Source organism: Lycium barbarum, chromosome 5 (genome assembly GCF_019175385.1).
Source record: "Lycium barbarum isolate Lr01 chromosome 5, ASM1917538v2, whole genome shotgun sequence".
Classification (NCBI taxonomy): Eukaryota; Viridiplantae; Streptophyta; class Magnoliopsida; order Solanales; family Solanaceae; genus Lycium; species Lycium barbarum.
The window spans coordinates 98,066,468-98,138,556 of record NC_083341.1 but is presented as its reverse complement, the minus strand read 5'-3'; the positions used below and the strand labels follow the sequence as shown (position 1 = coordinate 98,138,556).

The following is a 72,089-nucleotide window of genomic DNA, read 5'->3' as shown; positions in this document are numbered from 1 at the left end:
TTTAGCCAGCAGACAGGATCAGGAGGCGTCTCCAAATGTGGTTACAGGTATACTATCGATTTTCTCCCGAGATGTATATGCATTGATAGACCCAGTCTCCACATTATCATACATTTCCCCTTTTGTTGCTAGTAAAATTGGGATAAAATCTGAATCTATAAAACCATTCGAGGTAGCTACACCAGTAGGGGATTTTGTTTTAGCAAGACTAGTGTATAAATACTGTTCGGTGGTCATATGTAATCGCTGCACCAAGGCAGATTTGATAGAACTAGACATGACTGAGTTCGATGTTATTATGGGGATGGACTGGTTAGCTTCTTGTTATGCTAATGTTGACTGTAGAGGCAAAGTAGTTCGATTTCAGTTCCCAGGGGAACCAATTATAGAATGGAGGGGGAATACAACATCGTCGAGAGGTAAGTTTATTTCATACCTCATGGCAAGGAAAATGGTTAGGAAGGGCTATATTTACCATCTGGTTCGTGTGCATGACTTGAAAGCAGAAGTACCGACTCTTCAGCCAGTCCTAGTGGTTAATGAATTTCCAGATGTATTCCCAGATGAACTTCCAGGCCTTCCTCCTGAACGTGAGATAGAGTTCACTATAGATGTATTGCCAAATACTAATCCCATATCTATTCCTCCTTACAGAATGGCACCTGCAGAATTGAATGAATTGAAGGAGCAACTGAGAGAACTATTAGAGAAGGGCTTCATTAGGCCCAGTACATCACCTTGGGGCGCACCGGTATTGTTTGTAAGAAAGAAGGATGGGTCGCTGCGGATGTGTATTGATTATAGGCAGCTGAACAAAGTAACAATAAAGAACAGATATCCCCTCCTCAGGATTGATGATTTATTTGACCAGTTGCAGGGTGCTAAATGTTTTTCAAAGATAGACTTGTGGTCAGGTTATCACCAGGTGCGGGTAAAGGAAGCAGACATTCCGAAGACGGCGTTCAGGACCCGATACGGGCATTACGAGTTTAAAGTGATGTCTTTTGGGCTGACCAATGCTCCAGCAGTGTTTATGGACTTGATGAATAGGGTGTTTAAGCCATTCCTTGACTTGTTCGTGATTGTATTTATTGATGATATTCTGGTCTATTCACGATCGGAAGAAGAGCATGCGAATCACTTGAGGACAGTACTTAAGGTCCTCCAGCATCAGAAATTATATGCTAAGTTCTCTAAATGTGAATTTTGGTTTACTTCAGTAGCATTTTTGGAGCATATTGTTGGAGCAGACGGTATTCGGGTAGACTTGCAGAAAATTGAGTCCGTCAAGACTTGGCCTAGACCTACAACACCTACTGAGGTACGTAGCTTTCTGGGGCTAGCAGGATATTACAGGAGATTTGTAGAAAAGTTTGCTTCGATTTCAGCACCTTTAACAAGGTTAACACAGAAAGCAGCTAAATTCCAATGGACCGATGCTTGTGAACGGAGCTTCCAGTTGCTGAAGGAAAAGTTAACCACAGCTCCAGTTCTAACTCTTCCTGAGGGGCCAGAAGGCTATGTTATTTATTGTGATGCTTCCGGTGTTGGGTTGGGTTGGGTTGGGTTGCGTGTTGATGCAGCACGACAGAGTTATAGCCTATGCCTCCCGACAGCTCAGGAAGCACGAAAGAAATTATCCTACACATGACCTGGAGTTAGCGGCAGTGATACATGCTTTGAAGATATGGAGACATTATCTATATGGCGTGCATGTTGATATTTATAAAGATCATAAAATTCTCCAGTATATCTTTAAGCAGAAGGAGCTGAATTTGCGGCAAAGGAGGTGGCTAGAGTTGCTGAAAGATTATGATGTCGATATTTTATATCATACAGGAAAAGCTAACGTAGTGGCAGATGCACTCAGCCGTAAATCTATGGGCAGTTTAGCAGGTGTACAGCCAGGAAGGAAAGAAATAGTCCATGAGATTCATCAGCTAGCTAGTCTTGGTGTTCGTTTGGCTGATTCTGATGATGGCAAAATTTTTATGCGAGGTGTTGCTGAGTCCTCTATTGTAGAAGAAGTGAAGAGACGCCAATATAAGGATCCTATTCTTGTACATTACAGAGACACAGCACTTCAGAAGGACGAGACCCCATTCAAGATTTCATCTGACGGAGTACTACGATATAGAGGCAGATTATGGGTACCTGAGGTTGCAGGATTAAGGAAACAGGTTGTGGGGGAGGCACACTATGGTCGTTATTCTGTTCACCCAGGATCAACAAAAATGTATCATGACCTTAGGAGTTTGTATTGGTGGGATGGTATGAAAAAGGACATAGCAGAATTTGTGGCCCAGTGCCCAAATTGCCAACAGGTGAAGATCGAGCACCAGAAGCCTGGGGGACAATTGCAGGAGATGGAGATTCCGACCTGGAAATGGGAGGTAATCAATATGGATTTCGTCACAGGTCTACCTTGCACTCCACCGAAATATGACTCTGTCTGGGTCATCGTTGATAGATTGACAAAATCAGCCCACTTTCTTCGAGTCAGGACGACGTATTCAGCTGAAGATTACGCCAGATTGTATCTTAAGGAGATAGTGAGACTTCATGGGGTTCCCACAGCTATTATCTCTGATAGAGGGGCCCAGTTTACAGCTAATGTCTGGAGATCCTTTCAGGAGGGATTGGGGACACAGGTGAGTCTCACCACAGCATTTCACCCTCAGACGGACGGACAGGCCGAGCGTACCATTCAGACGCTACAAGATATGTTTCGGGCCTGTGTTATTGATTTTAGGGGCATCTGGGATGATCACTTGCCGCTGATCTAGTTTGCTTATAATAACAACTACCATTCTAGCATTCAGATGGCACCGTACGAAGCTCTATATGACAGGAAGTGTAGATCCCCTATAGGCTGGTTTGAAGTTGGTGAGACTAAGCTAATAGGCCCAGATATGGTTCAGCAGGCTGTCGATAAGGTGAAGCTTATTCAGGAAAGGTTACTGGCAGCCCAGAGTCGGCAGAAGTCATATGCAGATAATCGACGTCGACACTTGGAATTTCAGGTTGGCGATTGGTTGTTCTTGAATGTGTCACCCATGAAGGGTGTTATGAGATTCGGCAAGAAAGGGAAGTTGAGCCCGAGATACATTGGACCTTATCAGATTATCCGTAAGGTAGGCCAAGTTGCCTACGAGTTAGATCTACCAGCGAATTTAGAAGCAGTACATCTGGTCTTCCATGTGTCAATGCTTCGGAAGTACATAGGCGATCCTTTCAAGGTGTTTCCTGCAGATGATGTCCAGGTAACAGAGGAGCTATCATACGAAAAGCAGCCTATAGCCATACTTGATCGACAAATCAGAAGGCTGCAAACTAAAGACGTGACTTCGGTTAAAGTGTTGTGGCGGAACAATAATAGGGAGGAGATGACTTGGGAGGCTGAAGAGGAGATGAAAAAGAAATATCCTCACTTGTTTTCCATGCCTACAGGTAATCTAAAGCCCCTTGCTTGCTTGTGTTAATTGTCTGCTCAATCTATATGTTAGCGATAAGGAAAACCCTTCCCAAGACACTTATAGAACCCGACGGGATAAAATCGACATTCGAGGACGGATGTTCTAAAGGGGGGGGAGGATGTTATATCCCATATTTTCATACATTGAGACGTTTTAAACTAAACGCGACAAGTTAAAGACAAGCTATTTTAAGGTACAAAGTAGAGACTTTAACTTCCAGTTTCGTTTCAAGTCACAAGTTACCTACAAATTTCGTTTGGTATAGAAGCATTAATGGAAAATTGGGATTAAATTAACCATGATTAGATTATTAAGTGGGATTGGAAAACTAAATCAGTCCATTAAAAATAGCCATAGTTGGCCGTGTGGTTTAGTGGGATGGTCAAAGAATATTTGACTCAAATATTGAGTGGGACACTTGTCCAACCCTTGAAACTCATATATAAGGCAAAATGCTGATTCACTATCAACTAACTACATCATTTTCAACATTACAAAGTTTAGAAAGTATAGTGATAGAGAGAGAGGCTCTCGGCTACAAGCTGACCGAGAACACCCTCCTCCAAATTACTCCAAAAAAATCAGTTTCTTGGACAATTTAACTCCCCTAAAGGTGTATTAACGTGTATCATTCATTGGAATAGCAAGAGCAAGTGTTAAAATTCAAGAAGTGAAAGTGAAGGGCTAGCCGATTGAAGTGTTTAGTTACAAGGTAAGAATGATCATTTTTCTTGATGATTTGAAGGTATAATTCGTGCATGTTGTTGTTCTTTGTTGTTGTGATTGAAGTTGAGGTGAGTCGTGAGCTTGGGTGAAGCCATGTTGGTATCATTTTGCATGTATTGTTGATGGGTTGAACCTGTGTCAACATATGTAAATGAACAAAGATTGTAGAAGTATGTTTATGATGTTGCATGTTGGTATTGGACTGTTTTTCTTGAAGTTGAAGTGGGCCGTGTATTGTAGACTTAAATGGAATCTTGCTTAATCTTCTTGTACATGTATTGGGAAGGAATTGAATGTGTTGTAGTGTGGATAAATGGATAAAAATCATGAAGTTGTTGTAGTTGTGTTGAAGCCGTGTAGGGGGTTGTTTTAGAGGAATTTATGGACTGTTTTGTGTCATGTTTTGATTGTTGTTGTTATGGGCATTGTGGTGTATTGTATGCATTATGAATATGTGAATTGAGGTGTTAAAGAAATGAATCATGTTGAAGGGGGAAAACAGTCCAAACCGTGGACTGTTTTAATGTTAGGAGTGAATTAGTGTATGTTGAATGTTGGTTATTGTATGAACGTATAGTGAAAGTAAAGTTTAATGATTCAAGTTAAAATTGAAATGGTTTGTGGGCTGTTGTAAGAGTTAATATGATGCTAAAACAGTTCCAATAATCATATAAGTAATGTTGTAAACGTGTTGTTGTCGTTGTAGTTGAAGTTGGAAAATTGCGAAGCGAAAATGGTAATGTTGTGTGTGTTGTTTGGCCGTGGATAAGGGCATGTTTTAAATGATGTACGGACTGTCCAAAGTTCCCTTAAGTCATGTTTAAACAAGTTCGGATTGATACATGAAAGAATGACTAACAATATTAGCTTGTAGTACTAATTGGTTTGAATGCGAACGAAACGTTGTCTAAATGTTGGAAAGGGATTGTTAACGTCAAAATACATATTGAAGTCCCTCGTAGACTAATTGTAGCTCTTGATATCTTGATATAGGATAAGTACTATTGGGCAGCAAGTACAAGTTATAATACGACTATACGCTAAAGGTATGTAAAGCCTATTCCTTCTTTCTTTTGGCATGTCCTAGACGTAAGTAAGAAATGATATGAACCTTGGGGTAAATTCTACTCTCTAGTTCCAAGCATGACTTATGATTCTATTCATTCCGTAATGTTATGGTCACGAGCCTACTATATGATTGAATAATGAATGATGTATAGAAGTTCCTACTTTTATAGAATTGCATAATTAAAGGCATACTTGACTATCAAAAGTTACACCATGTTAAATTGATACATGTACATGAAATCTGAAACGTTCCTCGCTATAACTTGTAATGAGATTTAAAAAGAACTGATTATGATTATTATCCTGACACTTTAGAGCTGGTTAGTTACTTATCTATTGAGTCTCAAAAGATGAATTGCATATATGAGGTTGCTTATTATTCTGCTCGTGCTTACCGCTATATCCTTCGCTGAATCCCGGGCCAGGACACGTTTTTGTGCGCATATTTACTATATTACTCACCGAGCCCCTCACCAGAGGGCCGGGACACGCTATATATATATGATGATATGATGATATGATGATGATATGATGATATGATGACATGATGATATGGAGATGGCAGCCAGGAGGGCATATATTCCTTATTACTGAGTCCCTCACTAGAGGGCCGGGACACATATATGTTTATGTTATGATGCTATGATTATAATCACCGAGTCCCTCACTAAAGGGCCGGGACACGTTATATATGTTATATACAGAATGATTATTCAGCCTTGGTTACAAAACTCTATATTGATATTGATATGAGAATGATACAGATGAAATATGTTCAAAGGCAAGTTTTATGAAATTTTGTTTGTTGCATTGGGTCCTACACACCTTGTCTCAGTATGAGTCTATCACTATATTTCATGCTTTACATGCTCAGTACATATTCCGAAATGACCCCCTTTTCTTCGGGGGGCTGCGTTCATGCCCACAAGTACAGACGCTCGTTTCGGAGATCCGCCAGCCTAGGGTATCTATTCAGCTACTTTGAAGTGCTCCTTTGTTCCGGAGCCTAGCTTGTGGTATAACTCACTTTTGTTGTATATGTATGTGTTTATTTGGGGTACGGCGGGGCCCTGTCCCGTCATATGATACTGTCAGTACTCTTAGAGGTCTGTGGACACATGTGTGGGTCTGTATATAGTTGTTGTTGCGGTGTATGACTATGACTTATGTTTGGGGCGTACCCATTCGTAATGGCAGCCTTGTCGGGTTGCATATATATATATATATGTTTGGGATGTTGCGTGTAGTGGCAGCCTTGTCGGCTTGCGTAAATATATATATGTTGTTGTTGAAGATCGTAACTCCTCAGGAGACAGGTGCCTACGACATACAGAATTGTGACAGCTTTAGAATAACGTCCTTTTTTTTTTATACAAATAAGTTCATAATATGCTGGTTATAAAAGATTATAGTTAACAGGTGATATGAGTGTCCAATTCGGACACTAGTCACGGCCTACGGGGTTGGGTCGTGACAAAAGTGGTATCAGAGCGTTTCAATCCTCGGAGTGTCTACAGACCGTGTCGAGTAGAGTCTTGTTTATCGATGTGTTGTGCACCACATTTATAAACAGGAAGCTACAGGACATTTAGGATGTCATCTTTCCTTCTCATTCTAGATCGTGCGATAGAGCTATATTATAAGGATAATCTTTCCGTAACAGATTGTTATGTTTACAGTGATGCCTCCAAAGAAGGCGACAGCCACCCAGAAGGGCAAGTCGGTAGTTGGTGAGACCAGTCAGACTCGGAGGGTTACTAGGGCTTATTCCCAATATGTGCCTGAGATTAAGCTTCAGTCAGCGAGCTCCGCTACACCACCATTATCAGAGGAGCCTAGGGCAGCAGCAGCTGCAGGTCAGGAGACAGTTTTACCACCAGCTCCTGAGGTTCCAGCACCTGAGCCTCCAGCTCCCCAGCCAGGGGTGGAGCATAGGGCTATGCGTGACGCAATACAGTTATTGACCAGGTTGGTATCGGGACAGGCTCGCAGACGCGGGTTAGGAGGTGATTATGCGGACAGACACGATAGTTTGAGGGTCCGTGATTTCTTGACTTGTAACCCCCCAGAATTTTATGGGTCGAAGCCCGCGGAGGATCCACAGGAGTTTATTCGACAGATGCTGCGTACGTTGCAGGTGACTAAAGCTTCCGAGACTGAGTCGGTTGAATTCGCTTCATATCGATTGCGTGACGTAGCGATTAATTGGTATGAGTCCTGGGAGTTGTCCACGGGTGAGGATGCTCCACCAGCAGTATGGGATGAGTTCGTGGAGGCTTTTCTGGGTCACTTTCTGCCTCCGTAGATGAGGCGAGCCAGAGTTGACAGATTTCTACACCTGAGGCAGAATGGTAGAAGTGTTCGAGATTATAGCCTCGAGTTTGATTCACTGGCTAGGTACGCGCCCACTATTGTAGCTGACATGGCAGATAGGGTGCATCGTTACGTAATGGGGCTGGAAAATTACTTGATTGATAGCTGTATGGTAATGGCTTCTCAACCCAATATGGATGTCGCTCGAGTGCAGGCATATGCACAGGGGGTTGAGGAACGACAGAGGGGGCATCGATTTGATAGAGAGCAGGACAGGGGTCAGCGTAAGAGAGTTAGATCAGCTGGGTACTTTTCTGGTGACTTTCGGGGCAGGCAGCCCCAACAGTAGTATAGTAGATATCCTTCCCAGTCGGCACGGAGTGCACCTCCACAATTTACTGGTAGGAGGTTTGATAGCACGGGGTATTCGGGAGCTGGTCAAAGCTCCATGACTTCAGGTTCTCAGATGCACAGGAATACAGGCCAGATGAGACCACCTATACCTCTGTGTCCTCGATGTGGCAGACGCCATCTAGGGGAATGCCGTTTCATTACTGGTGCTTGTTTCTCTTGCGGCCGTCAGGGCCATACTATGAGGGAGTGTAGATTTAGGGATGGTGCAGGTGGCACAGCTCAGCCTACGGGATCAGTTGCTGGTTCTTCCTCTTCGGTGGCTATGCGCCCTATGGGGCAAAGTATTCCGACACCAGTAGGCCGTGGCAGAGGCCATGGAGGGGCTTCCAGTTTTGGCGGTCCTTCAAACCGCATATATGCTTTAGCCAGCAGACAGGATCAGGAGGCGTCGCCAAATGTGGTTACAGGTATACTATCGATTTTCTCGTGAGATGTCTATGCATTGATAGACCCAGGCTCCACATTATCATATATTTCCCCTTTTGTTTCTAGTAAAATTGGGATAAAATCTGAATCTATAAAACCATTCGAGGTAGCTACACCAGTAGGGGATTTTGTTTTAGCAAGACTAGTGTATAAAGACTGTTCGGTGGTCATATGTAATCACTGCACCAAGGCAGATTTGATAGAACTAGACATGACTGAGTTTGATGTTATTATGGGGATGGACTGGTTGGCTTCTTGTTATGCTAATGTTGACTGCAGAGGCAAAGTAGTTCGATTTCAGTTCCCAGGGGAACCAATTATAGAATGGAGGGGGAATACAGCATCGCCGAGAGGTAAGTTTATTTCATACCTCAAGGCAAGGAAAATGGTTAGGAAGGGCTATATTTACCATCTGGTTCGTGTGCATCTTGAAAGCAGAAGTACCGACTCTTCAGCCAGTCCCAGTGGTTAATGAATTTCCAGATGTATTCCCAGATGAACTTCCAGGCCTTCCTCCTGAACGGGAGATAGAGTTCACGATAGATGTATTGCCAAATACTCAGCCCATATCTATTCCTCCTTACAGAATGGCACCTGCAGAATTGAAAGAATTGAAGGAGCAACTGAGAGACCTATTAGATAAGTTCTTCATTAGGCCCACTACATCACCTTGGGGCGCACCGGTATTGTTTGTAAGAAAGAAGGATAGGTCGCTGCGGATGTGTATTGATTATAGGCAGCTAAACAAAGTAACAATAAAGAACATATATCCCCTCCTCAGGATTGATGATTTATTTGACCAGTTGCAGGGTGCTAAATGTTTTTCAAAGATAGACTTGTGGTCAGGTTATCACCAGGTGCGGGTAAAGAAAGCAGACATTCCGAAGACTGCGTTCAGGACCCGATACGGGCATTACTAGTTTAAAGTGATGTCTTTTGGGCTGACCAATGCTCCAGCAGTGTTTATGGACTTGATGAACAGGGTGTTTAAGCCATTCCTTGACTTGTTCATGATTGTATTTATTGATGATATTCTGGTTTATTCACGATCGGAAGAAGAGCATGCGGATCACTTGAGGACAGTACTTAAGGTCCTCCAGCATTAGAAATTATATGCTAAGTTCTCTAAATGTGAATTTTGGTTTACTTCAGTAGCATTTCTGGGGCATATTGTTGGAGCAGACGGTATTCGGGTAGACTCGCAGAAAATTGAGGCCGTCAAGACTTGGCCTAGACCTACGACACCTACTGAGGTACGTAGCTTTCTGGGGCTAGCAGGATATTACAGGAGATTTGTAGAAAAGTTTGCTTCGATTTCAACGCCTTTAACAAGGTTAACACAGAAAGCAGCTAAATTCCAAAGGACCGATGCTTGTGAACGGAGCTTCCAGTTACTGAAGGAAAAGTTAACCACAGCTCCAATTCTAACTCTTCCTGAGGGGCCAGATGGCTATGTTATTTATTGTGATGCTTCCGGTGTTGGGTTGGGTTGGGTGTTGATGCAGCACGGCAGAGTTATAGCCTATGCCTCCCGACTGCTCAGGAAGCACGAAAGAAATTATCCTACATATGACCTGGAGTTGGCGGCAGTGATACATGCTTTGAAGATATGGAGACATTATCTATATGGCGTGCATGTTGATATTTATACAGATCATAAAAGTCTCCAGTATATCTTTAACCAGAAGGAGCTGAATTTGCGGCAAAGGAGGTGGCTAGAGTTGCTGAAAGATTATGATGTCGATATTCTATATTACCCAGGAAAAGCTAACGTTTTGGCAGATGCACTCAGCCGTAAATCTATGGGCAGTTTGGCAGGTGTACAGCCAGGAAGGAAAGAAATAGTCCATGAGATTCATCAGCTAGCTAGTCTTGGAGTTCGTTTGGCTGATTCTGATGATGGCAAAATTTTTATGCGAGGTGTTGCTGAGTCCTCTATTGTAGAAGAAGTGAAGATACGCCAATATGAGGATCCTATTCTTGTACATTACAAAGACACAGCACTTCAGAAGGATGAGACTCTATTCAAGATTTCATCTGACAGAGTACTACGATATAGAGGCAGATTATGTGTACCTGAGGTTGCAGGATTAAGGCAACAGGTTGTGGGGGAGGCACACTATGCTCGTTATTCTGTTCACCCAGGATCAAAAAAAATGTATCATGACCTTAGGTGTTTTTATTGGTGGGATGGTATGAAAAAGGACATAGCAGAATTTGTGGCCCAGTGCCCAAATTGCCAACAGGTGAAGATCGAGCACCAGAAGCCTGGGGGACTATTGCAAGAGATGGAGATTCCGACCTCGAAATGGGAGGTAATCAATATGGATTTCTTCACAGGTCTACCTCGCACTCCACGGAAATATGACTCTGTCTGGGTCATCGTTGATAGATTGACAAAATCAGCCCACTTTCTTCCAGTCAGGACGACGTATTCAGCTGAAGATTACGCCAGATTGTATCTTAAGGAGATAGTGAGACTTCATGGGGTTCCCACAGCTATTATCTCTAATAGAGGGGCCCAGTTTACAGCTAATGTCTGGAGATCCTTTCAGGAGGGATTGGGGACACAGGTGAGTCTCAGTACAGCATTTCACCCTCAGACGGATGGACAGGCCGAGCGTACCATTCAGACGCTACAAGATATGTTACGGGCCTGTGTTATTGATTTTAGGGGCAGCTGGCATGATCACTTGCCGCTGATCGAGTTTGCTTATAATAACATCTACCATTCTAGCATTCAGATGGCACCGTACGAAGCTCTATATGGCAGGAAGTGTAGATCCCCTATAGGCTGGTTTGAAGTTGGTGAGACTAAGCTAATAGGCCCAGATATGGTTCAGCAGGCTGTCGATAAGGTGAAGCTTATTCAGGAAAGGATACTGGCAGCCCAGAGTCGGCAGAAGTCATATGCAGATAATCGACGTCGACACTTGGAATTTCAGGTTGGCGATTGGTTGTTCTTGAATGTGTCACCCATGAAGGGTGTTATGAGATTCGGCAAGAAAGGGAAGTTGAGGCCGAGATACATTGGACCTTATCAGATTATCCGTAAGGTAGGCCAAGTTGCCTACGAGTTAGATCTACCAGCGGATTTAGAAGCAGTACATCTGGTCCTCCATGTGTCAATGCTTCGGAAGTACATAGGCGATCCTTTCAGGGTGTTTCCTACAGATGATGTCCAGGTAACAGAGGAGCTATCGTACGAAGAGCAGCCTATAGCCATACTTGATCGACAAATCAGAAGGCTGCGAACTAAAGACGTGACTTCGGTTAAAATGTTGTGGCGGAATAATAATAGGGAGGAGATGACTTGGGAGGCTGAAGAGGAGATGAAAAAGAAATATCCTCACTTGTTTTCCATGCCTACAGGTAATCTAAACCCCCTTGCTTGATTGTGTTAATTGTCTGCTCAATCTATATGTTAGCGATAAGGAAAACCCTTCCCAAGACTCTTATAGAACCCGACGGGATAAAATCGACATTCAAGGACGAATGTTCTAAAGGGGGGGAGGATGTTATATCCCATATTTTCATACATTGGGACGTTTTAAACTAAACGCGACAAGTTAAAGACAAGACTATTTTAAGGTACAAAGTAGAGACTTTAACTTCCGGTTTCGTTTCAAGTCACAAGTTACCTACAAATTTCGTTTGGTATAGAAGCATTAATGGAAAATTGGGATTAAATTAACCATGATTAGATTATTAAGTGGGATTGGAAAACTAAATCAGTCAACTAACTACATCATTTTCAACATTACAAAGTTTAGAAAGTATAGTGATAGAGAGAGAGGCTCTCGGCTACAAGCTGGCCGAGAACACCATCCTCCAAATTACTCCAAAAAAATCAGTTTCTTGGACAATTTAACTCCCCTAAAGGTGTATTAACGTGTATCATTCATTGGAATAGCAAGAGCAAGTGTTAAAATTCAAGAAGTGAAAGTGAAGGGCTAGCCGATTGAAGTGTTTAGTTACAAGGTAAGAATGATCATTTTTCTTGTATTGTATGATGATTTGAAGGTATAATTCGTGCATGTTGTTGTTGTTTTGTTGTTGTGATTGAAGTTGAGGTGACCCGTGAGCTTGGGTGAAGCCATGTTGGTCTCATTTTGCATGTATTGTTGATGGGTTGAACGTGTGTCAACATATGTAAATGAACAAAGATTGTAGAAGTATGTTTATGATGTTGCATGTTGGTATTGGACTGTTTTTCTTGAAGTTGAAGTGGGCCGTGTGTTGTAGACTTAAATGGAATCATGCTTAATCTTCTTGTACATGTATTGGGAAGGAATTGAATGTGTTGTAGTGTGGATAAATGGATAAAAATCATGAAGTTGTTGTAGTTGTGTTAAAATCGTGTAGGGGCTGTTTTAGAGGAATTTATGGACTGTTTTGTGTCATGTTTTGATTGTTGTTGTTATGGGCATTGTGGTGTATTGTATGCATTATGAATATGCGAATTGAGGTGTTAAAGAAATGATCATGTTGAAGGGGGAAAACAGTCCAAACCGTGGACTGTTTTAATGTTAGGAGTGAATTAGTGTATGTTGAATGTTGGTTATTGTTATGAACGTATAGTGAAAGTAAAGTTTAATGATTCAAGTTAAAATTGAAATGGTTTGTGGGATGTTGTATGATGCTAAAACAGTTCCAATAATCGTATAAGTAATGTTGTAAACGTGTTGTTGTCGTTGTAGTTGAAGTTGGAAAATTGCGAAGCAAAAATGGTAATGTTGTGTGTGCTGTTTGGCCGTGGATAAGGGCCTGTTTTAAATGATGTACGGACTGTCCAAAGTTCCCTTAAGTCATGTTTAAACAAGTTCGGATTGATACATGAAAGAATGACTAACAATATTAGCTTGTAGTACTAGTTGGTTTGAATGCGAACGAAACGTCATCTAAATGTTGGAAAGGGATTATTAACGTCAAAATACATATTGAAGTCCCTCGTAGACTAATTGTAGCTCTTGATATCTTGATATAGGATAAGTACTATTGGGCAGCAAGTACAAGTTATAATACGACTAAACGCTAAAGGTATGTAAAGCCTATTCCTTCTTTCTTTTGGCATGTCCTAGACGTAAGTAAGAAATGATATGAACCTTGGGGTAAATTGTACTCTCTAGTTCCAAGCATGACTTATGATTCTATTCATTCCGTAATGTTATGGTCACGAGCCTACTATATGATTGACTAATGAATGATGTATAGAAGTTCCTACTTTTAAAGAATTGCATAATTAAAGGCATACTTGACTATCAAAAGTTACACCATGTTAAATTGATCCATGTACATGAAATCTGAAACGTTCCTCGCTATAACTTGTAATGAGATTTAAAAAGAACTGAATATGATTATTATCCTGACACTTTAGAGCTCGTTAGTTACTTATCTATTGATTCTCAAAAGATGAATTGCATATATGTGGTTGCTTATTATTCTGCTCGTGCTTACCGCTATATCCTTCACTGAGTCCCGGGCGAGGACACGTTTTCGTGCGCATATTTACTATATTACTCACCGAGCCCCTCACTAGAGGGACGGGACACGCTATATATATATGATGATATGATGATGATATGATGATATGATGACATGATGATATGGAGATGGCGGCCAGGAGGGCATATATTCCTTATTACCGAGTCCCTCACTAGAGGGCCGGGACACGTATATGTTTATTTTATTATGCTATGATTATAATCACCGAGTCCCTCACTAAAGGGCCGGGATACGTTATATATGTTATATACAGAATGATTATTCAGCCTTGGTTACAAAACTCTATATTGATATTGATATGAGAATGATACAGATGAAATATGTTCAAAGGCAAGTTTTATGAAATTCTGTTTGTTGCATTGGGTCCTACACACCTTGTCTCAGTGTGAGTCTATCACTATATTTCATGCTTTACATGCTCAGTAAATATTCCGTACTGACCCCCATTTCTTCGGGGGGTTGCGTTCATGCCCGCAGGTACAGACGCTCGTTTCGGAGATCCGCCAGCCTAGGGTATCTATTCAGCTACTTTGAAGTGCTCCTTTGTTCCGGAGCCTAGCTTGTGGTATAACTCACTTTTGTTGTATATGTATGTGTTTATTTGGGGTACGGCGGGGCCCTGTCCCGTCATATGATACTGTCAGTACTCTTGGAGGTCTGTGGACACATGTGTGGGTCGGTATATATTTGTTGTTGCTTTGTATGAATATGACTTATGTTTGGGGCGTACCCATTCGTAATGGCAGCCTTGTCGGCTTGCATATATATATATATATGTTTGGGATGTTACGTGTAGTGGCAGCCTTGTCGGCTTGCGTAAATATATATATGTTGTTGTTGAAGATCGTAACTCCTCAGGAGACAGGTGCCTACGACATACAGAATTGTGACAGCTTTAGAATAACGTCCTGTTTTTTTTTTATACAAATAAGTTCATAATATGCTAGTTATAAAAGATTATAGTTAACAGGTGATATGAGTGTCCAATTCGGACACTAGTCACGGCCTACGGGGTTGGGTCGTGACATGAATCATCATAACACGTGATATGGCTATCCGGTCCCTTTAGAAATGTTACATTTGATGCTGAAACTTCACATGTTACTCATCTTTTGGAAACTAAGACTTATAATTATCAGTCCTCTAGAGTCTGGCTGTTTCATTGGCCAGTTTATCAGTGGCACAAAACGTGGGAAAAATCATTCACAAAATTCCAATAGTAGCTTGTTAAGTCCAAGAAATCACCGACTTCTATAAGTTGTCTAGCCCTTCGGCAATTTTGTATAGCTTCAACTCTCTTTAATTCTAACCATAGAAGCACTATACCATTTGATTTGGAAAAGCTTCTGAGCCGACAATTCCTGATCTTAAGAATTATAGGTCTACACGTAACGAACAACATGCTCTGACTTTGAGCAAGAGTAACACCAAGATTGTCTAGGAACACTGTTACGAATAGGTTTCAGAGGAGTCTAAACGCACTTACTCATCAAGCCCATCATACTGTTGGGGCCTTAGTCAGTCCAAATGACGTTGTTCGAAACTCGAGGTAACTTACTTTATCCTGAAAGTTGTCTTTGGGACGCCTTTCATCTGACCTTTATCTGGGAATAACTGGAGCTCATATCCATCTTTAAGGGAGAATTCTGTGCTAGCAAAACAAACCGTCAACCCTTAATCGTACTCGATCATCCTTAGCTATCATCTTATTTATCACTGCACATATGCAAGGAGCTATCCTACTTTCTTATAACCTGAACTGATTCAACTGATCCTTCAAATACTCTATATTTTCTTCAACTTCGTAGGGATCATTTGCATAAGGGAAAGTAAATATTGGCAGCGCACTTAACAATACTTTTGTTTAGCAAGACTAATCCTTTACTTAGAGGAAGTCTTGGATGTCTTGGGGCCTCCTCGGGCATCCCTAAGACTTATGAACCATAAAGGTAAACTGTGAGGTTGATAACTTGACTTTCATAATATGAGCTCCAATCATACGGTATGCATACTTTTTTCTGATTCACCTTCCCAATCTTAGGACAAGAGATAAACTTATTCCTTGGTACTTATACAACTTTGCATAACTTGAGTGCCTTTGACGGTCTACACCCAATATCTTTCGTAGATTACATCGTTCCGGCCGATATACCTTGGGAAGCATACTAAATACTTTATAGGCTACTCGCAAACATTCATATAACGTCTCGCTTCATATCTTATTCGTTGTCCCCGTATTAGAACATATCCTTTGACAGAACACATGACTCGCTCCTTGACCTTCAATGACTTGGTTCTTTACATATCACAAAACTCACAATCTTTCAAGACGCTGACCTTAATCATTACTCCCATAAGCTACCTTATAACCATCTTGTAATCCTTAATCAAAATTATATATATCCTATAATCTAGTCCTTCCCAAGGACCTCAAATTCACTGATTAACTCACTTTCTGATCCTACTCCTTACTTTTTGGTCTATGAAGCCTTGATTTACCTACACTATTAATACAAATCATCCAGTATCGTTTTCTTTGATAACATACTGCACTCCTTTTCCATGGGTATCTGCAAATCTCATCTACTCGTATATACTACACCTTCTATCATTGGTGCCTTATTCCTTTATTCGGCTTCATTTCTGTTTCTTTCCTCTTAAAGGTCAATATACTATAATCCCAGGGTACTTCAATCTAATACAGCTAATAAGGGTAGGGGATGAAATATCACCTCATCTGCTTAGTTCTACTAGAACTTCTGTATCCATCCCTGAGAAATCCCTCTGAGAGCACATAAACTTATATGACTTAAAATCTCAATTCTGACTTTAAAATCCATGTCCATAATAAGGATGTCCTAATTATAATTATTCGTAAGAACAATCCACTATCAAACTTTCTGAAGCCCCAGAATAACGAATGGTTGATGATGTCTTCACATTAGGTCATATACATATAAAACACAATTGGTTGTGACGGAAAGAGCCACATACCTGTAAATAAGATACTGGAGAACTTAGATCGGATATATCTAGAAATAAAGCCCCTTTGTCATTATTAAAAGCACTGCTCCTTAACTGACTCTCTTCTTCCTCTATCTCGTACTCCCCACGATTTGTGGGTAACTCCTGGTTACCTAAATCCCAAGATAGAGAACTAAGTAGCTTTGTGATACAACATCAGAAGCTGGCCTAACATAATGCTAAAACGTAGGAAAAATCTAGATGTGCCAAGCTCTGTACTTCCTCTATTGTAAATTTGCCCATAGGAGTCTCGTGAACCCTTAAACGGGTCTTTGTCATATGATTTCTCAGTCAGGTATCCTCCTACTGAAGCCACATCCTCCGATGGGTCCGTCTCAATGGAATAGCTGATGCTCTTTCTTATACCTCTTGACATCCTCGATCCTGAGTCGACTGGTGGTACGGGTCTCACGTCCAGCTTCGGAGCCTTATTTACGCTCTCATTAACTGAACTTGTCCTCTTCTCCAATACAATCCGGAAATTTAACAAAAATCGTACCAAGAACGAGCTTTCCTATCATTGGCTCTACTGCACGATCTATGATCAGAAAGAAAGATGGCAATCCTAAATATCCTATAGCTTCCTGCCTATAAGTGTGGTGCACAATACACCCATAGATAAGACTCTACTGGATACGGCTCATAGACGACCCTAGGACGAACTAGCTCTAATACCACTTTTGTCACAGCCCAGCCGGAGGGCTATGACTGACACCTAGAAGCTGACCTCTTAGATGCCATAAAACATCCATAACATACCTGCTCCTGCTTAATTTGGGCCACCTGAGGGCGCTCACAACATGATCTGCTGACTGATAGATATCCTAAACTGAAGGGTCACAGCCCTTAAAAGATTTATATACATGCATCACAAAGCTGAACCGGGGTACAAGCTGACAAGGCTACCCGATAACACTATGTAACCATACATATGCTGAGTGGGCCACACTGTCTGCCTGAATATAAGCATCGATAAGCCTATACTGATATACTTGACATGCTATGGACGGGACAGAGCCCCTGCCATACCCATATACATCAAAACATATACCCGGTCTAGACGGCAACTCCGGCAAAAGAGGAGTGCTCCGCTATCCAGCTGAGGAAGTAGCCTAAGGAGGCGATCTGTCTTCCTGGCTATCTGAACAAGTGGGCATGAACGCCGCCCTCCGAATAATAGGGGAGTCAGTACGGATAATGTACTAAGTATGTAAGGTAGAAGAGTAACATACACATAGAAGCCATGAAGAAAATCTGAAGATCATAAACTAAACTGACTGCCTGAATACATTTGTATGTCTGACTGTCTAAGCATCTCTATATGAATGCATCTATATGTCTGACAATCTGAACATAACTGTATGAATGCATCTGCTTACTGAAAATGCCTCTGACGGCGTATGATATGCACAGGTCATTGTACCGAGGAACGTACGGCCCGATCCATATCCCATCATCAAACAAGCCCCTTCGGGCATAATAGCATAATGGCCCCTTCGGGCAGCCCCTTCAGGCATAATAGCATACTGGTACCTTCGGGCATCGTAATCATCATCACTGTGCACCAGCTAATCAGGTGGTAATGTGTATATAACGCCTCTCCCTTCTCCCATACCCCATATATATATATATATATATATATATATATATATATATGTGTGTGTGTGTGTGTGTGTGTGTGTATATATATATAACGCCTTCTGGTCATGGATCAATATGCATATATGTAAATGCATGCAATGCATAAATGTTGACTAACATTATCATAATACAAACTCAGGGCCCATGAACAGTAGGAATAATCATAACAAAGGGTTACAGGATCATCAAGAATAGGTATACTCCTAATAATTCTAAGAGTAGAGTAATATGGAGACTCAAGTACTCATTGTCCGCTGATATCATAGGATCATGCCAAAAAGTAAGAAAGGGAAAGTCTTAACATACCTTTTTGGTGGCCTTAGCTTTAACTATTCAACGCTGGGCCTCCCAGGCTCGCAAATATATATTCAATAAAATTTATACTATTGTTAGACTCATCTTCACAGGCCTGTCTTAAGCCCTCAAACTAACTCTTTCTAGAATCTGCCGAAATTTCGACAGCATCTGCCCTGTTTATATCCCTAGCCCGAAATCGCAATACCAAAAACAACAACGATAATACTAACATCATCAACACCATCATCAATATCAAAATATTCCATAAAACATCCCACACGATGTTTATCCAATTTCTCAACCCACAACTTTATTATATGACCCCTTAATCACTCTATCTTCGTGAATAAACCAAATGTAACATTAATAAGGAGATATTCATACCTTATTCTTGTTAGAACAGTAATATGTTCAATGTCTACCTTGAATCCAGGCCCAAAATCCACCGCAAAACAATTTTATAACCATAACTATGCGTTACCCGAGCCTTGATTAGCCAAAAATCACTTCAAACCCTCACTTTTTTATGACATATTTTCCCCTATATGTGTGATGGACTTTAGGATCTGTTTTTGTGCAAAGCAAAAATGGGGTCTTGACCCTTTTATAGGTGGGTAAAGTCGGTGTTACTGTAGCAGCGCGGTGTGCTGTAGCGCGCATTTTCTGCTCTGTCAGGGTAACATTTAACGTCAATAATTCTCTACTCCCATGTCATATCGAAGAGAGTTGGAAACGAGACTCAACGAACTTCATTTTAGGCTTTTGAAACACCTTAAAACTCCTAATATACTAGGAGATATACTCCTCCAAAGTTGACCTAAAATTCTGTCAACTTTTATCCTAATTTTCGACAAACTTATTTTCTTCGATTTGCTTGATCCTAGAACCTTTAGGCGCTTTCTTAACACTTGGTAAAAGTATTCATTAAAATTATAAGGGTTTCATGACCTCCTCGAGCTTACGTTAGTTAACTCATAATGCACATGACGCGAAATTTTTTTCGAGGTGTAACACCTCATTTGCATGGCATGGCATTGCATTGATACATCTTGCAATTCATTGCATTATGGCTTGTATGAGACGAATTGGTGTTTACTTGTGATGATTGGATTCGAATTGATTTATTTAGACTTGGCACATTTTGGATTAGATGCTTTACTCAGGCAGTGACGTGTACTTGAATCTGGATTCATTGATTGAACTTGTTGAGGTATCCCATAGACCGTCCATACGATTAGTTATATGTTTGGTCTCTATGTGATATAGGATAACGGGTGTCTTAATGATGAGTTGACTACTAGATTGAAATGATCGATTTAATGATATGTGAGTTCCGTGGTCGTTGTGAGATTGATGGGTGAATTATTAGAGTTAAATTAATGCTTAAAGGTATTGATCTACAATGTGTGGTAGATAGACATATGACTTGATTGTTTGTTATCATGTTTATCTGTGAATTCTTTTATGGATATGTGTTACAAACCATTGTCGACCTATGATACTTACTCAGTATGCGTGGTTTGTACTGATATTGCGCTTGCTACACCCTATTTGGGGTGTAGATTGTTTCAGGTGATTGATCGAAGCATATGTGGAAATACGCGGTGCCTATCTGGAAGGCCTCCTCCCTTTTCATTCCTGGATAGAGGTTGAGTCTTAGAATGTAGTGGTAATATGAAGTCATTAGTCGCTCTTGTACTAGTCTAAACCAGGTCGTGGGAACTTGGAAGGAGTCCTTATCTATTTAACGGTTGTAAATATTTTCCATATTGGAGTTTATTAAGCAATTGATTTTCGCTGTTAATTGTACTTAGCTTTTGGAATATTCAAATTGTCTTTACTTGATTATTGGGCATTGATTGAGAGTTCGCCTATCGAGGAGGGAAGGGTAGGTGCTTGCGTGACCTTAAATTGGGTCGTGACATTGTCACGACCCGGCTAGGGGGCCGCGACGAGCACCCGGTGCTACCCCACCCGAGCACCCCCTTATCGTACATAACATAACATCTAGGTGAACCATAAGTCAATTCGTGCTTTTATTATCGTTAATCATATGGATCCCATTAGACGACCATCATCATTTAACATATCATAGGCATCTAGGCCACACCATAAGTACAAGGCCTACGTGGCTAACAAAAGATATACAAAACATGGGTCGGCATGGCCGAACATCTCTACCCACATACACATGACTACGAGCCTCTAAGAGTATGACATATCGTATGAGCGGGACAGGACCCCGCTATGCCCATAATTATATACACAAAATAATAAGTACCCAAAGGATACGGTTCCGAAAGAAATGGAGCTCTGCTATGCAATCTCTGAATAAGCAGCTATGGATCAAGTCTGTCTCCCTGTGCACCTGCGGGCATGACGCAGCGTCCACAAACAAAAGGACGTCAGTACGAAGAATGTACTGAGTATGTAAAGCATGATCAACATCAATATAGAAGCATAATAGATATCATATGAAGATAGCATAGGAGGGGAAACAGTAATATCATCATCATCATGTCGCTTACTTGCATACATCGTCGTTCGTATCCCATAATAATACTCGTACCATACTTGTGCTCATATTCGTATACATGTCCTTATTCGTATTCTTATACATGGTCTTATCATATTCATATTCATATTATATACATAGCCATACGCTTATATACATACATAGCGTACCCGACCATAAGGTTCGGTGTTTCATACGTACTTGGCCAACCAAGGCTCAATGTTATTTCTACCTGGCCCTACCAAAGCTTCAGGGTTATCCATACCATCTACAGACTTGCGCGCGCATTTCGTAATCGTATACATACTTCATACATATTCATATACATATATTCTACCCGGCGTTATAAGCTCGGGGTTCATTATAGCCCTTCATCGGCACATATAAGTATAATAGCCCGTAGGCACCTTTTGCATCATTTTTGATATCATTATCATTACCATTCTCATCGTTATCGTTACATCTACATTATGGACTTACTCGTCATATGAGGAACATAGTATAATCATAGTATATATCAAGGGTCGTTAGCTTATGAGCTCGAAATGTCAACCATGTGAAGACAACATACTCATATGGAGGAATTAGGAATTTGGCCAAGGACCATGCCTTATGAAAGAAGGGTTAGCCTTACATACCTTTCCATCGAACTACTCTACACTTGCACGTTCCCTTCCAATGCTAGCGTTTATACCTTCATTAATATCATAACATTGGCCATTAGTCATTCACATTATCCACATTATCTAGATTCCTCAATTTTTCTCTAATTCACCCAGATTCATGGTCATAACACCCATCTTCGTCCATTCATCTAAAGTGTTTAGTTCATGATCTTAATACCATTTATAACACATTCATATCACAACACAACAACATTCATAACTCAATTCAAACTATTTCTCAAAATGTCACTATTCATCATTCATGACCTAGTTGACCACGTTTTCTACAATCCATGTATTTTAATTCTCCAATACCTTAAACATCTTGTAAAAATCATGAATCTTACCTTAGAAGTTGTAGGAACAATCTTTGGTTGATAATACTCTTCTTTGAGCAAAACCCTAGTTTTTCTCCATTTGGATTTCTTGACTTGGATGATCCTTGATGATTCCCTTATCTTTGATTCACTTGTCTTAATGTTATTGATGGCTTATAATCCTTGAAAACTCATATAATAAATGTAGAGAGAAGTTCTAGAGAGAAGTGGTGTAATGTTGTAATGAAATAAAATAAGTCTTGATCCTCATATTTAATGAATTGGAAAATCTGTGCTGGGTGAACAATGGTCGTCCATGGAGGTTTACGGTCCGTATTCCACTTTACGGACCGTCCCTCGTGGCCGTCTTTAAGCTTAAGCAGGACCAGGGACTTTGGCCTGCATGCATGGTGATTTACGACCATGGTTTACGGGCCGTAAATCACTTTACGGTCCATCCACCAGGTCGTATTATACCTCTTCCTCAGCTGGCAAAAAGTTGAAGTTTGGCATGCCAATTTACGACCTGGCAGTTTACGGACCGTATACCAGTTTACGGTCCGTATTTGCACTTTACAACCACTGACAGAAAGCTGAAGCTTTTGCATGGCAGTTTACGACTGCCAGTTTACGGACCGTGTTGCACTTTGCGGTCCGTATTTTGCAATATACGACCACTGGGCAGTTTTGCCAACTTTCAATTTTTCTCATTTCTCGACTTTTCATTCAAATCATCCACATCCCTTCATATACATTTCCCATGAAACATTATACACTCGCACTCCTTGCACACATCATTAGTTCATTTACTTGTGTACCAACGGGAAATTTTCCGAGGTGTAACATTCTACCTCCCTTAGGAACATTCGTCGTCGAATGTTAAAGGCTTGGGGGAATTCTATAAACATTTTGCCAGAGTTTCCTCTGTAATGTGGCACTACCACCCTGTCACAACAAGCCACAATAACAATGCCTCACAGGGCAATAATACAACAACACTAGAAATTTGGCCACACACGACCTGAATGTATAAAAGGGAAAACATGCATACCTTATGATTTTGACGTCTCATCTTGGACTTCTTCCAAGGGCTGAAATAAATGTGGGTATTTGGATCGCATATTCTCTTCCGCTTCCCATGTCATTTCCTCTCGATTGTTATTTCTCCACAGAACTTTAATTGAGGCCACTTCTTTGTTTCTAAGCCTCCGTACTTGCCTATCTAATATGGCAATGGGTATTTCATCATAAGTTAACTTTTCTGTCACTTGAATATCATTCACTGGGACGATCCTCGTAGGATCTCCAATACACTTCCGAAGCATCGAGACATGAAATACTGGGGACTGACTCCAAATCTGGAGGTAGATCTAGCTCATAGGCCACTTTGCCTATTTTGCTCACAATTTCGTATGGCCCAATATACCGGGGACTGAGCTTCCCCTTTTTGCCAAATCTCATCACGCCCTTCATCGGCGACACTTTCAAGAATACCCAATCTTTCACTTCGAACTCTAAGTCTCTTCGACGATTATCCGCATAGGACTTCTGACGACTTTGAGCCGCTAGCAACCGATCTTGTATGAGCTTAACTTTCTCTATTGCTTGCTGGACCAAGTCTGGCCCTATCAACTTAGCTTCTCCGGTTTCAAACCACCCAACTGGGGATCTACACTTTCGCCCATATAGAGCCTCATACGGTGCCATTTGAATGCTAGAATGATAACTGTTATTTTAGGCAAACTCAATGAGTGGCAAATGGTCATCCCAATTTCCTCCAAAATCTATCATACATACCCGCAACATATCTTCAAGAGTCTGAATAGTACGTTCAGCTTGCCCATCGGTCTGTGGGTGAAATGCCGTGCTTATGCGCACTTGGGTCCCTAAACCTTCTTGGAAAGACCCCCAAAACTTGGTTGTAAACTGAGTTCCTCTATCGGAGATAATAGATACCGGAACGCCATGGAGTCTCACTATCTCTTTAAGATAAAGCTTGGCATAATCTTCTGCCATATAGGTCGTTCTGACCGGTAAGAAATGCGCTGACTTTGTGAGTCTATCCACGATCACCCATATAGAATCATATTTACGTCGAGAACGGGGTAACCCTGTAATGAAATCCATATTAATCACATCCCACTTCCAAGTTGGGATTTCTATAGCTTGCAATAAGCCACCCGGCTTTTGGTGTTCTATCTTTACTTGTTGGCAATTAGGACACTGAGCTACGAATTCCGCTACGTCATTCTTCATCCCATTCCACCAATATATAGTCTTAAGATCATGATACATTTTCATCGCTCCGGGGTGAACGGAGTAACGGGAACAATGAGCTTCTCTCAAAATCTGATGGCGTAGACCTGCCACATCAGGAACACATAACCTGCCTCGACATCGGAGAACTCTGTCTTCCGAAATGTCAAATGATTATGACTCCTTCTGAGGGAGTGTATCTCTATACTGCATTAGCATGGGATCCTCATATTGTTGCTCTTTTACTTCCGCTACTAACGATGAAACTGCTGAATTCTGAATAGTAGCTCCACTGCTACCTGAGTCTACCACTCGAACTCCTAGGCTAGCTAACTTGCTGAAGATCACAGGCCATCTCTTTCTTTTCTGGTCGTACATCACTTAGACTTCCCATCGACCTACGGCTATGAGCATCAGCAATAACATTTGCCTTTCCGGGGTGGTACAGGATTTCAACATCATAGTCTTTTAGCAACTCTAGCCATCGTCATTGCCGCAAATTCAACTCTTTTTGCTTGAAGATGTACTGGAGACTCTTATGATCTGTATAAATATCCACGTGGACACCATATAAGTAATGTCTCCATATCTTTAAAGCATGGACCACCGCGGCCAATTCTAAGTCATGGGTAGGATAATTCTGCTCATGTTTCCGTAATTGTCTAGAAGCATACGCAATCACCTTACCATTTTGCATCAATACACAGCCTAGCCCGACGCCTGAAGCATCACAATAAATAACATATCCTTTCAATCCCTCTGGAAGTGTCAAGACTGGGGCTGAAGTCAGTCGGTCTTTCAACTCTTGGAAACTACGCTCGCAAGCATCTGTCCATTGAAACTTAGCTAACTTCTGAGTCAACTTGGTGAGCGGTGCAGAAATAGAAGAGAAACCCTCAACAAATCTTCTGTAATAACCGGGTAAGCCCAAAAAGCTACGAACCTCCGTAGGGGTCGTGGGCCTTGGCCAAGTCTTCACTGCCTCAATCTTTTCGCTATCCACTCGAATTCCGTCAGCTGCAACAATGTGGCCCAGAAATGCCACTGAGTTCAACCAAAAATCGCATTTGGAAAACTTCGTGAATAACTCTCGAGCTCGAAGAACTCCAAGTACAATTCGCAAATGATCCACATGCTTTGCCTTGGATCTAGAATACACTAGGATGTCATCGATGAATACAATCACCAATCGATCCAGAAAAGGCCTGAATACATTGTTCATTAAGTTGATAAACACTGTCGGTGCATTAGTTAGCCCAAACCACATTACTCGGAACTCGAAATGGCCATATCTTGTTATGAAAGCTGTCTTAGGGATATCTTTCTCCCTAACTCTTACTTGGTGATACCCGGACCTCAAATCAATATTTGAAAACCATTTGGCACCTTGCAATTGATCAAATAAATCATCAATCCTCGGGAGGGGATACTGGTTCTTAATTGTCACTTTATTCAATTGCCGATAATCAATGCACATTCTCAAGGAGCCATCCTTCTTCTGGACGAATAATACGGGCGCTCCCCACGGGGATGAACTAGGCCTAATGAAGCCTTTTTCAAGCAAGTCTTTTAATTGCTCCTTTAACTCTTTCAACTCTGCGGGTGCCATGCTATAGGGAGGAATAGATATGGGATTAGTGTCTGGCAGCACATCAATCGCAAAATCGATCTCTCGCTCGGGAGGAAGGCCTGGAAGCTCTTCCGGGAACACATCCTGAAATTCGTTCACTACCGGAACTGACTGAAGAGTCGGCGGCTCAGCTTCTACATCTTGAACTCGTACTAGGTGATAAATGCACCCTTTCGTGATCATTTTCCTTGCCTTTAGATAGGAAATAAACCTACCTTTTGGTGATGCCGCATTCCCTTTCCATTCTAAGACTGGTTCTCCCGGAAACTGGAAACGAATCATCTTCATTCGGCAATCAACATTGGCATAACAAGAAGCCAACCAATCCATGCCCATAATAACGTCAAAATCTACCATTTCTAGCTCATGCAAATCAATCATGGTACGACGATCACAAATCACAATCACACAATTCCTATATACTCGGCTAGCTATTACCGATTCACCCACGGGTGTAGACACCTCGAAAGGTTTGTTAGACTCCGGTTCAATTATAAATCGACCCGCAATATATGGAGTAACATATGATAATGTGGAGCCCGGATCATTCAAAGCATATACATCATGAGAGAATACCGATAATATACCTGTGACCACATCAGGAGAAGACTCAAGATCTTAGCGTCCAGCCAAAGCATAAATACGGTGCTGAGAACCGCTAGTACTAGGAGCTCTGCCTCTACCTCTACCATGGCCGACCAGCACATGTGAACCTGGCCCCGTAGGGCGTACAGATGCTGATGATCCGGCTGCCGACCCTGCTGGCTGGGTCCTACCTCTACCCTGTACTGAGGGGCAATCACGCATGATATGGCCTGGTTGACCTCATGAATAGCAACCATCCGAGTCCAATCGGCATCGACCCCAATGCAACTTCCCACACTGGGAACATCGTGGTACAGGTGGCCTTGACTGGCCTGAATCACCTCTAAACTGAGACCCCAAATAACCCTGACTCGGCTCGGAACGAGTAGATCTGTCAAATCTCTGCCCCGTGAACTGTGGAGGTGTACTGGTCATAGAATAGCCTGAATGGCTGGGAAACTGCTGTCTGTGTCCGCCCCTGGACTCGCTCCTCGAACCCGAAGGTCTGGCCCTCTTGTTATGGCCCCTATCCTGCTCACGTTTATTTCTCCGCTGCTGTAGGTGTTCCTCTAATTCCTGAGCATGTGCCTGAATGCGTGCGATATCCATGCCATCCTAAAGGGACGCAGTTAAACATTTATCCATCAAGTATGGCCCTAGACCTATCACAAACCGGTGCACCCGATCGCCCATATCCGCTACCATGGCCGAAGCATACCTACCCAAGGAATCGAAGTGGAGACTATACTCTGTAGCACTCATGCTACCTTGCCTCAAATTCAAGAATTTATCGGCCCTAGCTCGCCGAACTTCCGGAGGCATATAATGACAGAGAAAAGCATCAACAAACTCTTGCCATACCGGTGGAGGTGCATTGGCTCCCCGCGAAGCCATCCAAACCGTATACCACTGGATTGAGACATCCCTCAATCTATATGACGCTAGCTCCACCGATTCGGTGTCTGAAGCATGTATCAACCGGAGCGTCCTTAGCATACCATCAATAAAGTCCTGGGGATCCTCCTCCAGTTTCGACCCAAAGAATTCCGGGGTTTCAAAGCAATGAAGTCACGGGCCCTTGCACTAACAGTCCTGTCACCTTGCCCTGCGCTTGGACTCTGAGTCTGGGCCGCAACCAACTGAGTCAACAAATTAATGGCCTCTCTCACGTCTTGGCCCGAAGCATTCGGTGGAGGAGCTGGAGCTGGGGCTGAGGCTCCCACGTGCTCCTCAGTAATAGGCACTGTCTGGGAGGACTAAGATTGAGCTGCACTCTGGGACTCATCTTCCTCTACTACCGGTGGCGGTGCTCTTTCAGCCCGCTTTTCTGCCACCGTCTTGCCCTTTTGGGCTGCTGTAGCCTTTTTATTTTTAGGCATCTCTGAAATACACAACACACGATTTAAGAACAAGAATTTCTTACATCATAGCTCTATCGCACGATTCTTATGAAGAAAGAAGGTCATATATTCCTAAAATGTCTGCAGCTTCTCGTTTATAAGTGTGGCGCACAACACACCCATAACCAAGACTCTACTAGACACGACTCGTAGACACATCCTAGGACTGAACTGCTCTGATACCACTTTTGTCACGACCCGGCTAGGGGGCCGCGACGAGCACCCGGTGCTACCCCACCCGAGCACCCTCTTATCGTACATAACATAACATCTAGGTGAACCATAAGTCATTCGTGCTTTTATTATCGTTAATCATATTGATCCCATTAGACGACCATCATCATTTAACATATCATAGGTATCTAGGACACACCATAAGTACAAGGCCGACGTGGCTAACAAAAGATATACAAAACATGGGCCGGCATGGCCGAACATCTCTACCCACATATACATGATTACGAGCCTCTAAGATTATGACATATCGTATAAGCGGGACAGGACCTCGCTCTGCCCATAATTATATACACAAAATAATAAGTACCCAAAGGCTACGACTCTGAAAGAAATGGAGCTCTGCTATGCAATCTCTTAATAAGCAGCTATGGATCAAGTCTGTCTCCCTGTGCACCTGCGGGCATGATACAACGTCCGCAAACAAAAGGACGTTAGTATGAAGAATGTACTGAGTATGTAAAGCATAATCAACGTTAATATAGAAGCATAATAGATATCATATGAAGATAGCATAGGAGGGGAGACAGTAATATCATCATCATCATGTCGCTTACTTGCATACATCGTCGTTCGTATCCCATAATAATACTCGTACCATACTTGTGCTCATATTCGTATACATGCCCTTATTCGTACTCTTATACATAGTCTTATCACATTCATATTCATATTATATACATATCCATACGCTTATATACATACATAGCGTACCCGACCATAAGGTTCGGTGTTTCATACGTACTTGGCCAACCAAGGCTCAATGTTATTTCTACCTGGCCCTACCAAGGCTTCAGGGTTATCCGTACCATCTGCAGACGTGCGCGCGCGTTTCGTAATCGTATACATACTTAATACATATTCATATACATATATTCTACCCGGCGTTATAAGCTCGGGGTTCATTATAGCCCTTCACAGGCACATATAAGTATAATAGCCCGTAGGCACCTTTTCCATCATTTTTGATATCATTATCATTAACATTCTCATCGTTATCGTTACATCTACCTTATGGACTTACTCGTCATATGAGGAACATAGTATAATCATAGTATATATCAAGGGTCGTGAGCTTATGAGCTCGGAATGTCAACCATGTGAAGACAACATACTCATATGGAGGAATTAGGAATTTGGCCAAGGACCATGCCTTATGAAAGAAGGGTTAGCCTTACATACCTTTCCGTCGAACTACTCTACACTTGCACGTTCCCTTCTAATGCTAGCGTTTATACCTTCATTAATATCATAACAATGGCCATTAGTCATTCACATTATCCACATTATCTAGATTCCTCAATTTGCCTCTAATTCACCCACATTCATGGTCATAACACCCGTATTCGTCCATTCGTCTAAAGTGTTTAGTTCAAGATCTTAATACCATTTATAACACATTCATATCACAACACAACAACATTCATAACTCAATTCAAACTATTTCTCAAAATGTCACTATTCATCATTCATGACGTAGTTGACCACATTTTCTACAATCCATGTATTTTAATTCTCCAATACCTTTAACATCTTGTAAAAATCATGAATCTTACCTTAGAAGTTTTAGGAACAAGCTTTGGTTGATAATACTCTTCTTTGAGGAAAACCCTAGTTTTTCTCCATTTGGATTTCTTGACTTGGATGATCCTTGATGATTCCCTTATCCTTGATTCACTTGTCTTAATGTTATTGATGGCTTATAATCCTTGAAAACTCATATAATAAATGTAGAGAGAAGTTCTAGAGAGAAGTGGTGTAATGTTGTAATGAAATAAAATAAGTCTTGATCCTCATATTTAATGAATTGGAAAATCTGTGCTGGGTGAACAGTGGTCGTCCATGGAGGTTTACGGTCCGTATTCCACTTTACGGACCGTCCCTCGTGGCCGTCTTTAAGCTTAAGCATGACCAGAGACTTTGGCCTGCATGCATGGTGATTTACGACCATGGTTTACGGGCCGTAAATCACTTTACGGTCCGTCCACCAGGTCGTATTATACCTCTTCCTCAGCTGGCAGAAAGTTGAAGTTTGGCATGCCAGTTTACGACCTGGAAGTTTACGGTCCGTATTTGCACTTTACGACCACTGACAGAAAGCTGAAGCTTTTGCATGGCAGTTTACGACTGCCAGTTTATGAACCGTGTTGCACTTTACGGTCCATATTTTGCAATATACGACCACTGGGCAGTTTTGCCAACTTTCAATTTTTCTCATTTCTCGACTTTTCATTCTAATCATCCACATCCCTTCATATACTTTTCCCATGAAACATTATACACTCGCACTCCTCGCACACATCATTAGTTCATTTACTTGCGTACCAACGGGAAATTTTCCGAGGTGTAACAGACATACATGTAAAAAGCACTCTTATGACCATTAATCTTTTGACCAGAAACAACTTCATAATCATGGAGAATCTTCATAGTCCTTTGTAATGACCATTTGTCAGTAAAAGCCAAAACTATTGTGTCATCAGCATATGACAAATGATTCGGATTAAAGCTCCATTTAGGCAATCCATATCCCCTGAACATCCCGTCATCAGACAAGCTATTTAAGGCTTTTGATAATACTTCATCAGCCAAGATGAATAAAGCAGGTGATAGTGGATTACCTGTCTTTACTCCCCTTGTAGAATGAGAAAAACCCAGTAGACTGACCATTAATGAGGATTAAATACCGGTTGTTAGCTAGGATTCAACAAATCATATCCACAAACACATCTGAAAATCCCATCCTCTTCATCACCTGAATCAAATAATTCTAAGAGACCCTATCATATGCCTTTGCCATGTCTAGTTTGAGATTCACATTTGCTGGCTTCCCTCTCTTTCTAATATCTACATAAACCTCTTGAGTAAGTAACACATTCTCTATAGTATTCATTCCTTTTACAAAACCAGATTGGTTCTGAGAGATTAAGCAAGGCAGAATGGATTCCAATTTGTCATGAATAATTCTAGTAATGATCTTGTTGATGAAGTTGCTTAAACTGATAGGCCTAATATCAGAAAAGCTGTTAATAGTCTCCTTCTTTGGTAGTAACACCAAGTTAGTTTGAGTGACAGATTTTGAAAGAGTTTGACCATCAAAGAAAGCCTTAACTACATTGTATACATCTGCACCAACAATGTCCCAACATTTCTGATAGAAGATTCTTGATAAACCATCAGCACCACATGCACTATCACCTACTAGCTCAAACACAGCTTTATGCACTTCCTCCAAGGATGGCATAGAACATAGTAACTTATTTTGATCCTGAGAAACAGCTTCCTGCAAATGCTCTAAAATGCCATAATCTGATTATGTTAGCTCAAAAGAGAATTGTTGCTGCTAGAAATCTATAGCTGCTGCTGCAATCTGATCCCTATCTTCCAACCAAGAACCTTCATCATTCTGTATTCTATTAAGTTGCATTCTATCCCTCTTCCATTCACCAAGCTATGAAAAAACCTTGTATTTCTATCTCCTTCTGATTGCCATTTTACACCAGCCTTTTGTTTCCAAAACTCTTCTTCAAAATGCAGATATCTTTTGAATTCAGCTTGAGCTTGTTGCAACACCATTCTATTGGCTTCAGAAGGATCCTCTTCAAATAACTGCTCTTTGATCATAAGAATATCCTCCCTGATGGTTAATTGCTTAAAGATATCACCAAAAGTCTCTTAATTGCTTAAAGATATCACCAAAAGTCTCTTTACTCCATACTGATAGAGCAGCTTTCAACTTCTTCATTTTCAACTTGAAAGTAACAAAAGCATCTCCAACAAACTTTGTAGTCCAATGTTGCACCACTGTATGCAAGAAAGACTTATGATCTACCCAAAATTTCAGGAATCTAGAAGGCTTACAGAATTGCTGAGCTTGTTCTCCTGCTGTAAGCACAAGAGGTGCATGATCTGATCCGGTTCTGGACAGATACTCTATTTGTAAATTACCAAACCAGTCTTGCAACTGGTTTTTGACTGAGATACTGTTCAATCTTTTGAATATGCAGTCTTCCCTAGCTCTTCTATTCCACCAAGTAAAAGGACTACCCCTACAGTCAATATCCTGTAGGTCACAAGAATTTTTACAAAAACAAAATCCTCAATCTCTGTCTGATGAACTTGCAATCCACCTATCTTTTATTCTTCATTTAAAATGACATTGAAATCTCCACCTACCAACCATGGATAATTCATGCTGCTTGATAAAGAATAGATATTATCCCACAGTTCCAATCTATCCATAGCATCACACTTTGCATAAATTTTAGTAGTGATTAATATTTTGCCACTGTGTAGCAATGAAAGCTTGAGAGTAACCTGTTGATCAGTATTCATCAATACTTCCACATCAATGCCATCTTTAACAAAAAACCATATTTTACCATTACAGTTAAAGCCAGCCACCGGCATACCCAATCTCCTTTTATATTTGTCCATGTGTCTAGAGTCTTGAAAAGGCTCCATCAATGCTATCAAGAAAAATTTATGATGTCTATGCAACATCTGTACTCTATGAAAAGCCTTCTGAGTATTCACAGATCATATGTTCCAAATAAAGCCTTCATTATTAAGAACTTAATTTAGAACTTGCACCCCTCTTTGGCAGAATCCTGGATGGTTGCTCTCCAGTTTTCTGTGTTTTTTTTTAGAGCAGATCTAGTAACTAACAATTTAGCATCAGGCTTTCCCTTCTTTTCTTTGTTATTACCTTTAGAATTATCATGTGAAGATATTCCTACAAACTCCTCCAATTCTAGATTACTCTCAGCCTTCATATCTAAACTTATTGCTCCTTTCAATTCAGCAAAGCAATGTTTATTCTCCAAATCCTGCAGATTATGTGACACTAGATCATGTAATTCTTTGTTAGGAGAAGATTTCCTCTATGTGTATACAACGTTAGAGTTATCCTCCAGAATTAGATCTTGAGCAGTAGCCTCATGCTCCATAGAAACATTCTTACTTGGAAAGCAACCAATAACAACCTTTCCTTCAGTCTCTAAGCTAATAGAAAACTTTCCAACCTCACCTTGAGCTTCCTCTTTAGGAACTTCATTCACATTCAAAGTACCATCTTGAATACATTCAGACATCTGATTCTCCTGGAGGTCTTCAGTAACTACCTCCTAATTAGAATTTGTGTAATCAGAGTAGAACTATCTTCATCTTCATCTCTAACACCATTATCTTGCTCTCCTTGTTGCTGACCATCTGTATCTACAAGTGTTGGTATACTGTCAACCTTTACTTGATCCTCATTAACCAACCTATACACCCCATCACTAGGATCATGCATAACTTCCAATTCACCTTTATTTTGCTCAACTTCATCTTTGGCCCCATGTTGTTCTATAGATTTAGAAACTACTTCTATATCATCAGGATCTTCATCAGTACTTCCGTGCACCTTCGCAGGCTCATGCATATCATCAATGTGATCAGATACTAACACCATCTCTTTTTTCTCAGCTAATTCCACCACACCATTGTTATTCTCCAATACACCATTGTTCTCCTGTTTTTTATAATCATGAACCTCTGTTGATTCATAAACCACAATATCCACCTGATTTTCTACATTGCTATCCACCTGTTGTTGATTATTAATAGCTTTTTGAGCATGATCACCAATAATCGGTTGTGTTGTCTCAACTGCTACTACACTTTGATTATCAGCCTCATTATTTTGCACCTCATAAACTTCATTATCATCAATTTCACCATCTTCCAGATTTATGACCATGTTCTTTGCCTGGATAGTTTCCTGGGACAAACCTGCAACTTCTACGCAATCATGCACAATATTAACTTGAGCATGGCTTCTCCATATCATCAATAGTTGCAACTGCAACCCTTTGCTCTATAGAGCCATCATCTTCCTTATTACCTACCATATCCTCCACATTACTTGTATTGCCATTATTCAACTTGCTAGCTTCAGTATTATCTACTCCGTGATTCAAGACATCAAATTTATTTGAAACACTAACTTCTTTGTTTCCATCATCCTACCCAGTTGGAATCACTTTGTTCTTGTCCTGACCTTTGTTTCCAGGATATGTTATCACAGTACCACTAGATAAAACTTTTGGAAGATATTGTTGCATTGGCTATCTCCACCCCCCATACCCTCTATATCTTCTCTGTTGGAAGTGCCCTTGTTGTCACGACCCAACCCCGTAGGCCGTGGCTAGTGCCCGACATGGACACTCGTACATACTTGCTAACCAAGATTCACTTGCATTTACATATTATGAACCCCGTGCATACAAAATCATATACATACCGATTAAGTCGTTACTTACACTATAACATATAAATAGATCAAGTTACGTAGTGTAGGAGAAAGCCGGACACAACCCAAATAAACACTACCGAACAAGCACGACCATGACCCACATACATGTCTACAGGCCTCTAATACAGACAACAGAATTATGTGACGGGACAGGGCCCCGCCGTACCCAAATTAATCATAAACACAAAAATGTGTACAACAGAAGGATCTGAACCAAAATCAGGGGCTTCGGATCAAAGGAGCACTATGAAACAACAGAATGTGTGCCCTAGGCTGGCGGATCACCACAATAAGCGTCTGTACCTGCGGGCATGAAACGCAGCCCCCGAAGATAGGGGTCAGTACGGAATATGTACTGAGTATGTAAAGCATAGAATACTGTGAATAAAACCATAAACAGAAGTAAAGTATAGAATACAGGTACAAAAAGTAAGCACGAAATACAAAATAATCAAACAACTTACTGGAACCACAGACCATGCATGCCAAGAATAGTATCCGGTCCTTTGCAGGACCCGGGAAACGTGGCGCCCCCTGACTTGGCGCCACAGACCTCATACTCCAGATGGATTACTCCGTAATCTCTGTCACACATCATAACATATCCACGGTACCCCAGGAACCGGACATATACCACGAGAACCCGGGAACCGGTCACATCATAATCCATATACACGGTGACTGGGGACGGACATATACCACAGTACCCCAGTACCGTACACGGTAACCAGAGACGGACATATACCACAGTACTCCGGAACCGAACATATCATACTCCATATACACGGTAACCGGGGACGGACATATACCACAGTACCCCGGAACCGAACGTATCATACTCCATCTACACGGTGACTGGGACGAACATATACCACAGTACCCCGGAACCGAACGTATCATACTCCGGAATTATGTTTATATGAAACCCAGCCCCCCTAGACAAGGGACTTGGCAAACCATACGCACGATACCTACCGGCCCGGGACTCGGCGAAGGAAGTCATGACATATGCACGAGCAGAGTAGTGAGAAACTAAATGCACATAAATCAAGACTCGATGGAATGATTAAACGTGCTATCAAATATTCGTAACGGATTACTTAAACAGAATGCTTATATCAGAATGCTTATATCAGAATATTTATGTCAGAATACTTGTATCAGAATACTTGTATCAAAATACTTATGTCAGAATACTTATGTCAAAGTACTTATATCATAATACTTATAGTAGAGTACTTCTATCAAAACACTTATATCAGATTATTCATAACAGATTTCTTATATCAAACTACATACTCACATCAGAATATTCACATCAGAGCGCTTATATCGGAATACTTATATCAAAATATTCATATCAAAATATTTATACCCAAATGCTAATATCAGAATACTCAAATCAGAATGTTCATATCTGGATACTTATATCAGAATTGGAAGTACTCATATCGGATTACTTGTACCGGAGTATTTATATCAGAATAGTCAATTCAGTGTACTCATATCGGAATTTCTAGATGCTTTTATCAGAGAATACATACGAATCCCAACAAACTCGGAAAAATATCCAAAGGTTCCCTTTAATCATCGTGCGCCAATAAGTCAATTAGGACAATAGGAGAGGAATCGAGAATAGTGGGCCCACCTCGGGTCAACGGAGGTGGCGTACACAAATTACATACATTAAGCTTTATAGAGTCATTTATGAGAGTTTTAGTGTAATCCGGTTCACTTTGGGCAAGTCGTGGAGGCTTGGACGTTTATTTCAACAAAGCATGAAAAACTTGATTCAATTCTATTGAATGAAAAAGGGTCAAATTCAAACTCGGGTTTCTAAGAACAGAATCGTCCTCGAGGCTCGTTTCCAAACCTATTAGGTCTAAGACATGCCAAAAGAAGGAAAGGTAAAGCTTTACATACCTTATTTGCCCCTTACGCCTCTCCAAACTCAATTTCCGTTTCTTCCAAAATCTACAATTGGTCACAATTACCAAATATCAATTACAAGCCTTTAGGAATTCAATCTTAATCCATACTTGTCTACAGAAATTTGGGCAGCATCTCCCCTATACATACAGCATCCCCGAGAATTTAACTCGGCCAAAATGTCAACAACAACAACCACAACAACACCAACAACATCAACAATCGAATTAGGACACATTCTAGCATGAATAGTATTCCTTTCTATATAGTGTGACAACTTCTAATCTAACTTCGCACTTCCAATCCAATATCAATGTTTTCATAATCATTTACTACTCAAGAACATTCCAATACAATTCGGAAGTATTTCATATCATTCTACAAAATATTTACAAAATATACAAAAATCTCACCACAACCATAATTCATCCGAAACCTCTAATCTTCAACATAAATATTCACAACATATTTTCATCCTCTAATTTCATGATTTACATCAACAATCACATACTAATTACACTACCGTCCATCAATGCAAAAGAATACATACAAGTCACATTAGCCTTTCAACAACTTTCCAAAACAAGGTTACAACTTCACTAGAATCATCATATTCTCATTCGTATCATAGAATACATGTCAACAACAACTAGATTACTACATAGAACTTAGTTCATACCTCACACACACATATACATACATTCGGCCACCTTCCACATTTCCAACTTCAATCAAAACAATTAAACTCTCATTTCCAATATAGATTTCACAACAACTACAACTAGAATACCACATAAAATCAACTCATCTTTGCCTACACAATAACACATGCACACGGCCACATGTACACATACCTTCATCATGCAAACTTCCATATTTCCATGACTTCTACCCATTTCTACATACTACAACATAAACAATCCTTCATAACATCATAAAAGGGATTAAACCTTACCTTTTCTCTTCAACTTCTTCACTTAACCAAAGTGCGGAAACGATGAAACGAATGACCTATCTTCCGAAACAATTACACCACGTTGTAGAGGACCCTTGAATTAGTAGGAATACCATAAGAAAATAATTTTTGGATCAAGATTGAAAATTTTGATTTTCTATGGTCATGGCCGAATAGGCCTAGTTGTCGTCCAAGTTTTTGGTTTTCTTGAAACTTCTTGAGTTATGAGGAGAAATAAGAATTGTCATCTTTAATACTTGGATTTTAAATCCCACATGGGCTTGGGCCATATGTCATGGCCGGCCACACACACACTTGGGCCTCTTTTTTTTTTTTTTTAATTTTCCAAGCCCACTTACTTGTGGAAAAATTTTGTAATTCATGAAACCATTTTCAAAATTTCCAATTTTGCCCTTAGCCTCCCTCAATATTTCCGCGTTATTATTTTTCATGAAGAACATACATATTCAATAAAATCAAAGCGTAGCCTTATTCCTTGCAAGCCAAATTTATTTCGAATTTTTCCGAATACACAAAAAGTACGGGATATAACATCCTCCCCCTCTTTAGAACATTCGTCCTCGAATGTTCATCTGACCTTATGGGGTTTCATAATACTTCGGGGAGGTGTCTGTCTTTTCTTGAAAAATTTTCAAGCGCTACAATTGTTATCCTCCTCTTTTCCGTACTCATTTCCTTCTATTCCCGAGCATCATTATACTAAAACTCCCCAGCTTTACTTAGTGGCGGGACTAATATCCGTCTACTTGTGGCATCTCTACCATATCTTTCGCTTTGTCCTTTAGGTTCCATTCAAGCAATGTTTTGCATACACGGCAAAACTGACTGTTGGGCCCCACCCGTCAATCAATATGGTCGTGACTAAAAAGTCATTTGTATATATACACATTTACTACCATTTCACTTACAATACATTCTCAAACACTATTCAAACTTATTCTGATTCTAAACTGTGTTGCACTTCCTTCTTCTTTTTCTTCGGCCGAGTCTGCCTCAGCCTACCCGATCCATTTAAGGTTTTTAATCATTCGGTACATTATATTTTCCTTTAGGTTACCCCAGAGTTCCCTTCTGTCTTTTATATCAACATTTATGAAAATTGGGTATACTTCCCAGGGGGTCACCCATCCCAGAATTACTCTGGCCCCAGCACGCTTAACCTCGTAACTTTCATGCATTTTGATGCGTTAATGCTGATATAATTGCGTCGACTGCTCCACACGACTTTTTCCACACAATCTAGGGTAAGTCGGGGTCTTAACAATTTTCGGAAAGTTCTCGTAACGGGGCCCACTCCGGACTAGAGAGGATCTTTTATTTTTCTGACTTACGTAACTACCGAGTTAGTCTCTTAGATTTTCAACATTCACCTTTTATTCATATGAATAGTTACCTCTAACGCTCCTATCACTTTGGGTTTTATCCAAATTCTATCAGTAACTAGGGAGGGAAAATATATCACAAAATAAAGCCTGGACCTGTCAATGCATATATATATTTCAAGAGAAGGTTAATAGAATACCTGCGTCCGCATCTGGTGGCGCCTCTGGGTCCTGTCGACTGGTCAAGGCATAGACGCGGTTCGAAGGACCGCTAGAACTGGGGACTCCGCCGCGGCCCCTACCACGGCCTGCTGGCGCTGACATACCCTGCCCCGTAGGGCGCATAGCCACCGAAGAAGATAACCCAGCAACTGACCCACTAGGCGGAACTGCACCATCTGGACTATCCCTATACGGACACTCCCTTATAATGTGGCCTTGACGGCCACAAGAAAAGCAAGCACCCGTGGCACGGTAACATTCTCCAGGGTGACGCCCCCTGCAATAAGGACACCTAGGTATAGGCGGCCCCGTCTGACCAGAACCTCTGTCCATCTGCGAATCTGAAACCCTGGAGCTCTGGCCTGCCCCTGAGTACCCTGCATGATCGGGTCTCCGACCCGCGGACTGTGGGGGTGTGCCCCATGCTGGCTGGGAATACTGTCTAATTTGCTGTTAGGGCTGTCCGCCTCGAAACTCCCCAGAATACCCAGCTGATCTAGCCCTCTTGGGCTGTCTCCTGTCACAATCTGTACCTGACTGATCCTCTCTGTGCCGGTCCTCCATCCCCTGCGTGTAAGCTTGTAACCGGGCAATGTCCATACCAGTCTGCGATGCCATCGCCATACAGCTGTCAACCAGGTAGTGATCCAACCCTATCACGTACCGGTGCATCCGGTCAGCCATATCAGCCACTATGGTAGGTGCATATCTGGCTAGAGAATCAAACTCCAAGCTGTACTCTCGGACACTTCTGCCGTTCTGCCTCAGCTGTAAAAATCTGTCGACTCTCGCCCGCCGCAACTCTGGAGGCAGAAAGTGGCCGAGAAAGGCAGCTACAAACTCGTCCCACACAGCTGGGGGAGCATTCTCACCTCTGGACAGCTCCCAGGACTCGTACCAATTAATCGCAACATCTCGCAATCTGTGCGAAGCTAACTCGACAGACTCGGTCTCAATAGCCCTGACCAATCTCAGTGAGCGTTGCATCTGTCGTATGAAGTCCTGGGGGTCCTCCTCGGGCATAGACCCTTAAAACTCTGGAGGGTTACAGGTCAAGAAATCACGAACCCTCAAACTATCACGCCTGTCATCGTCATCACCCCTAGCCCGCGTCTGCGAGCCTGCCCTGCTACTATCGTTGTCAATAATTGTACAGCCTCTCTCATCGCCCTATCCTCCGTCCCGGGCTGAGGAGCTGGAGGCTCGAGCGCTGGGTCCCTGAAGCTACTGGTGGAGCCACTCCAGGCTCCTCGTGTAATGGTGTAGCAGAACCCTCTGACTAGGGTACACTATCGGGCATAATCTGAGCACTAGCCCGAGTATCCCCCTGTATCTGACCGATCTCTCCTGCCAATGCTTTGCCCTTCTGGGCAGCCGTCGCCTTCTTCGGAGGCATCACTGAAAAATATAACAGCCAGTCAGAAAAGAGTCATCCTAATAGCACAACTCTATCGCACGATCTAAGATCCAAACAAAGGTAACATCCTAAATGTCCTGTAGCCTCCTGTTTATAGATGTGGTGCACAACACACCGATAAACAAGACTCTACTAGACACGGCCTGTAGACATTCCGAGGACAAACCGCTCTGATACTACGTCTGTCACGACCCAACCCCGTAGGCCGAGGCTAGTTCCCGACATGGACACTCGTACATACTTACTAACCAAGATTCACTTGCATTTACATATTATGAACCTCGTGCATACAAAATCATATACATACCAATTAAGTCGTTACTTATACTATAACATATAAATAGGTCAAGTTACGTAGTGTAGGAGAAACCCGGACACAACCCAAATAAACACTATTGAACAAGCACGACCCATGACCCACATACATGTCTACAGGCCTCTAATACAGACAACAGAATTATGTGACGGGACAGGGCCCCGCCGTACCCAAATTAATCATAAACACAAAAATGTGTACAACAGAAGGATCTGTACCAAAATCAGGGGCTCCGGATCAAAGGAGCACTATGAAACAACAGAATGTGTGCCCTAGGTTAGCGGATCACCACAATAAGCGTCTGTACCTGCGGGCATGAAACGCAGCCCCCGAAGATAGGGGGTCAGTACGGAATATGTACTGAGTATGTAAAGCATAGAATACTGTGAATAAAACCATAAACAGAAGTAAAGTATAGAATACAGGTACAGAAAGTAAGCACGAAATACAAAATAATCAAACAACTTACTGGAACCACAGACCATGCATGCCAAGAACAGTATCCGGTCCTTTGTAGGACTCGGGGAACGTGGCGCCCCCTGACATGGCGCCACACACCTCATACTCCAGATGGATTACTCCGTAATCTCCGTCACACATCATAACATATCCACGGTACCCCGGGAACCAGACATATACCACGAGAACCGGGGAACCGGTCACATCATAATCCATATACACGGTGACTGGGGACGGACATATACCACAGTACCCCAGTATCGTACACAGTAACTGGAGACGGACATATACCACAGTACTCCGGAACCGAACATATCATACTCCATATACATGGTAACCGGGGATGGACATATACCACAGTACCCCGGAACCGAACGTATCATACTCCGGAATTATGTATATATGGAACCCAGCCCCCCAGACAAGGGACTCGGCAAACCATACGCACGATACATACCGGCCCGGGACTCGGCGAAGGAAGTCATGACATATGCACGAGCAGAGTAGTGAGAAACTAAATGCACATAAATCAAGACTCGATGGAATGATTAAACGTGCTATCAAATATTCGTAACGGATTACTTAAACAGAATGCTTATATCAGAATATTTATGTCAGAATACTTGTATCAGAATACTTGTATCAAAATACTTATGTCAGAATACTTATGTCAAAGTACTTATATCATAATACTTATAGTAGAGTACTTCTATCAAAACACTTATATCAGATTATTCATAACATATTTCTTATATCAAACTACATACTCACATCAGAATATTCACATCAGAGCGCTTATATCGGAATACTTATATCAAAATATTCATATCAAAATATTTATACCCAAATGCTTATATCAGAATACTCAAATCAGAATGTTCATAGCTAGATACTTATATCAGAATTGGAAGTACTCATATCGGATTACTTGTACTGGAGTATTTATATCAGAATAGTCAATTCAGTGTACTCATATCGGAATTTCTAGATGCTTTTATCAGAGAATACATACGAATCACAACAAACTCAGAACAATAGCCAAAGGTTCCCTTTAATCATCGTGCGGAAATAAGTCAATTAGGACAATAGGAGAGGAATCGAGAATAGTGGGCCCACCTCGGGTCAACGGAGGTGGCGTACACAAATTACATACATTAAGCTTTATAGAGTCATTTATGAGAGTTTTAGTGTAATCCGGTTCACTTTGGGCAAGTCGTGGAGGCTTGGGCGTTTATTTCAACAAAGCATGAAAAACTTGATTCAATTCTATTGAATGAAAAAGGGTCAAATTCAAACTCGGGTTTCTAAGAACAGAATCGTCCTCGAGGCTCGTTTCCAAACCTATTAGGTCTAAGACATGCCAAAAGAAGGAAAGGTAAAGCTTTACATACCTTATTCTCCCCTTACGCCTCTCCAAACTCAATTCCCGTCTCTTCCAAAATCTACAATTGGTCACAATTACCAAATATCAATTACAAGCCTTTAGGAATTCAATCTTAATTCATACTTGTCTACAGAAATTTGGGCAGCATCTCCCCTATACATACAGCATCAACGAGAATTTAACTCGTCCAAAATGTCAACAACAACAACCACAACAACACCAACAACATCAACAATCGAATTAGGACACATTCTAGCATGAATAGTATTCCTTTCTATATAGTGTGACAACTTCTAATCTAACTTAGCACTTCCAATCCAATATCAATGTTTTCATATTCATTTACTACTCAAGAACATTCCAATACAATTCGGAAGTATTTCATATCATTCTACAAAATATTTACAAAATATACAAAAATCTCACCACAACCATAATTCATCTGAAACCTCTAATCTTCGACATAAATATTCACAACACATTTTCATCCTCTAATTTCATGATTTACATCAACATTCACATACTAATTACACTACCTTCCATCAATGCAAAAGAATACATACAAGTCACAATAGCCTTTCAACAACTTTCCAAAACAAGGTTACAACTTCACTAGAATCATCATATTCTCATTCGTATTATAAAATACATGTCAACAACAACTAGATTACTACATAGAACTTAGTTCATACCTCACACACACATATACATACATTCGGCCACCTTTCACATTTCCAACTTCAATCAAAATCATTAAACTCTCATTTCCAATATATATTTCACAACAACTACAACTAGAATACCACATAAAATCAACTCATCTTTGCCTACACAATAACACATGCACACGGCCACATGTACACATACCTTCATCATGCAAACTTGAATATTTCCATGACTTCTACCCATTTCTACATACTACAACATAAACAAGCCTTCATAACATCATAAAAGGGATTAAACCTTACCTTTTCTCTTCAACTTCTTCACTTAACCAAAGTGCGGAAACGATGAAACGAATGACCTATCTTCCGAAACAATTACACCACGTTGTAGAGGACCCTTGAATTAGTAGGAATACCATAAGAAAATAATTTTTGGATCAAGATTGAAAATTTTGATTTTCTATGGTCATGGCCGAATAGGCCTAGTTGTCCTCCAAGTTTTTGGTTTCTTGAAACATCTTGAGTTATGAGGAGAAATAAGAATTGTCATCTTTAATACTTGGATTTTAAATCCCACATGGGCTTGGGCCATATGTAATGGCCGGCCACACACACACTTGGGCCTCTTTTTTTTTTTTAATTTTCCAAGCCCACTTACTTGTGGCAAAATTTTGTAATTCGTGAAACCATTTTCCAAATTTCCAATTTTGCCCTTAGCCTCCCTCAATATTTCCGCGTTATTATTTTTCATGAACAACATACATATTCAATAAAATCAAAGTGTAGCCTTATTCCTTGCAAGCCAAATTTATTTCGAATTTTTTCGAATACACAAAAAGTACGGGATATAACACTTGTTTACTTGTTCCAGGCACCTCTGCTACAACTACAGCCTTTTCCATTGTTCTGAGCTACTTCTTCCTTTTCTTCCTGTCACGACCCAGCCCCGTGGGCCGCGACTAGCGCCCTATTTGGACACCCTAACAGAATCTCGTACCAGATCGACATACCAAAGATTTATTCAAACTTAACATACGTTATTTTAATCAGATACTGAGAACAAATGTCATCTTAAGTGGTTGCCCGTACAGAAACATCAAATCAAATCCGGTAGGCTGGCGGAATACACATCGCCCAGATATACATACATATACAAACAGATGGGCCGTCTTGGCCATAATAGCAAACGGGACCGCTTAAGGCACAAATCACAAACATATTCGAACAAACATAACCCATGACCCACATATATGTCTACAGGCCTCTACAAACCATGACAGAATTATATGGCGGGACAGGGCCCCGCCGTACCCCAAATAATCAGATATACAGAAACATGTATCACAAAAGATAGGTACCAAAAATATGAGCTCCGGATCAAAAGGAGTACTCCAAACAGCAGAATAAGTACCCTACACTGGCGGGTTACCTGAACGAACGTCTGTACCTGCGGGCATGAAACGCAGCCCCCGAAGAAAGGGGGTCAGTACGGAATATGTACTGAGTATGTAAAACAGGAAGCATAATAAACAGAATCATAACCGGAACAGGAAGTACAGAAACTGAATGTAATAACCGGAATATCAAAAATGCTTACTCACAAAACATAGATAATGCATGTCAACCATATGCCATATCCGGCCCCGTTTTAGGACTCGGTGAACAGAACGTGGTCGCCACCCCGTCACTGGCGCCACAACACAGCATACTGCAGAGTAGGGAATAGCTCCGTAACATATCATATCATATCAGAATGTGCAAATGTCATAACATATCAGATGGCCATATCATATCACATCATCACATATCAGAATATATGTACATGGCACAGCATACTCCACAACCCATGTACATGTGTACCTGCCCCCTCACATCGAGGCACGGCAAACAATGCAGTGGAATACGCGTGATAACATATCCTGGCCCGGGCTCAGTGAAGGAAGCATTGAGGCATCCACGAGTAGAGTAGTGAGAAACTATATGCATATAAATAAATAAATTCCAAGACTCAATGGACAAATATATTTACCGACATCTGAAGGCTCAGAAACAAGTTTCGGGTCAATCCGATTTAGTATACGAAAGTTATGAGCTTTTGAAGTACAGAACCTTCTAAAAGCGATTCAGAAGCCATTTTCTTTTGGAAATTCAAGTAATAATCATATTAGGCAACTTTCAAATATCGTTATGGATCAAATCAAATAGAGGCTTTAGAACCATATGTACGTATCAAAATATATATCAAGGACCTTAGGCATATCAATTATCTTTCGAACAACATTCGAAAACATACCAACTAGGATTCTTCGAACATCATAAATAGATATCAAACCATATGGAATAACTTAGGGAAGTCAAAGACATTGGCCATCCTAGTGGCTCTAAGAATAGAATTTTCTTTAGAGTCATACATATACGTCACTTATCCGTTCCATAAAGGTCATGCCAAAACAAAAGTTAGGCTTTACATACCTGTTAGCGGCTATTCGTAACCCGTTCGTCTCGTCGCTCTTTTAGCCTATTTATATAAAAGTAACGTTATTGTTAGTAACTATATTATCTAGTTTACAAATCCATAGCCTATTTCTTATCGAACCTATATTCCAGCTTATACATATTCTCGTTTAAGATTTTCTATTATCTAATATTTAGCGAAAATCCGACAGCACTTCCCCTATATTTTCACCTATCCAAAATTTCCAATTGCTCTCCTGTTGACACAGAAATACCAGCAACAACATATGGATACAATTATATTTTCAATTCATCCAACTCAACACGAACAACAACATGTTCATATCAACAAAATTTTTAACTTTAACTTTCTAATCCTTTTGTCATATAATCCATGATAACAACAATTATAACGCAACTTAAAATAATTTTTTCGTGCCTAATTAGAGCAGCCCCTAGACGGCTCAATTCATCTTTCAACATCAACATCCACAACTTTTATTTCCATCATATATCCATAAACTTATACATGTTAAAATTGCCTCTAAAATGTGTATAAAAAGAGATCAAACATTACCTTAATCAACTTGGCTTCTTAACCTTGCTAATCACTTGAATGTTACAACAATTTCACACCTCAAATTTTTCTTTTTCTCCAATCTCCCTCTCGGTTAACATTGCTCCATGGCCGAGCTTTTTTTGTTTTTGTCTTCAACGTTTTTTTTTTTTTGTTCTTGTTCATCTATCATGAATGATACTTAGTGAATCATTTGATAACTAATATGTGAGGCTCCCAAGCCCCCACACGTACCCGTCTTATGTGGCATGAGTTGAACATTTCATATTAAATAAATATAGTATAAAAAATGTTGTCCCAAATAAGGTAGACAAGGAATAATGCCATGTTCCTCTCCCCCTTATCCTTGTATACGGTGGGAGTGTCCATCTTTTGACACCTAGCCTTTATAAAGAAAATAATTATAAATGCTTGATCACTATCCATAAAAGTAGATATTTTGGTATTATGAAAATTAAACATTTTCTTAATTAACAAATTTCTACAATTCCAATGACATTATCAATAAATCATAGGTAGCATACAAAAATAGAACGTATACTAGTATCCCATACAGGCTAGGACATTGACACAAAGAAAATATATTTTGTAAAATTCTAATTTTCCATCCTAATATCGAGTACAGTTTTTTTTTCAATTCACTTAAACACGGACCACTTTTAACACACATATATACCTATTACCACGACCATTTGATGTGACACTAGTTCATAACCTCATTTGCCACACATAAAATATTATTTTCGATCATCGTCGTCTCATTTTTTTGTCTTAAATAATTTTAGGACTTCATTCCATTCAAATAAATTTTGAACCTCGACGAAACTTATTTTCTTCAAGTGGTTTAACTTCGAATCCTTACGATACATGCGTACCATCACTTTAATCACCTATAAGCTTGGGGGTTAACCTCTTGTCCATTACTAATATCATTTAACTCGCACACTTTCAAACCTATGGAAATACGGGATCTAACATCCTTCCCCCCTTTAGAACATTCGTCCTCGAATGTTAAATTTGTCTTGCATAAGTATACTATTTATGGTGATCTTATAACGAATCAATTGTAACTCGAACTTATCTATCATGCTGTGCCTTTCTTTACTTAGACTAATGCCATTCTCCACCTGTCATTTGTTCGGCAACTCAAAGGGCTAACTCTTGCAATACTTTAAGCTTAGATGCTCGTACGATTTAATAGAAAGTCATAGATGATGAGTCATGCTTTTGTTGCACTCTTCCGAACTCTCCATCACTTTACTTGAGTACGAAGCATTCTCCAATAATTTAAACTCTTGGAAGTAAAACCATGAAAAATCCAATTCTGCAAATTTGGTGTTGCAGTGGTTGATTCCCAGCATCTTTAATATTAATGCTTGACCCACTTTATTGGACAAAATATCTTAAACTCTTCCATTATATTTCGTGACCCCATAGGGGAATATATATATACCAGATTCTCGTCACAACTAAAAGGCATCAGTTTGCCTTGTTGTCTTCTCCAAAATGAGCACAAGTGAACTTCGAAAGTAATCCATAAAATATTAAAGAAAGTATCATTTCATCCTCACCTTTAGATAGCAAAGATAAGTTCCCATTTCATACTTATCTAACATCTTAAACCTCCAAAGCTACTGTAATGGGGGATATAAACATATCCTCTCTGACTCCCAAGATCAAACGAGCAGTCAAGGCTCCATTAAGGATAGAAGTCAAGTGGGAAATGTTGTGTCATTTCCTAAGACTAAAACGTGTACAACAATAAGCTAGGTGTCGATTTCCTCTTTTAAAAAAATTTCGTGACTAGCCCCAAAATATATCTATATGAGGTGTATCTGGTCCATTCATTTTATTCTACTGGTTGCCCCTTCACTTTGAGAATTTGTGGATTATTTGTGGGAAAAATCTGACCATATTGGTCCCATCAACAATGAAATGGTAAGATCATATATGTAGAGATTTAAATGGGCCCACATAATTGACACTTTCATGGTAACAAGCATTCTCTTCCAAACGTGTCCACTAAATAAATTAACACCTAACAATAATTATATATTGATATAAACATCACGATGCCATGTGGATTTACACTCATCCACTTTGTCTCCCATAATAATTTGGTAATTAATTACTCATCCCCATTTAACCGGTTACACACATAATTAATCTCATGATCTTAATTTACTTAAATAATGAATCACTTCTAACACACTTCGTGTACTCATTATCATAATCATGTGTTGTAACATTAGTCCATAGCCACTTAATGCACACACCAATATTATCTCCAATCATCATCGCCGTACTTTTCTGTCTTAAATTATGGGACCTCATTGTCACATATCGATAACTTACAGGGCATTTGGCCAAATAATATTTATCTCACAATTTTAATTAATTTCTAGGAAAATTTTGGCAGAATTTCCTCTGTATTTCTTACTATCTCAAAACCTGCACGCAGGAAATACCAACAATGCCTCACAGGGCCAACATATATACGCATATATCGTATCATATCATAGCCACACAGGGCTCCCAATTTCAAGTAAAGTATAAAGGTGTCACAGCTTACCTTTAACGATCCGTCCTGTTATACCTTCCTATCTACCTTATCTTTCATTCTTCAACCTTATATTTCAATCATATCTCAATATTCTTACCTTATCCAACATGTCCCTTTCGCACTGTTGCTTACCTGTGTACAGTGTAGCTTCCAATATCATCAGCCACTTTCTTCTGTCGATACCGTTCTTCAACTGAAATCAAGGGTTAGTAAAAGGAATTTCATTTCCTATGGCTGGGCTCTATCGCACGATCTGAGATATGAAAGAAAGGTAACATCCTAAATGTCCTGTAGCTCCCTGTTTATAGATGTGGTGCACAACACACCGATAAACAAGACTCCACTAGACACGGCCTATAGACATTCCGAGGATAAACCGCTATGATACCACTTTGTCACGACCCAGCCCCGTGGGCCGCGACTAGCGCCCTATTTGGACACCCTAACAGAATCTCGTACCAGATCGACATACCAAAGATTTATTCAAACTTAACATACGTTATTTTAATCAGATACTGAGAACAAATGTCATCTTAAGTGGTTGCCCGTACAGAAACATCAAATCAAATCCGGTAGGCTGGCGGAATACACATCGCCCAGATATACATACATATACAAACAGATGGGCCGTCTTAGCCATAATATCAAACGGGACCGCTTAAGGCACAAATCACAAACATATTCGAACAAACATAACCCATGACCCACATATATGTCTACAGGCCTCTACAAACCATGACAGAATTATATGGCGGGACAGGGCCCCGCCGTACCCCAAATCATCAGATATACAGAAACATGTATCACAAAAGATAGGTACCAAAAATATGAGCTCCGGATCAAAAGGAGTACTCCAAACAGCAGAATAAGTACCCTACACTGGCGGGTTACCTGAACGAACGTCTGTACCTGCGGGCATGAAACGCAGCCCCCGAAGAAAGGGGGTCAGTACGGAATATGTACTGAGTATGTAAAACAGGAAGCATAATAAACAGAATCATAACCGGAACAGGAAGTACAGAAACTGAATGTAATAACCGGAATATCAAAAATGCTTACTCACAAAACATAGATAATGTATGTCAATCATATGCCATATCCGGCCCCGTTTTAGGACTCGGTGAACAGAACGTGGTCGCCACCCCGTCACTGGCGCCACAACACAGCATACTCCAGAGTAGGGAATAGCTCCGTAACATATCATATCATATCAGAATGTGCACATGTCATAACATATCAGATGGCCATATCATATCACATCATCACATATCAGAATATATGTACATGGCACAGCATACTCCACAACCCATGTACATGTGTACCTGCCCCCTCACATCGAGGCACGGCGAACAATGCAGTGGAATACGCGTGATAACATATCCTGGCCCGGGCTCAGTGAAGGAAGCATTGAGGCATCCACGAGTAGAGTAGTGAGAAACTATATGCATATAAATAAATAAATTCCAAGACTCAATGGACAAATATATTTACCGACATCTGAAGGCTCAGAAACAAGTTTCGGGTCAATCCGATTTAGTATACGAAAGTTATGAGCTTTTGAAGTACAGAACCTTCTATAAGCGATTCAGAAGCCATTTTCTTTTGGAAATTCAAGTAATAATCATATTAGGCAACTTTCAAATATCGTTATGGATCAAATCAAATAGAGGCTTTAGAACCATATGTACGTATCAAAATATATATCAAGGACCTTCGGCATATCAATTATCTTTCGAACAACATTCGAAAACATACCAACTAGGATTCTTCGGACATCATAAATAGATATCAAACCATATGGAATAACTTAGGGAAGTCAAAGACATTGGCCATCCTAGTGGCTCTAAGAATAGAATTTTCTTTAGAGTCATACATATACGTCACTTATCCGTTCCATAAAGGTCATGCCAAAAAAAAATTTAGGCTTTACATACCTGTTAGCAGCTATTCGTAACCCGTTCGTCTCGTCGCTCTTTTAGCCTATTTATATAAGAGTAACGTTATTGTTAGTAACTATATTATCTAGTTTACAAATCCATAGCCTATTTCTTATCGAACCTATATTCCAGCTTATACATATTCTCGTTTAAGATTTTCTATTATCTAATATTTAGCGAAAATCCGACTGCACTTCCCCTATATTTTCACCTATCCAAAATTTCCAATTGCTCTCCTGTTGACATAGAAATACCAGCAACAACATATGGATACAATTATATTTTCAATTCCTCCAACTCAACACGAACAACAACATGTTCATATCAACAAAATTTTTAACTTTAACTTTCTAATCCTTTCGTCATATAATCCATGATAACAACAATTATAACGCAACTTAAAATAATTTTTTCGTGCCTAATTAGAGCAGCCCCTACACGGCTCAATTCATCTTTCAACATCAACATCCACAACTTTTATTTCCATCATATATCCATAAACTTATACATGTTAAAATTGCCTCTAAAATGTGTATAAAAAGTGATCAAACATTACCTTAATCAACTTGGCTTCTTAACCTTGCTAATCACGTGAATGTTACAACAATTTCACACCTCAAATTTTTCTTTTTCTCCAATCTCCCTCTCGGTTAACATTGCTCCATGGCCGAGCTTTTTTTTTTTTTGTCTTCAACGTTTTTTTTTTTGTTCTTGTTCATCTATCATGAATGATACTTAGTGAATCATTTGATAACTAATATGTGAGGCTCCCAAGCGCCCACACGTACCCGTCTTATGTGGCATGAGTTGAACATTTCATATTAAATATATATAGTATAAAAAATATTGTCCCAAATAAGGTAGACAAGGAATAATGCCATGTTCCTCTCCCCTTTATCCTTGTATACGGTGGGAGTGTCCATCTTTTGACACCTAGCCTTTATAAAGAAAATAATTATAAATGCTTGATCACTATCCATAAAAGTAGATATTTTGGTATTATGAAAATTAAACATTTTCTTAATTAACAAATTTCTACAATTCCAATGACATTATCAATAAATCATAGGTAGCATACAAAAATAGAACGTATACTAGTATCCCATACAGGCTAGGACGTTGACACAAAGAAAATATATTTTGTAAAATTCTAATTTTCCATCCTAATATCGAGTACAGTTTTTTTTTCAATTCACTTAAACACGGACCACTTTTAACACACATATATACCTATTACCACGACCATTTGATGTGACACTAGTTCATAACCTCATTTGCCACACATAAAATATTATTTTCGATCATCGTCGTCTCATTTTTTTGTCTTAAATAATTTTAGGACTTCATTCCATTCAAATAAATTTTGAACCTCGACGAAACTTATTTTCTTCAAGTGGTTTAACTTCGAATCCTTACGATACATGCGTACCATCACTTTAATCACCTATAAGCTTGGGGGTTAACCTCTTGTCCATTACTAATATCATTTAACTCGCACACTTTCAAACCTATGGAAATACGGGATCTAACATCCTTCCCCCCTTTAGAACATTCGTCCTCGAATGTTAAATTTGTCTTGCATAAGTATACTATTTATGGTGATCTTATAACGAATCAATTGTAACTCGAACTTATCTATCATGCTGTGCCTTTCTTTACTTAGACTAATGCCATTCTCCACCTGTCATTTGTTCGGCAACTCAAAGGGCTAACTCTTGCAATACTTTAAGCTTAGATGCTCGTACGATTTAATAGAAAGTCATAGATGATGAGTCATGCTTTTGTTGCACTCTTCCGAACTCTCCATCACTTTACTTGAGTACGAAGCATTCTCCAATAATTTAAACTCTTGGAAGTAAAACCATGAAAAATCCAATTCTGCAAATTTGGTGTTGCAGTGGTTGATTCCCAGCATCTTTAATATTAATGCTTGACCCACTTTATTGGACAAAATATCTTAAACTCTTCCATTATATTTCGTGACCCCATAGGGGAATATATATATACCAGATTCTCGTCACAACTAAAAGGCATCAGTTTGCCTTGTTGTCTTCTCCAAAATGAGCACAAGTGAACTTCGAAAGTAATCCATAAAATATTAAAGAAAGTATCATTTCATCCTCACCTTTAGATAGCAAAGATAAGTTCCCATTTCATACTTATCTAACATCTTAAACCTCCAAAGCTACTGTAATGGGGGATATAAACATATCCTCTCTGACTCCCAAGATCAAACGAGCAGTCAAGGCTCCATTAAGGATAGAAGTCAAGTGGGAAATGTTGTGTCATTTCCTAAGACTAAAACGTGTACAACAATAAGCTAGGTGTCGATTTCCTCTTTTAAAAAAATTTCGTGACTAGCCCCAAAATATATCTATATGAGGTGTATCTGGTCCATTCATTTTATTCTACTGGTTGCCCCTTCACTTTGAGAATTTGTGGATTATTTGTGGGAAAAATCTGACCATATTGGTCCCATCAACAATGAAATGGTAAGATCATATATGTAGAGATTTAAATGGGCCCACATAATTGACACTTTCATGGTAACAAGCATTCTCTTCCAAACGTGTCCACTAAATAAATTAACACCTAACAATAATTATATATTGATATAAACATCACGATGCCATGTGGATTTACACTCATCCACTTTGTCTCCCATAATAATTTGGTAATTAATTACTCATCCCCATTTAACCGGTTACACACATAATTAATCTCATGATCTTAATTTACTTAAATAATGAATCACTTCTAACACACTTCGTGTACTCATTATCATAATCATGTGTTGTAACATTAGTCCATAGCCACTTAATGCACACACCAATATTATCTCCAATCATCATCGCCGTACTTTTCTGTCTTAAATTATGGGACCTCATTGTCACATATCGATAACTTACAGGGCATTTGGCCAAATAATATTTATCTCACAATTTTAATTAATTTCTAGGAAAATTTTGGCAGAATTTCCTCTGTATTTCTTACTATCTCAAAACCTGCACGCAGGAAATACCAACAATGCCTCACAGGGCCAACATATATACGCATATATCGTATCATATCATAGCCACACAGGGCTCCCAATTTCAAGTAAAGTATAAAGGTGTCACAGCTTACCTTTAACGATCCGTCCTGTTATACCTTCCTATCTACCTTATCTTTCATTCTTCAACCTTATATTTCAATCATATCTCAATATTCTTACCTTATCCAACATGTCCCTTTCGCACTGTTGCTTACCTGTGTACAGTGTAGCTTCCAATATCATCAGCCACTTTCTTCTGTCGATACCGTTCTTCAACTGAAATCAAGGGTTAGTAAAAGGAATTTCATTTCCTATGGCTGGGCTCTATCGCACGATCTGAGATATGAAAGAAAGGTAACATCCTAAATGTCCTGTAGCTCCCTGTTTATAGATGTGGTGCACAACACACCGATAAACAAGACTCCACTAGACACGGCCTATAGACATTCCGAGGATAAACCGCTATGATACCACTTTGTCACGACCCAGCCCCGTGGGCCGCGACTAGCGCCCTATTTGGACACCCTAACAGAATCTCGTACCAGATCGACATACCAAAGATTTATTCAAACTTAACATACGTTATTTTAATCAGATACTGAGAACAAATGTCATCTTAAGTGGTTGCCCGTACAGAAACATCAAATCAAATCCGGTAGGCTGGCGGAATACACATCGCCCAGATATACATACATATACAAACAGATGGGCCGTCTTAGCCATAATATCAAACGGGACCGCTTAAGGCACAAATCACAAACATATTCGAACAAACATAACCCATGACCCACATATATGTCTACAGGCCTCTACAAACCATGACAGAATTATATGGCGGGACAGGGCCCCGCCGTACCCCAAATCATCAGATATACAGAAACATGTATCACAAAAGATAGGTACCAAAAATATGAGCTCCGGATCAAAAGGAGTACTCCAAACAGCAGAATAAGTACCCTACACTGGCGGGTTACCTGAACGAACGTCTGTACCTGCGGGCATGAAACGCAGCCCCCGAAGAAAGGGGGTCAGTACGGAATATGTACTGAGTATGTAAAACAGGAAGCATAATAAACAGAATCATAACCGGAACAGGAAGTACAGAAACTGAATGTAATAACCGGAATATCAAAAATGCTTACTCACAAAACATAGATAATGTATGTCAATCATATGCCATATCCGGCCCCGTTTTAGGACTCGGTGAACAGAACGTGGTCGCCACCCCGTCACTGGCGCCACAACACAGCATACTCCAGAGTAGGGAATAGCTCCGTAACATATCATATCATATCAGAATGTGCACATGTCATAACATATCAGATGGCCATATCGTATCACATCATCACATATCAGAATATATGTACATGGCACAGCATACTCCACAACCCATGTACATGTGTACCTGCCCCCTCACATCGAGGCACGGCGAACAATGCAGTGGAATACGCGTGATAACATATCCTGGCCCGGGCTCAGTGAAGGAAGCATTGAGGCATCCACGAGTAGAGTAGTGAGAAACTATATGCATATAAATAAATAAATTCCAAGACTCAATGGACAAATATATTTACCGACATCTGAAGGCTCAGAAACAAGTTTCGGGTCAATCCGATTTAGTATACGAAAGTTATGAGCTTTTGAAGTACAGAACCTTCTATAAGCGATTCAGAAGCCATTTTCTTTTGGAAATTCAAGTAATAATCATATTAGGCAACTTTCAAATATCGTTATGGATCAAATCAAATAGAGGCTTTAGAACCATATGTACGTATCAAAATATATATCAAGGACCTTCGGCATATCAATTATCTTTCGAACAACATTCGAAAACATACCAACTAGGATTCTTCGGACATCATAAATAGATATCAAACCATATGGAATAACTTAGGGAAGTCAAAGACATTGGCCATCCTAGTGGCTCTAAGAATAGAATTTTCTTTAGAGTCATACATATACGTCACTTATCCGTTCCATAAAGGTCATGCCAAAAAAAAATTTAGGCTTTACATACCTGTTAGCAGCTATTCGTAACCCGTTCGTCTCGTCGCTCTTTTAGCCTATTTATATAAGAGTAACGTTATTGTTAGTAACTATATTATCTAGTTTACAAATCCATAGCCTATTTCTTATCGAACCTATATTCCAGCTTATACATATTCTCGTTTAAGATTTTCTATTATCTAATATTTAGCGAAAATCCGACTGCACTTCCCCTATATTTTCACCTATCCAAAATTTCCAATTGCTCTCCTGTTGACATAGAAATACCAGCAACAACATATGGATACAATTATATTTTCAATTCCTCCAACTCAACACGAACAACAACATGTTCATATCAACAAAATTTTTAACTTTAACTTTCTAATCCTTTCGTCATATAATCCATGATAACAACAATTATAACGCAACTTAAAATAATTTTTTCGTGCCTAATTAGAGCAGCCCCTACACGGCTCAATTCATCTTTCAACATCAACATCCACAACTTTTATTTCCATCATATATCCATAAACTTATACATGTTAAAATTGCCTCTAAAATGTGTATAAAAAGTGATCAAACATTACCTTAATCAACTTGGCTTCTTAACCTTGCTAATCACGTGAATGTTACAACAATTTCACACCTCAAATTTTTCTTTTTCTCCAATCTCCCTCTCGGTTAACATTGCTCCATGGCCGAGCTTTTTTTTTTTTTGTCTTCAACGTTTTTTTTTTTTGTTCTTGTTCATCTATCATGAATGATACTTAGTGAATCATTTGATAACTAATATGTGAGGCTCCCAAGCGCCCACACGTACCCGTCTTATGTGGCATGAGTTGAACATTTCATATTAAATATATATAGTATAAAAAATATTGTCCCAAATAAGGTAGACAAGGAATAATGCCATGTTCCTCTCCCCTTTATCCTTGTATACGGTGGGAGTGTCCATCTTTTGACACCTAGCCTTTATAAAGAAAATAATTATAAATGCTTGATCACTATCCATAAAAGTAGATATTTTGGTATTATGAAAATTAAACATTTTCTTAATTAACAAATTTCTACAATTCCAATGACATTATCAATAAATCATAGGTAGCATACAAAAATAGAACGTATACTAGTATCCCATACAGGCTAGGACGTTGACACAAAGAAAATATATTTTGTAAAATTCTAATTTTCCATCCTAATATCGAGTACAGTTTTTTTTTCAATTCACTTAAACACGGACCAGTTTTAACACACATATATACCTATTACCACGACCATGTGATGTAACACTAGTTCATAACCTCATTTGCCACACATAAAATATTATTTTCGATCATCGTCGTCACATTTTTTTGTCTTAAATAATTTTAGGACTTCATTCCATTCAAATAAATTTTGAACCTCGACGAAACTTATTTTCTTCAAGTGGTTTAACTTCGAATCCTTACGATACATGCGTACCATCACTTTAATCACCTATAAGCTTGGGGGATAACCTCGTGTCCATTACTAATATCATTTAACTCGCACACTTTCAAACCTATGGAAATACGGGATCTAACACTTCCACCTATTATTCATCATTTTTTAGAAGTTCTGGATGAAGCACCCAACAATCTTCATTTGAATGACTTTGCAACAAACACTTTGTACAATACTTTGGTAAATAGTCATACTGAATATTAACTTGAATAGTCCCGATATCCTTTGTGAAATCATCTTCAATTTCCATCCACACAGACTTAGGAAAATCTGCAAGCAAAACCACTTGAACCTTCACTCTTGCACTATTTGGCCTGGTTTTGTTGATTGTAGCAGCATCAAGTTGCATTGGCTTGCCCATAGCTGATGGCAACGTAAATAAAGATTCCTTGACCAAAAAGGTAAGAAGTAGGTTCGGAAACGAGATCCAAGCCATAGCAAGTGTAGTCTCCTTTTCACTACTAAACTTGGAATCATAAATCAAAGGTGTCATTTTATAACTATGACCATCCTTTGATTTCAACCAAAAAACACTTTTTGACTAGATATTAATAAAATCTTCTCTTAAATCATATCTCATTAATAGTTATATCTCTTAAGTCTATCTCTCAACAAGCCTACATGACAGGTACCCTTCGCACCACACTGTTGAGGTATAATAGTTCTAAGTTCATCTAACTCAGGCCATCCATATGAAAACTTACCAACAATGGCATTTTGTAAATTTTCAGTCATCTCCATACGTAAGACTTCAGAGGAGGACCATCTCACAACGTGATTCCTATCTATAATCTCCACCTTCTTCATAGGAATAGGTTCACACATCTGCATGGGAGTTTCAACAGATTCATGCATAATAGTATGAAGATATTTGGAATCATTGTACATGATTGTTGCTGGTTGTGGTTGTTGTGGATTGCTGGACGTAGAGAAGGGAGGGAATTAGGAGGAATCATGAAGAGATAGAGACTGACCAACCACCAGTGGCGGCGGTTGGCCAGTGGCCGGAGTCGCCATAGAAAGGTTAGGGTTTCAAACTAGGGTTTGCATGGAATATGTACTGAGAATAGAGCGTTTGAAAATAGCCCTTTTGTCTCCTCCCCCAATTATAATTCTTGGTTTTTTTATAACTCTATTCTTTTACGCTACCCAACACCCGTTCACCCATTATATTCTTTAGATAAATTGACTTGAACTGTTCATAATTTTTGGTGAATTAAATTAATTACATTTATTTTTTTGGTTTGATTATGACTCCATAGTTATTATTGGTTACAATTTATCTTTGGATAGGTGTAATTAATTTAGTAACATTTTTGTAATAAAACATATGAAATGGTTCAAGCCTTATATAGATGAAAATATTATAAAGTTAAATAATTTAATCATATACTAATGCATCGAATTTGAGATACTCTTTTTTACCAACTAATCAGATGGATAACCATGCTTTTTTATTTTTTGACCATTTCTCAATTATTTTCTGATTTAATAAAAGTGAATCCAAAGAAAAAAATGTAAATAAATAAATTTCTGTTTGTTGATTGATTTGGCTGTTTATAAATGAAAAACATAGTATATCAGACCAAATTAATACAGAATGGATTGAAACAACAGGGTATAGATCGTATTATCGGCCTCTATGACCAGTAATAAGTTACACTTTACAAGATAATAGTGCACCAACGAGAAGTTCTGAATGGGTGCAAAATAAGAGATGCTATTCGGACCTTTAAATTCTCAAGAGACACTTGGCATTAATCCAGGTGTGTATTGGAAAGTATTGGAGCGTTTAGTACTGGAGGGGATCCACGCCTTTTTTTAAACGGACTAAAAAGGAATTACTACTTTAGTACTTGAACGATAACTATATTTTAATTTTTATAACCGACCAAATTTGCGAGCAATAAAACATATTGTATTGGATTAGCATCAATTGAAAAGAGCCACTATAGCTATAAGTAAATTATTATTAAAAATAATATGAAAACATTAACGTAAGATACGCTATATTACATGTTACTATTTCATAAAATAAAAAAGTAAAAATCATGTATTTGTTTTTCTTTTTTTTTGTTTAAAATTGTTTTTATTACATAGGGGGTAGGGGAAGGGGAAATGGGGAGGGTATTACAATGTGGGGATTTGAACCCTCACCAACAAGGTGAAAGTTCAGGTAGCCAACCAACTGAGCTACTAGATTCCTACAAGTAAAAATCATGTATGTTTTTTTAAATATTCATTACTTGTTCAACTTCGTAGATTTTGATTATACCCAATCATATACTTGGCCATAAAGAATAATTCATCATCCATTGATTAACAATATTGACTATTCATATAAAAAAGTACTCCTTTCTCCAGACTGCTTTTTCATGCTTTATATATATTTCTCCAGATTGTTATTTTTTTTTTTTGGATTGATGCGGTTGCTTTTCTTTGAGCTGAGGGTTTTTCGGAGTCTCTCAACCTCTATGGAAGAGGTAAGGTCTACATCCACACTACCCTGCCCATACCTCACTTCGTGGGATTACACTGGGTATGTTGTTGTTTAATACTTGTATTATTTTATAAAATTGGGTGCAACATAACTCGGCATACACGTACGTCACCCGTGCCGTGAAACTAGTTATATACATATACATGTACATACTTACTTTAACTAACCACTAAGTAAAGAAGGGAGAAACTTTTCATAAAAAGAGGGTGCACTTTGTTGACCAAAAAGTAAAGGGAGAAGTTGTGAGCGTGTCAAGATGTTTTAGTGGGAGATTCGACGGTTAAATTTGTATTAGTTGAGGCCATATATTTTGCGTTGAGGTGATCAAAGTTGTGAGCGAGTTAAGAGGAAGCACAAGGAGAATTTGATATTTTTAGAGTTCATGGGATTCGACTAGATTTGCGTATCAGGTGAAGGTTGAAAAACATAAAGATTACAATCCTAAGGTATAGTATTTTGCTACTAAGTTGACGACTCGGATAAAATTCAGCTTTTGGAGTCGAGAGTGACGGATGTGATTGACTATGCATGAGAAAATGATTAGAATTGATCGCCATAGATGTGTGATAGGACTATAATTGGTTTCGAAAAGTTGGAGTCAGTTCGGGTGACTATTGGTGGTATTCAGGGGTTTCTGCATTCATTCTGGGTCAGAATTGTTCGATTGGAGCCACGTGGACTATGTTTATATTTCCAAAAGGACCAATGGGTTTCTAGTGAATCGCCTTTAAGGATCAGGTGGTTTTCAATTTAGAATTAAGGTATGGCAGGTTTACTGAGATTTATCGAGGTTTCCGAGTGGACTTGATCATATTTTAATGCGGGCATCTATTTGGGATAGTTATAATAGGCTATGTCGGTACTTAGTAATGATTTGAGGAGGTACAAATGGTTGTGGGATGTCTTTAGAGTGATTGGATGGGTTCTTACAGATTTGGCTCGGCGAGGTAATCAGTGGGTATGCTTCTTTATGGTGAATTAAATATTTGAAAAGGCTTGGCAGTGATTTTTAGCTAAGTGGATTTAGCACCGGGTTATGGAACTAACAGGCTTAGACTAGTGCAATCCGCTACAGATAAGATCTATTTTGATTGAATTGCTCAGAGTTTGCTCAAATAAGGCAAGGGTCTTTTTAGACAAAAGGAAATCATGATCAGACTTGTGGCGTGTGTCTGTGTTTGTGTCTTTCTAAGGAATCGTGGTGCAAAAGACGGCTTTAGATGGTGTGAAAGAAAGGTTAGTGAAATCAGAATATTTTACCGATTCAGAGTGGGCAATGGCTGTGGTTATATCTAAAGGATTGTGGCGATTAGAGTAACAATTGGGGAATCAATTGATTGCGTACAGAGGTGGGGTTATAACAACTCATAGAATTCAAGCGGTGACAGTTTTTATATTCGGGGATCAGTTGTGAAAGAAATTTTGAGTATGGAAAATATGACAAATTAGGTCTTTGAGCTAAGTTAAAGGATATTTTGACTGATAAGGTGAACGAGCAGTGATATTGGTGCATTTCTTGCCCGTGGAGGCTTCCTTGTGGTTATAATGAAGATTACTTAGTTACCGTCACCTTTCATACCCTATTTCATCGTTCGAGGATGAATGATTATTAAATTGGTATCTGATGTCACGACCCGTTTGGTCATTTTGGTGTTTTGCAGTATTTTCCTCAAATTACCCTTTCTGTAGCTTGGAAATGATATTCTTGACTTCGGAGATTGGTGGTACGGTTATATAATTGACGGGTAAATTTTAGAATTCATCTATTTAATGTGTGTGAATAGTATATTCGAAGGAATTTTATTTGCACTTATATAAGGTACAAGTTGGTAAATAAAATATTTGACAGAATGGCTATATTTTGAAGTATCCAAATGGTTAAGTGAATAAGTAAATTGTGGGAACTATTGTGATGAGTTAATGGGCCAAGACCACAGTTCATTCAATACCCTATGTTATGTGGCCCATATGTAAGAATAAATTAAAATGGTAGGGTTTGACATTTGGGGGTCGTAGAAAAAATTATAATAAAGAGAGCGCCTTGAGACAAAGTGCCGGCATCGGATATCAAAATCCACGGAGAGAGGGTCAATCACCGCTCCAGGTAAGAAGTTTAGTAAAACATCCAATTTTGGATTTAGATTTGGTTCTTTAAGAGGTTCCTTTTGGCTTTGAGTATTAAAATATCTTTTTTTCTGGGAAAATAAGTAAAATTCTACGTGCATTACAATGATATGTTGGTGCTTGTTTCTTTTAGAATTAGGGGAAAATAATTTGTGGATGATCATTAAGTAACGATCGTAAAATGGTTAATAGTGGGATGCATTTAAAACAAGAAAATTGGCAGCCATGACTATCAATTTTTAAAGGAATCAGTGGCATACGTGAAAAGCAATTGTTGTAATGTCAAGTTTTATTGTTGGGTAATTTCGGGAATAATGAATGGAAATAAGAGCTGCTAAAATTAATTTGTGATGTTTTATCTTTGAGACATATTTGTACTCTCAACTTCATAGTAGTTGAGATATGCAAAACAGGATTGTAATCCTAAGTTAAGATTTTGGTGGTAATTAAAGGTTTCGAGCCCTAGTCTGAATGTAACGACCCGTTTGGTCGTTATTGCATTTTTGGCCCTTTTAACCCTTTTCCGAGCTTGGTTAGCTCACTTTTGACCCGAGAGGACCGTTGACACACTTCTCGAGGTGTTTAGATTTGGTTCGGGTGACCTTTTTGTGAAGTTTGAGCTTAAAGCGAAAAAGACTTGACTCAAAGTTGACTTTTGGGTAAACAGATCTTTTTCGAAAAATTTTCAATTCCGAGAGGTCTGGATGATCGTTTAGAATTTGTGTGTATACCTGATTCGGTTACCAATGCACTCGGATGCATTTTTGGACTTGGGTTGGAAAATTTGAATTATGGGATCGGAGGTTGACTCTGTCAACGAGACCTCCGTTCAGAATTTCGAGGCCACGAGCGCGTTCGTAGCATGTTTTTATGTGTGTCTATGTATCTGGTATGTGAGCAGATGGCCTCGGGAATTAGTCAAAAAATCGGATTGAAGTGTGAAACTTGGTGTAGTTTCTGGTGTCTGGGGCTCGCTGTGGCGGCGCCGCTGAAGCAGTCTGAGTGACTGCGGGACCGGTAATCGGGCAGTGACTGGGGTATTTAAATGATATAAAACCCCAAGTCTTTTCATTCATTGTTATTCCGAAAGTGTTTCATATTTGGGGCATTTCTAGAGGAGTATTGGTGAAGATTCTTGGTGGTACGAACTCCTAACATTCTTGCTATTTCATTGTTCCTAATCATTTTAAGGATTCCTCATTCCTTGTTAGCCCTTAGTATTGGAAGATTAAAAGTGGGTTTTGATTGATTTTATACCTAGGCTTATTAATGACTAAATTGACGGGGTTATGCTAGATTATGATGTATCTAAGGTTATTAATCATATATCTTCCATTATTAGTGGAGAATCCTTGAATCTAAGAGTTAGGGTTTTTATCCAATATTGGGGGTTTTGCTTGAAATTCGAAATTTGATGAATACTTGAGTTAATGAGCAATTAGTTGATGGGTGTTGATAACCTAGTGTTTAATGTGATATTTTACCCCCGAGTTTCCCATTTTTCCCTTGTGGAGACGTTTTCCCAAATTCTAGGGTTGATTTTGACCTAATTTGAATGATATAAATGTAGGTATCAGTATTCATGATTTCTAATCTAGATTTCAAATATGCCTAGACTTCTAGGATCTTGAGGCTCAGCGGAAGGGCAAGGCTATAGAGTGATTGTGGGTGTTGTTGTTCGACCATCCAGGTAGGTTATGACTTACCCTTGGTGAGACTTCATGTAGCGAAGCATATATTTAGGTTATATTGTCGGAGAAAACATGTAAACCTTTGGGCATGAAGTTGGGTTGGATATTGTCTTAGGTTGGGCCCTATTACGTGGTTAGGGCTAGCCACCCCGTTGTGTTGTGACTTGATTGTTCTATTGTGTTGGCTTTATGCCACGTGTAGTTAGTAGGTATTGGAATCTGTTGTTCCATATTGATTTTGATATTGTAGTATCTTACGGGTTGATGTTGATACGAGGATAGAGTTCTATATGACTTGTGTAGTCTTTCCTGATAATGTTTGCGTACCCATGTTGTTACTTGTGAAAACCCCAGGGTGGTGCGGGTCCCTCAGGGTGGTGTTGGTGAAAACCCTCCGTGGGCAAAATCTGGAGTCTCGTCGGTCTGTTGGGGAAAGATCCGGGACGAGTAGCACTTAGACTTTACGAGTCACCTTGGGTTGTGCTACCGAGACGTGGAGGTATTCCGTTCGGAGTACATATGTACACAGCCTTACATTTGCATTCATACATTATTGCATTGCATTGCATCATTGACTTTTATTGTGATGATTTGGTGCTTTACTTGTGATGTTGGTTTCGAATTGGACATATTGAGACTTGGCACAGTTGGGTTTAGATGCTCTACTTAGGCGATGACGTGTACTTGGTTCCGACTATTTTTGACTTATACTTGTTGATTTGTCTGATTATCTTGTTTTATTGTCTGGATTATGTTAGCTATACTTAGTCAGCCGATGATACCTACCAGTACTATGATTTTGTACTGACCTGCACTTGCTGCATTCTTTTATGAATGCAGAGTTCTAGGTTTGGTCCGCTTCCATCTCCCGTGGCTGATAGTCGTCATCAGCATAGCATCAAGTCCCTAAGGTGAGCACGAGTCGCTCGTTGCCTTGAAGACTCCTCTTATTATTATGTCTTACTTTCTTCTCTGAGGCATAGACATATTGATGTATTATTATATTCCAGACTGGTATAATTTCACTTAGATGCTCTTGTATGGCTTAGACCAGACCCTGGGGGTATTTTCCTTATTTTCTCACTATTTATATTTTATTGTGAGACTTACGTAATTATTCTTTTCTGCTTGATTAGTTATTTATTTATGTCTTTACTTATCGTAGGGTTGAGGGTTCTCTTATTGAGGTAGGAAAGGTAAGTGCCCGCACGACTTAGTCAAAATGGGTCGTGAAAAGTTGGTATCAAAGCCTTAGGTTATCCGGTCTATAATACAAGAGCGTGCCTAGTAGAGTCTCGTGGATCGGTACGATGAGCTCCGTACTTATCTGCAAGAGTTTATAAGACTTTTAGGAAAATTTGAATTCTTTCATTCTCTCATGCGACTTTATTCAAATTGGTATCTGAACTTTCTTATCTTAACCACCCACGGAGGGTGGACACTCGTTCTTAAATTCTTATGCGAATGGTTGATCTATGACGTGTGGTGGCTTGGTGTGAGATGTGTTATTCTTATTCAGGAAGGTGATCAAGTTCAGCCTCTAGTTATGGCCTGAGATTTCGATGGTGTGGAGTTGCGGTTAGACTCATTTTTTGTTGGAGTTCGTCAGAAATGGGAAGATAGTTCAGAGGGTTACAGGGTCTCCATGTTTCAGCATTGGGTTGCTCAGAAGTGACAAAGTGCAATTATGTCTTAAAAATAGTGGGTTGCTCGATGATATGATCGGTTTGACTTCAGCTTCGTCAGGGCTTTATGATGGTGTGCGCGACGCTGGTGAACCAATGGTGGTAAACGATTTACCAATGGTAGAGTATTAGACTTCGGTATGTGAGAACAAGTGTAAGTTCAGTGATGACCAATGAATGTGAGCAAATGTATTGTGATCGCGGGTAATAAAGAAAAGAAGTTGACAATAAGGACAGGAAGGAAGATTTTGTGCAAGTGTGTAGTGAAGTAAGACTTCTTAGAATATCTTGGATATGAGTACTTTTCGTGATATTGGGAAAGAAAAAATTGGTATCTGACACGGTTGTAAGAATAAGGTTGCGACGGGTGCTAAGGGTCATTCTTGATATAAACTCGTTATGTTAAAGGACTACTCTGTTAGTAAGTGAATTCTATGGTCTCAACGTTGGTCGGTAAATTTGACTGGTTTGTAGGTTTCTGAGAAGGTAGTGATCGACTAATAGAAATGACTTCAATTATGGGTGTATGCGATGAGTTAATGACTTGGGAAATTACTGGTTGCCACACTTCAATTTGAGGAGAAGTATTGATATTGTTTATGGTTCGTTCAGCTCAGAGGGATGATTGGTTTAGAGGATCGAGTGGATTTGAGTGTTGTTAGTTAATAGTGATGGAGTGATTTGAGATGGAATACGGGAACTGAAGGTTACAATCAGAGGTGTCAAAATGGGCTGGCCCAGCCCAACCCAGCCCAGCCCTAAAGGACCAAAGAATTAAATGGGCTAGGACGGGCTAACCCTTTTAATTGAAGGGCCTACAAAATGGCAGCCCAACACATCCCTAAGCGGGCCACGGGCTAGGACGAGCTAGCCCTTTAGGTCTTTTCGTCTTCCGAAATAACATTTTTTAAGAGAATTTTGGTACAATTTGAACATGAAACTTTTGCAAAATTGAATCTTCTACCACCCGTTCTTGCGCTAATCTATATCATAGAAGAAAAAATTCAAAAGAACAAATATAAATTATTATTTTTAATCACTAATTCAGATCACATTCAAATGAAATTAAACAAAATATAAATTCTAAGACTAAAAAGTATTACTCCAGTTTCTAATTACTACTTAGTAGTAAGTACATTCTTTTTTCTCATTACTTTTTATCTTTTTGTTTAATTTACATTTATTTTTTAAAAATTAATTAATTTATTATTCTTTTCTGGCCTCAAGGGCTGGCCTCAGCATAACACATGAGGTCGGCGGGCAGAGAGAGGCTGGACTTTTGAGCCTCACCTCTATATGGGCCAAAGAAATCTTAGCCCAACCCTACTTAAATAAAGGGTTGGGTTAGCCGGCCTCGCGGGCCAAGCCCATATTGACAGCTCTAGTTACAATGAGGCATCTTGCTATCGAGTTTAGGAGATTGAAGTTTGTAAGACTTGAGGTGAGGTAACATGACTACGTGAGTTGTGTTGGATTGCAAGGGCACTATATCATGACGTACAGTAAATGAGTGATCGATGTGGTTGATCAGGATCTGCGAGGTTAAGGGCAGCAAGAAAATCGTGGAAACAAGAGTTATAATGTGAGAGCTTGGTTGCAATTGTACAATGCAGACTGGGCTTAAGAGTTTATGGGTGAGTTGGTATGTTCGGTTATGTCATAGACTAATAGGGATCAGTGGTGTACTAAGGTTGGGAACCTTGTATTTGGTTGTGTAAAATTGTCTAGATCCTGTTACTAGCGATGTTAGAAAAGGGATTGGCGTGCCAGTGGTTAGAGGTGTTCAGATTTGATAACTGAGGTAAGAGGTGATTCTTCGAGGGCTAGTAACATTAAGGGATTAGTGAACATGGATACTTGAAATGGTAGGTTCGCAATGCACTCGAATGCATTTTGGGACTTGGGTTGGGAAATTGGAATTAAGCTATCGGAGGTTGACTCGGTCAATGAGACCTCTGTTTGGAATTCCGAGACTACGAGCGTGTTTTTATGTGTGTATATGTATGTGGTATGTGAGCAGATGGCCTCGGGAATTAGTCCAAAAATCGGATTGAAGTGTGTAACTTGGTGAAGTTTTTGGTGTCTGCTTTGGTGGCACCAGCACCGCGGCAATGGTACCGCTGTAGCGGTCCTGGCCATTTAGGCTTGACCGCTGTAGCGGTCAAGGCACAACTGGGGCGGCGCCGCTGAAGCGGTCTAAGTGACCGCAGGAGCGATAATCGGGCAGTGACTCGGGTATTTAAATGATATAAAACCCCAAGTCTTTTCATTCATTGTTAATCCGAAAGTGGGTCATATTGGGAGCATTTCTAGAGGAGTATTGGTGAAGATTCTTGGTGGTAAGCTCTCCTAACATTCTTGCTATTTCATTGTTTCTAATCATCTTAAGGATTCCTTTTTCCTTGTTAGCCTTTAGTAATAGAAGATTAAAAGCGGGTTTTGATGGATTTTATATTTAGGTTTATTAATGAGGAAATTGATGGGTTTATGCTAGATTGTAATGTATCTAAGGTTATTAATCATATATCTTCTATTATTAGTGTTGAATCCTTGAATCTAAGAGTTAAGGTTTATACCCAAAATTGAGGGTTTTGCTTGAAATTCGAAATTGGATGAATCCTTGAGTTAATTAGAAATTAGTTGATGGGTGTTGATCACCTCGTGTTTAATGTGATATTTTACCCCCGAGTTTCCCATTTTACTCTTGTGGGGCCCGTTTTCCCAAGTTCTAGGGTTGGTTTTGACCTAATTTTAATGATAGCAATATAGGTATTAATATTCATGATTTCTAATCTAGATTTCGAATATGCCTAGACTTCTTTTATCTTGAGGCTCATCGGAAGGGCAAAGCTATAAAGTGATTGTTGGTGTTGTTGTGCAGCCATCCATGTAGGTTATGGCTTACCCTTGGTGGGACTTTGTGTAGCGAAGCATATATTTAGATGATATTGTTTGAGAAAGCATGTAAACCTTCGGGTATGAAGTTGGGTTGGATATTGTGTCACGACCCAACCAGAGGGCCATGACGAGCACCCGGAGATAACCTACCTTGCACCTAAGAACATACATCTTATAATCTTTTCTAGGTGGACCACAAGCTAACTCATGGGCCTCATATTCTTTAAAGGCATATATCATCAGATAATGGCACATCTCTATATAATCATCCACAATTATGCCCATAAACATAAGTCAACAAGGCTGCAAAAATATTATACAACAATACGAGCTGATAACGATATGGGAGTTTATTACACCTGGAATTTTGGGTGTTGTGCGATGAATAGACTAATGTGAGTTAAGGTGCTTATGATGCCCCTACGAGTGAGAAGGGATACTTAATGATTCTACTAACTATTCCAAAGACATTTGTAGCTAGAGAAGAAAGCTCGTTGGAGAAAGTTAAGGTAGAAAGTGCCTTACCCCGTGTGCAAATGTACCAGCACGTATTGCCAGTAATTTGCGGGGTTAGAAGTTGAATGGATCGAATCAATGCAATCTGAACTGTTTCAGGAAATTCTGTAGACACCAGTCAGTGTCGACGAGCCGTCGATATGTCGACGGACCGTCACTGTGCACCGTCAATATGTTTCTGCAATCGGTGATCTGCAAGTCGCTCGTCGAACCGCCTCTCTGGAATTTTCTGGTTCCAGCTATAAATAGACGACCCTTATTCATAATTTTCAGATTTCACTTCTCTCCAGGTCCTGAAAACTCTAGAATACTCTCCATATCATATTATCACAAATCCAAGAGGAATTAAGGAGTAAGCACCAAGAAATTAGTAGAAGCAAGTGCAAGGATATTCACTAGGGCTTGTGGAAACCAAGAATCCCGTTGGTATTGAAGTAGGGTTTCTCTCAAGTTGAGTATTTTTCATCCAAAGCCCATTCCTATGTGATCAAAGGTGAGTTTCACATTGTATGCATGTTATTAATAATATTGAGTGGTGGAAAGACTTGGATTATGGAAGAAAGTACAGTATGAAGTTCAAATATGGAAATAGTGGAATTTTTGAATGGTAACCTGGCTGGAATTATAGTTCTTGACATGTTATGAGTACAATCTTGTGATGAATAATACAAATGATGTTAAAGGAGTATTATATGAGAATATATGTGGTATTATGTCATAATATTTGTTATGGATGACATTGGGGCATTGTAAGGATTGAATAATGTTGAACTTGAAGAAGTTTGTTGATTATGGTGTCTTGGATGTTGTTAATCATGTTTGGGAGTCATTTATTACATGCAGGAAGCTGTAGAAACAAAGGAAATGCTGCCCAATTTTTCATTAGCGTTTAGTCTCTTTAGCTTTAACTTAGGTATGTTTTCAATGGCTTAACCATGGTACGACTTCTCTTGAATGTAGAATCGCGAGCTTGGATGGAGACCATTTAGTTGATAAAGCTAAAGTGACATAAAGGTATGTAAGGATAGTCCCCTCCTTTCAAAGGCATGACTCCTGTATTGTGACTTCTCTCTATAATTCCCATGACCTTCTTATATTCCAAAAGATGAAAACTAATGGGTATTAAAAGGTTCCTACGAGATAGAAATGAGATTTTCCATGATAATGATATGATGCTATTATCATGCTAATGATATTGACATGATTCCTTGATGCTATTCATTGTTGATAGCTTCACCTTATAATGCTAGTTCCTTAAAGGTGAGACATGACAATCATAATGTTCCATAATGTAATCGGAGGTTACCGACCTTACGTCACTCCTATAGAGTACAACCTTTATTTGAGATCTTATGCATGCTTCATGGTAAGTGTATATATATGTATGATAACACCATGCCTATTTGGCCGGACATGGCACCACTTCGGTGGGCGGCTTATGGATAATGATAACACCATGCCTATTTGGCCAGACATGACACCATTTCGATGGGCGGCTTATGGATAATGATGACACCGTGCCCATTTGGCCGGACATGACACCACTAGTGGGCGGCATGAGATGATTTCACCAGACGCGGGCTAATGATGTTATTGATTCAGACAGTTTAAGCATGCATGATTCCGCCTCAAGAGGCAAGTAGCTATAGTTATCCTTTCTTCTTTTGCTTTCAATACTTATTATGTTATCATATATGCCTTACATACTCAGTACATTGTTCGTACTGACGTCCTTTCTTTTATGAACGCTGTGTTCATGCCCACAGGTAGACAGAGAGATGGCCCGGACATCTAGGAGCCTTACCACCAGCTGTACAAGAGCACTCCACTTCTTCGGAGTTGCAGCTTATTGGTATATTCTTTTGTGTGCACATTTGTGGCATGGCGGGGTCCTGTCCCGTCCTTATGATCGCAGTATTCTAGTAGAGGCTCGTAGATACATATGTTGGGGTAGTAGGTGTTATGTGATTTTATTAATGTGTATATATTCTTCATATTATATTTGTAACCTTGTGGGCCTATGCGTATTTATATGTATAATTTGGGAGATATTGGTGATCATTTCATAGTATGTTTACTTTGAGAGATTAGTTTATTTTAGATGAGTATGAAGGCTAGAATGATATGTGGTGCTCGGTAGTATGCTCCGGGTACCCGTCATGGCTCCCTGGTCGGGTCGTGACAAAAGTGGTATCATAGCAGTTCTGACCTAGGGTGTGTCTACGAACCGTGTCCAGTATAGTATTGTTTATGGGTGTGAAGCACACCACACTTATAAACAATAAGCTGCATGACATTTAGGAATGATGACTGTCTTTCTTCTTCATAGGTCGTGCGATAGAGCTATAATATAAGAATTCCCTTTTCCCTAACCGTGTGTTATATTTTCAGCAAAGTTGATGAAAGGAAAAGCAACAGTGACCCAGAAGGGCAAGATAGCGGTTGAAGAGAGGACTGAACGGGAGCCGTTTACGGATGTGTGAAAGGGCGAGCCCTATAGTAAGGCCCTATTTCGGTTCTCTCATACCTCTCCCACTCTAGAGGAGCAAAGGGGAGTCTCAACCTTAGCTATGCCACCCCCAGTTCCTCCATCAGATACCTCAAGCCAGGAGATGAGGCTGGCCATTCTATGGCTGGCCCAGTTAGTAGCCGCTCAAGCTCAGCGACAGGATGTGGGCAATAGTAACAGTAGTTCGAGGAAGAGAGTCAGGTCTTCAGGGTTTGAGCATGAGTTTAGGGCGCTCTGAGGCAGAAATTTTCTTGGCACTCAGTTCGTTCAACAGTTAGTGTGCCACCACAGTTTTTCGGACCCAGGGTTGATAGATCTGTTTGCTTGGTGCCAGTTCAATGTTTTAGAGTTTCTGGTTCCTACAACAGGGGCGATTCAAGCCTAACAAGATCACCTGTACCATGATGTGCTCAGTATGGTAGACTACAATCCGGGCCGTGCCGCTCAGGTTTGGATGTTTGTTATGCCTAGGATCGGCCAGGCCATTTTAGGCACGACTATCTATCGCTATGTGGTAAAGATAAGGTTAGGCCTATGGGATTAGCAGTTGGGTCTTCATCATTGGTACGCCCTCCGAGGCAGAGATCGCAAGTATTAGCAAGCTGTGATAGGGACCGATGAGGAATGCCCAGTTTGAGTGGATCCCAGCA

The 72,089-nt window shown here is 39.8% G+C and overlaps 3 long non-coding RNA genes across 5 annotated transcripts; all 3 read right to left on the bottom strand.

Moving 5' to 3' along the window:
* Positions 1-44,361: 44,361 nt before the first annotated feature.
* Positions 44,362-46,665, bottom strand: LOC132642576 (uncharacterized). 3 transcript variants are annotated; one of them, XR_009583246.1, is made up of 4 exons: positions 46,512-46,665; positions 45,953-45,998; positions 45,078-45,188; positions 44,362-44,927 (listed from the first exon to the last, which is right to left on the bottom strand). It is a non-coding gene; the product is annotated as an uncharacterized LOC132642576 (long non-coding RNA). The 3 variants fall into 3 exon arrangements; XR_009583247.1 differs by having other exon boundaries at positions 45,082-45,188; XR_009583248.1 differs by lacking the exon at positions 45,078-45,188 and having other exon boundaries at positions 44,364-44,927.
* Positions 46,666-49,602: 2,937 nt separating this feature from the next.
* Positions 49,603-51,957, bottom strand: LOC132642574 (uncharacterized). Its single transcript, XR_009583245.1, has 3 exons — positions 51,568-51,957; positions 50,138-51,054; positions 49,603-49,983 (listed from the first exon to the last, which is right to left on the bottom strand). It is a non-coding gene; the product is annotated as an uncharacterized LOC132642574 (long non-coding RNA).
* A 2,699-nt stretch (positions 51,958-54,656) lies between these two features.
* LOC132642573 (uncharacterized) lies at positions 54,657-56,836 on the bottom strand. Its single transcript, XR_009583244.1, has 3 exons — positions 56,622-56,836; positions 55,192-56,108; positions 54,657-55,037 (listed from the first exon to the last, which is right to left on the bottom strand). It is a non-coding gene; the product is annotated as an uncharacterized LOC132642573 (long non-coding RNA).
* Between the last annotated feature and the right edge of the window lie 15,253 nt (positions 56,837-72,089).